The sequence below is a fragment of the Acomys russatus genome, chromosome 5 (assembly GCF_903995435.1).
Source record: "Acomys russatus chromosome 5, mAcoRus1.1, whole genome shotgun sequence".
Classification (NCBI taxonomy): domain Eukaryota; kingdom Metazoa; phylum Chordata; class Mammalia; order Rodentia; family Muridae; genus Acomys; species Acomys russatus.
In genome coordinates this window covers 57,330,788-57,401,298 of record NC_067141.1, presented here as the reverse complement: position 1 = coordinate 57,401,298, position 70,511 = coordinate 57,330,788, and the positions used below count along the sequence as shown (strand labels likewise).

Here is a 70,511-nt window from a genome sequence, read left to right as displayed (position 1 = left end):
AAAAATTCCCAGCCAAAATATGCCAAAAAAGCTACGCACAACAGGTCCTCAGGAGAAGCAGGGGCCACTTGGGAAAGCCAAGCCCTGGACACTAAAGTTCCAGAACTGCATCATAGGTCTCTTCTTGCTCAGTGAGGCCACCATCACCACACCATGGCCACGTAGGCCTCCAGCCAGAGCAACAGGACCTGGAGGCTACCCCAGACCGCAGCTGGCTGCCGCTGGGTACCCGGGCCAGCTCTTGGCCTGGTGGATCGTCTGCACTGGAGAGTTTGGCTCCATCGAGACCACCCTGAGCGGAGTTCGGGCCAGAGGCCACATGGGGGGTGGGAGGGAGGCTGACTGAGGGGCCCCGCGTGCGTTCAGGCGGTGAGTCAGGGCGCGTTATGCAAGCCCGGCCGCACCCCCCCCCCCGCCCCCGGCACCTCCCAGCGGTCTTTCACCCCGCGTGGTTACGAAAGCGCGACCCCCTCCCCCCAGAGTTATAAAGCGCGGACAGCCGCTCGCCTCCCTCGCTTCACGCGCGCGAACGCGGCGTCCAGGCTTGCACGGGGCTCCTGCTGGTGAGCAGCCGCGAGCACCCCCGGGGACCTGCGGGGCGGGGTGGGACGGGACGGGAAGGCGGGCGGTGCGGTCCTCCGGCTCCGCGCTCACCCTGCGCGTGTCCCGCAGGGCAGACTCCTGAGTGATGATGGAGTGGGTGTGGGCGCTCGTGCTGCTGGCGGCACTGGGAGGCGGTAGCGCCGAGCTCGAGCGCGACTGCAGGGTGAGCAGCTTCCGAGTCAAGGAGAACTTCGACAAGGCGCGTGTAGGTATCAACCCGGGTCCCCAGATCCCTGCGGGCCGGCGGGGGAACCCCAAACTCCAATCCCCAGCTCTCTCTTCTCTTTCTTAGTTCTCTGGGCTCTGGTACGCCATTGCCAAAAAAGACCCCGAAGGTCTCTTTTTGCAAGACAACATCATCGCTGAGTTTTCCGTGGACGAGAAGGGTCATATGAGCGCCACCGCCAAGGGCCGAGTCCGTCTTCTGAGGTCAGTGGCTTCTGGTGGGCTGTGTGCAGCGGTCCAAGGTCTTTGCCTGGCTGGGAGCCTAACCCTCACTGGGAAGGGAAAGCAACACCTTGGATGGGATAGAAACCCTCTCCTGGCTTGGCTTAGGATTCTCTTGGCTTTTGCAGCAACTGGGAAGTGTGCGCAGACATGGTGGGCACCTTCACAGACACTGAAGATCCTGCCAAGTTCAAGATGAAGTACTGGGGTGTAGCCTCCTTTCTCCAGCGAGGAAGTGAGTAGTGGGGCATAGAAAGTCAAATGACTGTTTTTCTATTCACTGGCACCATTGGGAAGGGCTACAAGAGACAGAACCCTCAGCCCTGTCTGAATTTAGAGGGGGTGGGAGGGGGTTTAAAGAGGCCGGATTCTCGGCTTAAAATACCCGGTCCAAGTTCAGAAGGATCTTTGGGGCTTATCGGGAGCCATTTTCCTGGACACCCACTGTGACCTGCTCCATACTGCCTCCTACATCACCAGAGTGGAGTACTCTGTCTCTTTGGGGTGGAATGCTTGAGACAGTGCAACTAACTGTCTGGAACATCAGCAGAGGTCGAGGTACCATTGAGCACAGAGTTGGCTCACAGCCAGGGGCCTTCCAGTGGATTACCAGCCAGGCAGTGTTCTGGATACTGGATACTTTCCTTAAATACCAAGGCAAGGCAAGGCAGGGTTTTGAGAACTACTGACAAGATTCCCTAAAGCTTTAGGGACGTCGGCTTCAGAACACACAATCTATAGGTTCTTTGGTCCTCACCCCATTTCACTTACACTATTAATCTGAAAGCTATTGATAACTAAGAAATAATTTGGGGTGGGGAAAAATATCGTGAGATCTCAGAGAGGGAAAATTAACCCTATGGCAGTGATTCTCAGTCTGTGGGTCGCGACCCCTGCAGGTGTTCGGATGACCTTTTCACAGGGCGTTGCCTAAGAGCACCAGAAAACACAGATATTTGCATTGTGATTCATGACTGTAGGGAAAAAAAACAGTTATGAAGTAACAACGAAAATTATTTTATCACTGGGCAATCACCACAACATGAGGAATTGTATTAAAGGGCTCACACCATTAAGAAGGCTGAGAACCACTGCCGTAGGAGGAAAGGGAACGCCTAGGATAAATTCCATCTTAGTCTGGTTTTTCTGAAAAGAAGCTGCTGTGCAGTGTAATGGTTAAGGGTGCCGCATTAAACTCAGGCAGCCTGAGGGCTGGATTTGTGGCTCAGTGGTATAGCATTTGCCTAGCGTACCCAAGGCTTTGGAGTCACCTATGAGCATGCGCGCTGCCCCTCCCCCGCCGCCCCGCCCCTCCCACTTACACACTACCTGAGAGTTCAAATCCTAACTAAACTATAACCTGTAGGACCCTGAGTTGTTACTTAATTTTTCTGTGCCTCAGTTTCCACATGGGCAAAGCAGAAAGAATCACAGTACCCACACCCTGGAGCTGGGAACGTATGGGCATGCAGGAAAGCACCCGAAAGAGTGCCTGAGACATAAATCCTGTGTTTGATATTATCCATTCTTAGTTACCTCTTAGGTCAAGGAATCATAGCTTTATATACTGGGTGTGGAGTGGGAGAACCCACAGACACTTTCAAGTTTATTATTTAAGGCAATAAATGAGTGTCCCGAGGCACGCGCACAGCTGACTGTTGGGACCCAGTGACACGTGTAAAGGAAATGGTGTAAAGGAACATTTACCCCACCTTCACCCCCATTTTCTGACTTATCTACAGACTCATTTGAAGTGCTTGCCCACCACTGTCATATAGCCTTTTCTGGAGAAGTGCTTCACAAACTCCATATTCATTCCTTGTGCTCATTTCCCTCTTCCTTGTCCTTGCCCTTACATCAAGCGTGAATTTGGACAGAAGATTTAGAAGACCACTTCAGAGAGGCCAAAATTCTCTCACTCCTTGTCATATTCTCCATCTTATCAAATGGAGTGTTTATAATAAGGCAGGCTGGTTGGAAATAATCGAAGGCAAATTAAATGTATAAACCTCTATAGTTGGTGCTGGAGCTCCAAGAAAACCCTGGCATTCTTAGTCCCTACTGTAGATTAGAGACCTAAACGCACAATGGCTTACCGTGAGTTTGTCAGCTGGATGAAACAACGGACTGACTCTTTGCTATTTTTCTGACTTTCCCCTTCTTCCCCCCACCCCTGTAAATGGCCTGGGAACTGACCCCAGAACCACGTTAGGCAAGAGCTCTAAGTCTGAGCCACATCCTTCAGTGCTAGCTGACTGCTCTGGCCCGCTGTCCCCCCCTCCCTTGGGCACCCTCTGTACCGGCGTCTTTCTCATTCTACCAACACACGGGAGGCACCTCAAGAGTGAAGGACATTGGTATCAGCCTATATTGGTTGAATATAATAGACTAGATTTTCTAACGTTTGCTTTGCTTTGCTTGATAGCAAACTGAGTTATGGGATAGTTCCTATTTAATAAGCTCGTTGGAAGAGCTACTCACAGTAACACATGGAAGTGCTTAGCTTGGTGCATAATAGGGACTTATTAAATATTAACTATGATCATTAGTTTGTTTTGCCCTCCCAGAAAAACATGAACTAAGATGTCTTTCTTTTTTGTCCCAAATGAATGTTGCCGCTCTCTTGGCCATGGCATCCCTGTTAATGTGAGGAACACTGCAGGCTTGAACATCTACATCGGTGCTTCTCGAAGTCACTGACTTTGGCCAACTTCAGCTAAATCAGTATTTTTTTTTCAAAGCACAGATCTCTGGTTCCAAATCAGACTTACTGAATCAGAAACCCTTTGGGGTGGAGCCTTGTATGCCCATGTTCAATTGGCTCCTTCTGCGCAGGGAAGTTTGAGAGTCAGTGAGCTAGCTAATTCAAACTCTCATGGTCACAGATGCCGTCCCTGTACTGAGGTCATTGTCATGATTAGCTGGCAATAGGCTGGGATCTGTCTCCTGGATGCTTTAGTTGGATCCTTCAGCCTGAGACTCATAGGGAGCTTCTCACCTGGAGGACGCCTTGGCTCCTCTAGGGAACCAAGGGGACATTTTCTAAGGCCACAGCAGTGAGGGCAGTGAATGGCAGATGTTTAAAGAAAGCCAGCCACCAAGACAGTTCCCCCTGTTAAGCATTTGAAACCAGGCAGCTCTAAGCTCTCAACCTATCGATTCAGTGTAGACATAGCCATAGTGTAACGTCGTATTTTGGGGTGAAGGGGGGAGTCAGGGACTTCCACCCTCAGGCATCCTCTTCACAGTCTACCATGTGTTAGCTGACTGTGGGATGACTTGGGGTGGGGGTGTCTATTTCTTGGAGGAACCCTACCAGACTGCAGGAGAGCAGGTTGGACGGCTGGTTCATTCTGGCAGCTCTGTTAGAGGAGGGAGTATCTGGAGGAGGGAGTATCTGGTGGAGGCTGTTAGAGGAGGAAGTATCTGGCAGAGGCTGTTAGGGTTCTTCATGATTGAACTATTTTTGCCGAAAAGAACTTGGAGATAGACCAAACCAACTCAGGCCGACTTTTAAGTCAAAAGCAGTAGCCAAGGGCACTAAAACCAGGCATCGAAAGTTAGCCCGTATGTCACATTTTATATTCTGGCAACAATTTGAAGGTAAAATTGTCAAGCTGCAGGTATGCCGGCCTGATAACCTTCTGGACCCTGAGTCGAGGTACTACTTGAAGCATGGGTGCCTTTGTGTCTGAGGCAGCTTCCGGATGCTCTTTATGGCACGGTGATCCCATGACTGCTCAGGAGCCTGGGGGAGGGTGGAGCCTGTGGTGAGGGGGTAGCCCAGCAGCAGCCACGCGGCTTCTATTCCCAGTCCATCAACTCGGCAGCTCCATGCCTAGCAGATGAGTTGTGGGTCAGGGACATTTTCAAGCCAGGCCTCTGAAAGCCTGGAAGGTAGAGGAGTGGCTCGTCCCTCCTCTTGGCGGGTGGGGACAGGGGCTGAGGAGCAGGGCTGCACATTCCCTCCCGTGCATTGCTCCTGTGGGTCTGAGTTTAGGCTAAGCTGGATCCTAGGCTGGTATCTCAAGTGTTGATAGAGAGGCCCGCCCAATGATGACTTACAGTGTGGACTCGAGTGGCCTTACGTGCTGTGATGTCTGGGTATCTAGGCCTCTCTCTCTGCCTTCCTCCAACATGAACCCTTACATGGGTAGATGGTGTCTTGCTTTAAGACCTGGGTGTGAGAGGGAATAAAGTCTGTTTGTCCTTGTCCCCTCCACCCCTAATTTACCAAATGTCTGGGGACACCAGTAGAGGTTACGTATGCAAACTCTGGTGATTTGTGTTCTCCTGCTGAACACTAGCCCTGCCCTGTGCCCTGCTCCTACAGAAATTATTCCTTCTGTTATGCACCTCTTTCTCCTCATCTGTAATATGTAGTAATGGTAGACGCTTTGGAATCGATGCAAGAAATATCCATGTATATATATGTGTGTGTGTGTGTGTGTGTGTATGTAAATGTCTATGAAGTAACTGATCCCAACCTTGGTTATATGTCAGAAAGAAGTTTAAAATGAAATATATCACTTTCATCTGTACATAGAGTTTCTGATAAACACATTTCTGTTCTTTCTATGTAGCATTCACACATATATATGCATTCTTATTAATTTATTTTCTGTCTGTCTTTGTTAATTTTTTTATTTTTCTATTATTATTATTATTATTATTATTATTATTATTATTATTTGATTGGTTGTTTTTTGAGACAGGGTTTCTCTGTGTTTCCCTGGCTGTCCTGGAACTCTCTCTGTAGACCAGGCTGGACTTGAACTCACAAAGATCCACCTGACTCTGCCTCTCCTGAGGGCTGTGATTAAAGGTGTGTGTCACCACCACCAAACTGTTTTTTAATTTCATGTTCATTGGTATTTTTCCTACATGTATGTATATGTGAGGGTGTTGGATGCTCTGGAACCAGAACTATAGACAGATGTAAGCTGCCATGTGCATGTTAAGCATTGAACCCGGGTCTTGTGGAAGACCAGACAGTGCTCTTAGCCACTGAGCCATCTCTTCAACCTGGCTTTGTTGATCTTTTTGATCACTTGCTTTATGTTGCCTCCACACAATGTACACCCTAGCCTTGAGGAATGCATATGATCTGCATTGTTCAAGGGCTCTGCTCTGCCAAGGAAGTCTTGAGGAGAACAATTTCTCCCTGCTCCCCGTGTGTGCACACACACACATGCATTGTATACACATGAGTGTGAGGGTACATGAACCAGCCTGTGCATGTGGCTCGCAGAGCAAGGTGTTGGCTTTCGGAACACTCGCTGACAGTCTTATTCCTTTGATACTGTCTTTCACTGACCAAAACCTTGCTGTTTCAGTTAGGCTGACTTACCAGTGACCTCTCAGGGTCTACCTGTGCCTGCCTCCAGGGCTAGGTTTCAGGCCCATTCCGCCATCCTGGCCTTTTACATGGGTGCTGGAAATTTGAACTCAAGTCCTTATGCTTGCAGAGCAAGCACAATTACCCACTGAGCCCTCTCCTCAGCTTCACTCCCCCACATACAAATTCTAAGGAGTATAGAAGCTGGACAGAGAACATCTTTTGCCCCCAAGGCATCCCACTTGTCAACCTGGAGAAGTGAATGGGAGTCCCAAGCATGAATAAGGATAGCATCAGAAAAACTATTATCATCAGATTGGCATCCTCTAGCTCACCAAAATAGGGGATCAGCGGGCTTAAGTGAGATGGGCAGGAAGTAGATTCTGCAGAGCATTAATAATATCATGACCTGGAGTTGGGGGATGACAGAAGTTGGGGGCAACCAGACATAAGATAAAGACACGTGTTGTTGAAAGGTAGGTCGTGAAAAGATGGCAGTACATCCTCAGTGGTCCTTTAGAAAGTGTGCCGCCTGTTTTCAAGGAGTCATGACATGAATGAGGTGCCTTCCGTGCCAGGACTCCTTTCTGTACAGTTATCAGGAATCTCTGCAGCGCCCACCCCACCCCACCCCCCCCCCCCACCCCACCCCTCCAACCCCCCCACCCCCGCCCCGGGCTGGTTAAAGAAAGACAGCCAGTTCCACGGAGTCAGTGGTAGCAAGTTGGTCAGGCCCCTGGGGCCACTGTGGCTCTCTGACTTACAGTGGATGACCATTGGATCATCGATACCGACTACGACACCTTCGCTCTGCAATACTCCTGCCGCCTGCAGAATCTGGACGGCACCTGCGCAGACAGCTACTCCTTCGTGTTTTCTCGTGACCCCAACGGCCTGACCCCGGAGACACGGAGGCTGGTGAGGCAGCGGCAGGAGGAGCTGTGCCTAGAAAGGCAGTACAGGTGGATCGAGCACAGTGGTAAGCAGCTCTTCCTGCGGCGCTTGGCAGGGCCAAAAGAGAGTCCGCTGCGTCTGTGTAAGCGGGTTGTCTGAGGAGCCTCTTTTGGGCCAAGTCTCGGCCCTTCTTGATTAAATCTTTCCCAGGGCTTTTCATCAGCCACACGGAGAAGGGACAAAACCCTGGCACTTTCCCCCCAAACCCTGGCACTTTGAATAACCAAAGCTGCAGGGCCACTCTCTTCTGGTATTTTACTCTCAGTGCTACACCTTGACAGACCATTCTGCGGGAATTAGAGTTTGGTGGGGATGAAGTGTCCCTAGTAAAGAAATGGATAGGATATATAGCCATTTTATGTAAAACCGAAAACAGAGGCGTCAGTGTAGCGAGTCCTGAAAAGACAGGTGTCTACAATATTCTTTATTCTTTACCCCCCCAAAAAAAATCACTCAATTAACTCACTGGGTCTCCACTTGAGTTTCTTAGGGAGAACCCCTGGGATAATAGTGGGATAATTTAATAGCTATTGCCCTTAACTGATCCTAATTTAAATCTCAGAAGCATGGTTGGGGAAAATGGGCTGTCTTTGACATGCACTTATTTCTATGGGCAACTGGGCTTCAAAATTAAAAAAAAAAAGAGAGAGAGAGAGACCTGGTGGCACTCAGAGGACAGCAGGTTACCAAGAATAGACTTGATACCCTATGAGCATATACAGGGGGAGGAGGTCCCCCTCAGGAACAGTCATAGGGGAAGGGAATAAGGGGAAAATGGGAGGGAGGGAAGAATGGGAGGATACAAGGGATGGGATAACCATTCAGATGTAACAAGAATAAATTAATTTTAAAAAAAGTCAAAAAAAAAAAGTAAAAACAAACAAACAAACTGGTATGCTGAAGTACAGAAAAAAAGAACATTTGGGGGGCAACTCAATGATCCAACATACTAGTAATGTGAACTAATACATGCATACATGAAAGTGCCGCCCTGGGGTATCAGGGTTGGGGATGGGGGAGCTGAAAGGATTGCATCACATTGAACCTCTCACGTAAGTCACCTCAGTTAACCCTTAGACATACTTTATTAAGTCGTAACTTTAACTATACATGTTCTACCAATGAGAAAATTGGAGGCTAAGAAAAAAAAGTGCATTGCCTAAAACATCCAATAGATAGCTAAGTTAAATGCAAACTCAGACTTGTGTCACTCTGAAGTCGCTTGGGGTGCATTGTGGTGCCACAGGGCAGGGACACCATGAAGACTATGGCGCTGTTAACAGTGAGGCTGAGGTCAGGCTGGTGTGGCCCTCATGTCCCAAGACAGGAGGATGGGCTCTGAGGCAGCTGGGGATGCAGAGGTAGGAATAAATGGAAACTGATTTATGCAGCAGGCCCTGTGCCCTCCGCACTGCTGCTCCCTGGAGAATTAAAAGGACTCCAGCATCAACTGAGATAGAATCTGTGAAGTAAAGCCACACAGGATCATATGAGTGGCCACAGGCTCTAAGGCTGCCCAGCCATTCATTTATCCACATTAACACTAGTGCAGCCCTCTGCTGCCGCTAATGGTTTTATTTTCTGTGTTTCAGGTTACTGTCAAAGCAGCCCCTCAAGAAACAGTTTGTAGTGACACCAAGGATGTAAAGTTTCATTTGAAAACTTCCGATTAACGCTCATCCAGTGTTCATCTCTATTTATCTTAGAAGTTTAGTTTCCCCACCTCTCCTTACCTTCTCTAGGTGGACGTTAAACCATCATCACTAGACCTAAAAATATACGTGGGAATGACTGAATCTGTTCACACGAATGTATATCTGACTGAAGTTCCCTGAGAGACATTTGAGGCTTGGGATTCCAAACTTGGTTTATTAAACATATAGTCACCATCTTCCTGTGCGTTGAAGACTTTTTTTGTGGTCCGCTCTTTTAGATGCCAAGACTTCATTTCCATATTAAAGACTGGCCTCTAACTTCCTGAGAAAGGGTTTCCTCATTAATCCAGGAAGGCCTTAATAACAGCCTACCAAGGCACTGACAGCCCAAAGAGGAAGTGAGTGAGGCCAGGCCATCAGGACCCAAGGCCCATAGGTGATCAGGACAGAAGGCTCACCTCTGGATAGAGTTGGGAGGCCAAGAAACATAGATCAGAGTGAACGCTAGGAAGCTACTCTGCTCTTCATGGCTTCTAGCATGATTTGCTTTGTATTTCAGATAGAGACAAAATGTTGAAGCGCATGCAGACTGCCTTGGTTTTCCCTTGGGGTAGTTTAGGGGTTGGGCCCTGGAAGCCAGCACCCCCTTGTGAGAGTGTGCAGGGAGTATCAAGGTGACAGAAGAAGTAGCCAGGACCGCCACCATCAGTAGCACCTGTCATCGATAGGGTAGCATTTACCTCGGAGGTTTCCTGGGAGCCTGTTTCTCAGCAAGGTCATGGTACCAGAGCATCTTGGTGTTAAGTCTAATTCAGTTCAGAGCTGCGAGATTTGGGGTTGGTTTTGTGGCTTCTCTCATTAAACTTGGGGAAGTGACCAATCCCTGCCTGACAGGATAGAGTGAGAGTCAGTACAATGTCTGTGAGCATGTGAAGGAGCTGTGAAAACTGTTTAGACAGGAGGACATCTGGGAAGTGTATTAGAGGTGGGTGGCTGACATTTCTAAGGACCATGGGGCATATCTTAGGGATTCTAGTGCTGTGACAAAACACCATGACCAAAAGGCAAGTTGGGAGGAAACGGTTTATTCGTCCTTCACTTCCACATCATAGTCCATCATCGGAGAAGAGGAATTCATGAGAAAACATCTTTTCATGCTTGTAGAACAAGCTGACAGAGTCAGGCTCCTTGGCTTCAATTTAACACTACAACCATAAGGTAGTCACAAATCCCTTCAAAACAGAGCACCAGCTTATCAAATCTATTAACCAAATAGGAACAAGGGCACCTTGTTATTTTGTCCTTGATGTCATGGTCGCCATAAATTTTACCTTAGGCCTATGTGATGACATGTCCTGAGGCTCAGGGTTTGACTCTGGTTTCTTTCCTTTCTTCATCTTCTCCCAGACACCTAAAACACCACCTCTATTTCCCAACCACACTGCGTCATCAGGCCCAGTTCCCTGTTGCTTCATCTAGCTGCCTCACTGGGATTCCAAGCACATGCTCTAAAAGAAGCCCCATTAGGGTGGGGATGGGGGGGGGGGGGGGGGAAACGGAAGGATACGAGTGATGAGAGAACAATTCAGTTGTAATCTGAATAAATTAATTTAAAAAATAAAAATAAATAAAAATTACCCAGGGCTAAAAAATTAAAATTAAAAATAAAAGAACCCCCATTTTGCTTTTCTGTTTTCTTTAGTCTTGTCACTGCCTTGCTGTCTAACCAGTGCCAGGCCGAAAGTCCAGGAGGCATCCTATTTATGTAAAACTGTCTCATTTTCCCAAGCACAGCCCACGGTTATTTTCACAGCATCCTTCACTATGCCAGGCATCTTCAAGCCCCATCAACTTTTCTCCATCAAGCAACTACACACTTGCTCTCCATTTTTATTCTTGCTTCTTCAAGTCTGTGCCTTACAGAGGAGCCAGAGTAAAAGTCCTCATTCTCAGGTCTCCCGTGCAAACCTCCAGTCTTGTCCACTGAACACTGAGTGAACTTCTTGTGCTGGCCTGCCAGGCCCTCCCTGATCGAGCCCTGGAGCGTCATTGGCATCCATTGATGGGCTCCAGGGGGGCACCCCTCTCTCCTAGCATCGAATACAAAGACGGCTCAGTCAGCAGTTTGCAGCTCCTGGACCACACAGCTCACCAGCCTCTCTCTTCCTGCAAAGGTCCTTCGTCTGGATCCACATGACTGCTTCTTTCTTTTTTATTTTTTTAGTTTTTCAAGACAGGGTTTCTCTATGTAGCCTTGGCTGTCCTGGACTTGCTTTGTAGACCAGGCTGGCCTTGAACTCACAGCGATCCGCCTGCCTCTGCCTCCGGAGTACTGGGATGAAAGGCGTGCACCACCACTGCCTGGCGACTGCTTCTTTCTTACCTTTTGCCTTTCGACTCAACTACTGCTTCTCCGTTGTTCCTGAACTCACCCCTACCCCATATAAATAACCATCACCCCACAGCACCCTGTCCTTCTGTGTCCATGGTGCTCAGTCACCCTCGGGTGCTACAGTAGTCATTGACTTCTGCTTAGCATCTGTGGTCCCCTGGCCCCCATGAAACGGTAAGCTCCCTGAGAACAGAACCAGGCCTGTCTGCTTTACCACTGGATTCCTAGCACCAAAAACATTGCAGAGCCACAGCAGGTGTTTCGAAGACCTCTGATGGGTAGAGTGATAGAGCATCCACTCTTGACCTCCTCCGACCTCCTCCGCCAGCATCAGGGTCCATCCTCCCCTCTTTGATTCTATGGTACTCCTTCTACTAACGTGGTCAAGTGGTCTGCAGTACTTTTGTTTTAATATACTGGGGATTTAACCTAGGGCCACACCCTTGATAGGCAAGCACTGTACTATTGAGCCATGTCCCCAGCCCATTTTTTTTTTTAACACACGAGGGGGGAAAGTCACTTTTAATTGCTCCTTGGAAATCCCTTAAGCAGTCTTGATATTAATGAACAAATGATCTCAAGGCTTTATGAGCCCAAGGTGGGGACCAAGGGTAGCCAATGAGCCTTTACAGGGAAATCCTCCCAGCCCTGAATCAGCTCCAAGGTTTGTTTCAGCAACCACAATGTGCAGCTCTATAAGTAGGAACAGTTATAAATAAAAATTTATTAACTCGATCATATTACAAACACTAAAAAAGTTCACAAAAGGAACCCATAGAAAGTTCTTGTAAGGAAAAATATTTTTATACTGAGCAATCATTTGCTGGCCTTGTAAATGTGTTGGAAGTCGGATTTTTTTTTTTTTAAACAGGGTGCACCAGTGAGCTTTCCAGGAAGTTATCTCCTTTATAGGCACACAGCGCTTCACCTGGCTCGACTAGTTAGCTGGAAATAACAGACAAGTCATTTCGTCTGACAGACGTGTCTGTAAAAATGGCTCCCTTCTCTGGGATAAAGAAGCAGCAAAAAATCTTCCTCCATTCGTTCCTGAACAGCGACATGTTGTACAGAATGGGGTTTAGGGCGGAGTTGGCGAACGTGAAGGCCACCACCCAGAAGAAAAGGGACGGCCAGATGACCAGGTCCTGCCGGAAGTTCTGGATCAAGATGAGGAGGATGGTGATGATGATCGGACTCCACATGATAAAGAAGGATACCATGAGCAGGAAGAGGGTGCGGAAGAGCCGGTAGTCCTGCTGGGACACGCGGATCTGGTGGCTCTCGGAGTACGCCAGGCTCAACGTGAGCCGCTTCCTTGATGCTTTGGTGATCTGTAGGAAACACAAAGAATCAGAGCTACAGTAGGGTGTGGCGGCTCATGCCTTTAATCCTTGCACTCCGGAGGCAGAAGCAGGAGGATCTCAGTGAGTTCAAGGCCAACCTGGTCTGTAGAGAGAGAGTTCCAGGACAGCCAAGGTTACACTGAGACCTCCGTCTGGGGAGGGCGAAGATGGGGGAGCGGGGGAGCTACAGGTCACAGAGAGCCAATGGGATGTGTTCTGACCTTGTCGGTGGTCCTTACTAACTTCCATTGCTGTGGCTGGCCCGGGCTCTGTCTCTCTGAGTCACACTGCCAGTTCTATATGGGGATGGGGGTGGGATGCAGGGCCTATTTTCCTAAGATCCCTGCATCTTGAGAAAGGAAGTAATTTTAAAGTCATTAGCATCATTCACAACGTGGGCAAGTTTAACTCATCAAAAATGGCTTAAAATGTTCTTCTTACAGTCCCTTTAAGCCCCCAATTAAAGAATAGACGCCTAACTATCACACAGGATTACATGATTGCTTCTCACTCAGTGGAGCATTTGGAGCCACCTGTTTGTGATAGAGCCGAGGACAGCAGGTGCCCAGTGAACCACCTGGAGCCCTCTCAAAGCTCCTGCCGACCAAGAACAGCAGGATGCGAGCAATCAGGACCGCTGAGCTTGCTTTCCTGTTGGCTCCCTGCCATGTGCTAGGCATTTATTTCATCAGTTGTCACCTTTAATCTCTACACATCCTCTGTGCATTCATACCACTGTTGTTCTTGCAAATTGATTCTCAGGAAGTGTAAGCTACTGGCTGAAAGTCGGGTTTTGTGTGTTTGTTTTTTTTTTTTTGTTTTCTGATACTAAATAGCTACCACCGCCACCTGTGAAAATTGAGCTCCATAGGGGTTCTCATACGGCTAAGAGGCCTCCTACCCACTCTGCTCCGCAGGTGGAGGTGGCTCAGCAGGCGGGTCCAGCTCTGTGGGGCCCAGGGCTCTTGCTGATGCCTGACAATGGCTGTAATAAACAAAGTGATTGACTCATAGCCAAATGCACCACAGATTTTTTTTTTTTCCCCTAACAGATGCTGCTGTTTCCTCCTCATTGCACAGTCCCCACGACTTGTCGAATCAGGAAGAAAATGAAACATTGCAATAAAACATGGGCCCTTTCTAGTTCCCCAGCCTGCTTTAGACTACCTGGCCAGTCAGCATCCAGCCAGGATTTCCAATGTCTCTGGCTTCTGTGGAATGAATGCTTCGTGTGCTCCTATGAAGAGTCCCATTACCTTCTGGGGATTAAGTCTCACCCTCAAATCAAGCCTCTAGGGGAAGTCTTGGGGTTCTCCCATCTCAGGAGCCTACCCCCACCTCCTCAGAGGTGCCTGTGCTCTTCTTCACCCTGGCAGATTGCCAATGGGGGGTGGGGCACAGTGGTGCTTATCAGAATGTGCTCCGTGACCACTGGGAACTTGGTAAAACACAAAAAGTCTCTGAACAAAAGTTCCTATAAAGAACTACGCCTGACACCAACCTTCTACAAGGCTGGCTAACCAACTGGAACGTCAGTGATCGTTGAGAGATTGGTGCCGCAGATCCAAAACCCAGTTATAATTTATCTTTGACCACTTTTAGGCCCGTTAATAGTTATTCCACACTGAACTCTGGTTCTGGCCTAACATCCTTGGGACCAGCAAATGCAACCATTCCTGATGTATTCACTCAACAGACCAGTAACTTCCACCAACCAAAGGCAAAGGATGTCATCAAACAACACCTGAGGTCTACAGCAGAGGGTTCCTTGCTTGGCTGTGACCCATCTACCTTATGTTCCTACCATCTTGTTTTATGACTCTTTTTTTCCATTGCTATAAAGAAAAACCTTCATGAATCAGTTACCATATTGGAACATGGACTTTGAAGGTAGCCTGAATCTGCATTTCTTGGGCATGGCCACTCACACTTGGCTCCAGAATAAATGATCTCTAATCCTCTGTGGGCTGAAAGTTGTGTTTTTTACGTGTCCAATTGGGCCCACGTTGAGACACGTAGACTCAGTGAGAGGACTGAGGGATCCTCACTTCTCTTGAACTGTCTAGGTGGCTTTTGCTCATGAGAGCATAAGAACTGTTAATCCTGGACAGCTGCTTGGTTTGGAGTTTCCCTCCCTAAACCTTTATAAAAGTCCATTTTACAAAACAGATCTTTGTGACTCATTGAAGGCCAGGAGGAGGGAGCCCTATTCCCACCCAGCACCCCTTTACCACACCAGCTGCATGCTGGTGAAGGGGATTCCCACTGACAGAAGTTGGGGCCCTGGGGAGCTTATCCTCCTTAGTGGGGCTGATTGGCTTAATCAGTAGTGTCCTGATTAAAACCTCAGATAAGAGGCCCCACCCTCCCAGAGGACCTCAAAGAGACGTGATTATAGGAGGAAAACAGGGGCTGGATAGTGTTGCATCAAGATCAAGGTGTGAAAGAAGCAGGGTAGCAAAGGACTGGAAATGCTTCCCCAGCCCCATGCAACAACAACACGTGTTCAAGAAAAGCCTGTCATATACACAGACAATATACAAGTGCTACATAAATTACCTATAACGGGATAGAAGACTAGAAGCCCATTGTTGGCTTTTCACATGGAAGCTTTCCCCCACAGCTCTTTAGGTCACTCTCATTCGCAGGAATGTCTTTCTCGTAACTATTTGTCCCTATTTCTATTATTAATCATGTGTCCCTGATGCCATTCTTTGTCCCAGAACACAAGAACCTGGAGCCTTCAGCAGGTGTCTCCAGGACTTGGGACCCAAATCTAAGCCTACAGCATGACCACAGTTGTCAGTGGTAAGAGGTGCGAACTAGGCCATGATAGACAGGGGGATTTCCATCTGCAGGCCATGGAGTCACTGGTTCGTTGAGTAAATATTTACACTGGGCTCTCTTAAAGAGGCTGGACACAAAAGCAAGAAGCAAGGAAGTCCTGCCCACACTGCACCCCAATGCCCTCTGTATGTGGCCAGTGGGAGGGAGAACAAGAAACACAGTTATAATAGCAGAGAACTCAGAGCATAATTGTTATTGTTGCTGGGTGAACTTGCAAACCTTATCCCAACCTGCCAGTCCTGACAGTCTGACCCAAGGCACTTAGGAACCACTGGGAAGTGATTCCCCTGGGGAAACAGTCAATAGGAAAAACATCACTGAAAATGTATGGTGTGTCTGAGTCACAAGGAAAGAGGAAGCAGAGAGGGCAGAGAGAGAGAGAGAGAGAGAGAGAGAGAGAGAGAGAGAGAGAGAAAATAGTCACTGCCCAGCACATGAAGTAGTAAGGGTGATCAGCGCAGGGGAAGAGGCAGGTGGATGCCCACTCTGAACCAGCAAAAACTGGAGCAGGGCCTCCTGCTGGGGCCTCTACGTAATATCAGCCCAGAGAGATGCTCTGTATGCAGAAGTGGGTTCTGTGATCAGAGTTAGCAATGCTACCTGGTTTATTCCTGTGCTGGGGATGCCTGAAGCATACTAACTAGGATAAGAAGGCTCTCAAGTCCCACAGCAGAGAATTCCATGCAGCTAGCTCAGCATTTCCTAAATTTGTTTGATGACTATTTCTACACCCATCATCCCATGGTGCTCTAGAGAGCTGCCTGAAAGATGCTGCCTTGCAGTGGAAGAATGGGGTAATATGAAAAGAGAGAACCTTTCAAGCCCACAAATGGAACCCAATTTAGAGGCAGCCGAGCAGGGGAGAGAAGGTAAGACTGGTGGGGAAGGGTGGGGTGCAAGCTCTGCCTCCAGTGAATGTGGCTAACTGAATACTGATGTTCGGTGCCATCTATAGTCTGGCAGAAAAGGCCTGGGCAGGAGGGCTGATTCAGTATGCCTGGTCTGTGCACCTTCTGTGGGAGGAGATGCTTAACTCTGAGGCCCTGCCCAACCACTTGACAGCTTCTGAGGCAACAGCCTGACAAACTCAGAGGTCCAAAGTGAGAATGAATGTCATGGTCCTCGTAGGAAAAAGTGAAACCATCAATTTCAGTGGTAATACAGAATATAATTTTCCAAAGTCTTTTATTTGTACTATTACTGGGTCTTTTGAGACACCATGTCTGTTCTTTCTGTGTTAATTAGACACAGGCATATTTAGTTTTGGTGGAAACTGAGGCCTGCCTTACTACAGTGGCTTGTCCAAGGTAACTTGGTGGGAAAGCTTTATCTTGAACCTGTCTCATTGCTCTTTGTCCAGAGACCGCCCATTGCCCAAGGTGAGAGGCCCTAAAAATCATTTCACTGTGATCCAAAGCTTGGGCCTCATTCATATGTGAGTGCAAATTGAGCACCCATGGGCCGGCTCTGGGCATGCAGGGCAGCAGCGAACAAAACAGACTCCGCTCTCACGGAGCCTGCAGGCCCTAGGCAGTGGAAATAAGGACAAGAGGATGCAAAGTGTTTTGAGCAGCCTATTAATGAGGGATAGCCAAGTGACAGGAGTGCTTCCAGGAAGAAGTCTGCGTTAGTGAGAAGTGGTCCACACAGCAAACCAGAGAAGAGAGATCCTGGAGAGGAAACGGCAGGTGTCATAGCCCTGAGGCAGCAGTGTGAGAGGGACAGTCTCCAGCCCACCTGGACATGATACAGGAGGGAATTCGGGGCACATGCCAAAGCTGCACAAGACTTTATACATGGAGCTTCAGATCTGGTTCATGAGTAAGGAAGCGATGGGGTCTAAATTTCCTCTGTGACCTAGTACGCAGGTAGCTTCTCACAGCTGCAAGCCATGCGGATCTTCTGTTGCAGGTGGAAGCTGTTGCAGAGGTCTGTGGTGTGTGTGTGGGGGGGGGGGGATGTGCAAGGCTGGCTGTGAGTGTAGACTCAGCTGTGAGGAGAACAAGGTGCACTGTTGGCCAGAGGAGGGAGAGATAGGCAGGCTCTTCCTTCTTCCTGATGCCCAAGGCATTTTCTGATTTTCCCTGCAGGGAAGGCCCGCATTGAGACTGAGAATGGGCTGGGTGAGCAAACACATTCCCCACAGTAGGGTGTGTCACACGTGGAAAGGGAGCATGCCAGAGCCCTCTTAACCTCTTTGGGTCTCAGGAGTGGATGCGAACAAGGGGTGCTCAGATACTGGCCCCTCTCCCAGCCAGTCTGCCCCAGCCATGATTTCTTCTTCTTCTTCCTTCTTCTCCTCTTCCTCCTCCTCCTCCTCCTCCTCCTCTTCCTCTTCCTCCTCCCCCCCTCCTCCTCTTCCTCCTCCTTTTCCTCCTTCTCCTCTTCCTCCTTCTCCTCTTCCTCCTCCCCATCCTCTCCCTCCACCTCCTTCTTTTTGGTATTTCAAAACAGGGTTTTTCTGTATGATAGCCCTGGCTGTCCTGGAACCCTCTTTGTAGACCAGACTGCCCTCAAACTCACAGCCACCACCACACCCAGTTCTTCTTGTTCCAACCCTTGACCTGCTGTTTAACCTCTGGGAAACCTCAGTGCTACCATTTTCTAGCATTCTCAGAAGAACAGCCCAGCTCAGCAAACAGCATCTGCCGTATTTACTCAGTGCTGACTGTGACCAGGTAGGCAATTCTTACATATTTGCCCTATGCGACTTCACACTGGAAGTTAAGGTTGCCTTTTGTAGATGATGGGACTGGGACCCAGAGACAGCAAGCAGCAGGCCCAAGCCACACAACAACATAAATTGGCAGTCAAGACTCAAAAATTGGTAATTTTAAAAGGATCTTCCAAGCCTCATGTCTGTTCCCATGGTTCTTTGCTCTCCACCACGCCCTTCACATTTATGCAATGGAGCGGCCACCATGGACAAGTATCTGGCCCAGATCATTGTGATGGGTGTACAGGTGGTGGGCAGGGCCTCTTCCCGGGCCCTGAGGCAGGAGTTTGCAGCAAGCCAGGCAGCCGCTAATGCTCGAGGTCGTTCTGGGCACCAGTCTGCAGCTGCATCCAATCTCTCTGGCCTCAGGCTCCAGGAAGCCCAGCAAATTCTCAACATCTCCAAGCTGAGCCCTGAGGAGGTCCAGAAGAATTATGAACACCTATTTAAGGTGAATAATAAGTCCGTGTGTGGTTCCTTCTACCTGCAGTCAAAGGTTGTCCATGCAAAAGAACGTCTAGATGAGGAGCTCCGAATACAAGCCCAGGAAGACAGAGAGAAAGGGCAGCTGCCCAAAAATGTGACTGCTGGGCTCTCCCCACCCCACCCACTGCCTCATAATTTATAGCCTGGTAATAAATGTCTCTCCCATGTCAAAAAAAATTATTATATTTTCTCTGTCCTTTCTCTTCTTCCATTTTGGTTTTATGACACTAGTTAATTCTTTTATCACATTAAAATATGCAATGCCAGCCCATTGCGAGCACTTCTCAAGGGCTTCACACCTTGGAATTTGCCTCACATATTAGAGTAAGCCCAAGCTTAGATCCCTTTAGAGATGGAGAGCCATCTGGGTAGAGCCATCTGGGGATGAATCTGGGTAGAGAGTTAAACACTGTCTCCCACAGAACCGGGGACAAAAGCTTTAGGTGAGGTTGGCCTGGTATGGGTTCTGCTTTATAAGAGAGCTACAGACTGCAGCTATAAGATCATAAAAGTGATGAGAAGGTGAGCACCTAATAAACACACATGTTTATCATGACCTGCATATAAGACTCTGTAAAACCACAAAGCAGACGTTGGATACCACCAAGAGGGCTCAAGAGCTTTGAGGTAAGCCTTACAAGCGGGCATAAATATACATGCTTGTGTTTGCTGGGTGGTACCTTCCATGCCTTTAGAGGCAGGAAGCAGAGGCCAGCCCATCTTTATATGTCTGTGTATATATGTTTACTTTTCTAAAAGACTTCGTTGACTTCCTGTGCCACACTCACTTGAAGTGGATATCCCCAAGGAGAAGGTCACTGACCCATAGGGACAGGAAAGGTTTCTGGCCAAAGTTCTATCCTCCATCCATGAGCCACTTTATGATTATGTTCAATTTGTGAGCAGGATACGTAAGCTGGGTGTGATTTTATATTAGTCTATGATACTTCCATAAAAAAAATAAAACCTTATGAAGGGGACATTGTCGATCACTGCTGTGTTTGTGAGAAAACACTGGATACAAGTCCAAAGTCCATAAAATGATTATATCATGCCGATATGACAAAAGCTGTGCAGCCCTTAGCCAGGAACAAGATAAGATGCCGGAACTGACACAGTGTTAAGTGGGGAAAAAAAGTTACCAAAAATCATCATCTCATATATGAAAAGTGAACAGTGTCAGCAGCCATCTGACCATTTGAACCTACAACTTTGTAGGTTCATCAAATGCACACAAGTGCACGTGATGCTATAATACTGCGGAGACACAGTTAGTTGGGTCATGGAGGTTGGGAAGAGACTAGATTTTCCATGCCTGTGTTACACAGTTCTTTGCCTGTTTTCAACTCAATGTTTTTATAACCTGGTACTATTTTAATGAGGAACATAAAAGATTCACAAAAATATAACTGATTAAGAAAACAAAAGCTAGCTGGGTGTGGTGGCACACACCTGTAATCCCAGCACTGAGGGAGACAGAGGTAGGTGGATCTCTGTGAACTGGAGGCCAGCCTGGTCTACAAAGAGAGTCCAGGACACTAAGCAGAGAAACCCTGTCAAAAAAAACAAAAAACCCTGAAAGAAAGAAAACAAAAGCCAAAATAAATGCATAAGCCCTCACCCCTCATTGTTACAGGGGCCAGCAGAGGATTTGCACAGTGAATCAGGATTGTGTTATTAGAACCTCCAAGGCATCCTCTAACCCAGAAGTTCTAAGATTTTCCTGGAAATGCACATATGGAGTGACGTTTGGAGCAACACCAAAACAAACATACCTGCAAAATTTTGGAGTAACTGATCACAATGACCAGTCCTGGCACGAGGAAGTTGAAAGTCACAAAGAACACATCCCACGAGATTTCTCCTATGCGGTTGGGCCAATCCAATGTGCAAATGGAAATTTCCTGGTTATGAAAGGGAAAACAACATCACTTGAATTCTGGCTTCTTCCTTAGCTTTTAGCCTAGTCCTAATGTGAGGGCTGTAGCACACTATTACACTATGTATGACAGGGAGTCCTAGGATCTATTCCTCCTTTTCCCTTGACATTGCCTGTTACCCAGGGGCCTAATGTTACCGCGGTTATACTTCTCATTCTCCAGGAAGACACTGAACCTCCGAGTCATAGGCAGGTAAGAGCTGGAGGCATTCCCAGGATTGGTCTTTCCACTTCTTTAGGCTGGCATGCAAAGAGTGCCTGAGCCCTTCTCTTACAAGCCTTGTGTTCTGAAAGGGAGAAACTTGACCCCAGAAAGGTCATATGGACTGGAAGGAACAGGATTGAGGGTCCAGTACAGTTGCACTTTTCTGACACAACAGGGGCTGGGATAAGATATTGCTTTCTTAGGGGTGTTCAATTGCCTAAGTGTGTTAAAGCCAGGCACGCACATGAAGTTCAGCTCCTCTGCAGACCAAGGCAAGAAAATGTCAAGAAGCAAGGAGTTTGAGACAAGCCCGGACAACATAATGAGAGCCTGTCTCAGGGAATGAAGGAATGAATGGACACAAAAGGGGGCCTGAAGAGATGGTGCAGTGGTTAAGAGCACCCACATGGCAACTCCCAACTGTCATTAACTCCACTTCCAGGAGATTCCCTCTTCTGGTCTCTACATACAGCGCACATGTATGTGGTGCACAGACAGACATGTAGGCAAAACACTCATATGCACATAAAATAAAAATAAATAAATCTTTAAAAATCAGAAACATGAAACTCCCAAACAATAATAACACATACACACATACATACACACACACACACACACACACACACACACACACACACACACACACACACACACACTGTGTCAGTCTGCCTCAAAGAATAGGCCACCCTTATTCAAGAAAGTGTATGGTGCTCAGACTTGGGAGCCTTGACCTTGTGTGCCTCCTCGCTGGAATAGGATAGAGCCCGAGAGCAAACAGCTGGAATGTGCAAAGGAGGCATGGAGGGTCTCAATTGTGCCGCTATCACTGTGCGGTGATGAACTCAAAAGTTTGATGGTAACTGCGAAGCCCAGGTGTGAGGGGCCTGTAGAACAGGAAGGATTCTGTTACTGCAACAAGTCCTTCCATTGAGTAAATATGTCAGTAGAAACAGAGTGTGATATGAATGTATCTTCCCACACCTGAACTTCCTCTGCCTACTTGATGATAAAAACAAAGCTGTTTAGGACACGATTTACCCCCAAACCTTTCTGAACATCAGAACACATGTTTAAGAGCATGTGCAATGTAAAAAGTCATATCATTGACTTTTGACAGACTGTGCATCTGAGCCATTGCCATTCTCTCGTTAATTTGATGACTAATTATTGAATACTACATGCACTAGGGGGAAACAACTTTTAACATTTGCCAACGTGAGTCATAATTGAGCGAACTTAAAATGTCAAATATTCACTAAGTTTCATACCCAGTATTAGTAGAACGCAGCAGCATTTCATAGCTATTGGACATTTAATGTGCACAGAGAACTGCTTCCTACATTGCAGCATCTACACTTACAATAGCATTATTGAAACTCACATTATTAGCTTTCTCAGTTCACAGAAGAGGAAACTAAAGCTAGAAACGTCCTTCAGACACAGCAGTCTAAAACACTAAAGGTTAACTGTTTTCACTGGCAACATTTTGCCCCAAATAGTATGTAGTTAAAGAAATGTCAAGAGAGCTACCAAGAAAACTTTCCAGGGCAAAAAAATGTAAGGTAGAATGTTTTAACCATGCCAGGTACCATGTGCCCATCATCTCAGCCTTTGCAAGCCTGGGGCATGACATCTGCCATCCTTGACTATATAGTGAGACTATCTCATAACAAGAAAATAAAATGTTTTAATCATATCTGTACATTGAAAAGGGAGGTGAGGATGTTGCTTCCTCTCCTGGCTTTGTCAAATGGGTTACAAGTGGGTTTGACATCCTAAACCAGCTCCTCTGCCCCCACCATCCGCAGTTAGTGAGAGAAGCCTTGTTAAATTGCTCCTTGTTTTTGGTGAATGGCAAGAGACTTGTATCTGTCAAGGATCTTGAGTACTGGCAGCTGAATTACTGCTGTTTCCAGATCAATGCATGCAGCCTCCAGTTTGTACTCAGAGCTCTGCCCATCGCAGAACGCTCACCCAACATACTGGAGACCACAGGTATGGACAGGTCTGCTGAAACCCCAGTTGGGAAAAAGGAGTTCTAACCCTAAATGGGGTTTGGTTTCAAATTCCTATATTTGAGAAAGAAAAAGGTATCAAACATGACCTCAGAACTAGTTTTTAGAGCTCCTGAGATCCCCCCCCCGCCCCAAAAGCTTCCTCCTGTGCATGGGCCAATCTCTCCTGGTTTTATGAGGTTTTATAAGAAAATGCATATGGTAGACGAAGGCATTTTTCCTACCCGAGGGGCAAAAAAGCAGGTTCCGAAGCCACACACCTGTGTGGAGGTTACCAGAACCAAGTGGAACTGTGTGTGTGTGTCGGTTCTAATATAAACAAGCAAATGAGTAAATACAGCAGCCCAGAAGATAATGATAGTAAAAGTGCTACCAGCAGCACAGCTAGGATGGAGAGTCTTGGTTGTCTACTTAGCTGAGAAGGGCTAAGGAGATTAGGAAGGAATAGCATCTCTCTCTGGGTAAAGCTGGGAGAGGATTTCCAGAGAGGATTAAGTAGGGGAGAAAGACACCCTCCCATAGGCTGGAGGCCAGGACAGAATAGGAGGGAAAGAGTCCTTTACACGACCTTTGTTTTGCCTTTTATAATGCCCCCCCCCCCCCCCGCCTTGACTCAGTTACCTAAGTGGTTTTCATCAATTCTGTTGGCTTATCTGATCTCCCTCCCTCACTCCCTCTTTCCCTTCCTTCTCCTTCCCTCAATTCTACCATACCCCTCTCTCCCTTTCTCCCTCCATCCTTCATTCATTAATTCAGGGTCTCATGTAGCCCAGCATGACCTCAAATTTGCTAGACAGGAAGAATGACCTTGAACTTCTGATTGATTCTCCTACCTGTGTACCGGGGGCTGGGATTACAGATGTGTGCCACCACACCTGGTTTAGGCAGTGCTAGGAATTGAACATAGGGTGTCATGCATGCCAGGCAAGTGCTCTACCAACTAAGCCACGTATCCAGCCCTGGGACTTTCTCCTTCTTATCAATGTTTTTTATCTTACAAAGGAATGGATTTTGATCTGAATTTTTATCCATATTATTACTAGATTTCACTCTCATTCATTTCCTCAGTGCCTTCCTCATCACCATCTTTTTACTGATCCTTTTCTTTCCTTGCAAATATGACATATATTTCCTCCCCTTCTGCTTTTATGACATTTATATTCCATCACCCTCGGTTGTTCTCCTTCCCTCTTCCTTTAGTTACCTAAATCTTCTAAATGTTGCTATGCATCTTTTTTTTTTTTTTTAATTAGAGGAAAAGAGAACTTATTTTTAAAAAGTGGCTATCAAATATCAGCTCACCATCAGAGTTGAGTAAACGTGACCAGCAGAAACAATACACTTTCCCAGGGAAGTTCCCAAACTCTACTCAGAAAAGTACCCATTGCCTTCTGATTTATGGCTCTCATTACAGACAAAGTAAAGGAGGAACTGTTCACAGTACCTTCCAAGCCAATGGTCAGTAGACATGGCCTAAGTGATGGATTTATATATTCTTTTGAAGGCATTAGATAGCATCAGCGACTAAGTACAATGTGTATGCTTACTTAAAACAACAGCTGGACCTGTGAGACAGTTCAGTGGGTAAAGGCATTTGCTGCCAAGCCTGACTTACCGAATCTGGTCCCTCGGACCCACATGGGGAGAGGAGAGAACTAGCTTTTGTAATTTATCCTCTGACCTCCACATATATGCTGTGGCTAATGCACACACAGAGTAGATAAATTCACATTTTTAAGCATAATTATTAAAACAGTGACAAAAAAGCATTGTGCCATCACAGGAGACCTGAGTTGGTGATCTAACATGATTTCTATGGAAACTCTATCTGACAAGTCACTTGATTTTAGTCTTCTCTCACAGGCTGTGATTTAGAGAGGAAGCTGGCAATGCCCGACATTAGAGAGGGAGCACTTTTTCTGTACATTTGAAATATTTTCTGGTTTTCTTTCTTCTTTCTTTCTTTTTTAGTTTTTTCGAGATAGGGTCTCTCTGTGTTAGCCTTGGCTGTTCTGGACTTGCTTTATAGACCAGGCTGGCCTCGAACTCACAGCGATCCGCCTGCCTCTGCCTCGAGAGTGCTGTGATTAAAGGCATGTGCCACCACGCCTGACCCCTGGTTTTCTAAAAGAAAATTGGAAACCAAAACTGCTAGACCTGACTGGTTACTGCAGTCTGAAAGTGGAGCTGGCAATATCAACAACGTTACTGTTCATTCGTCACCAGGCAGAGCGTCCTCACACACACAGTCTGATGAGCAAGGGTCTGGCTCTGCCTTAGGAAGGTCAGGTGCTTACAGGGGCCAAAAGTGAGGCCAGAAACGGTGCTTCTGCAGGAGTTGTTCCAGTCATGCCTGGGAGGGAATGGGGGGTGGACCAGGTCAGGGTGGTGGAACGGGTCAGGATGAAGATGGAGGCTAAGCATAACGGAGAGTTAAGTGTAGTGGCAATCTCCCAGTCAGTGTTCTGCCTCTTCCAATCACCACCTCTTCCTGGAGGGTTCATCCACTTCCATGGCTTTGTTTGGTTTGGCTTGGCTTTCAGCTCTAGGGACTAAGCCTAGGCCCTCACACGTGTTCAGCATGCTCCACCACTGAGCTACAGCCTTAGCCCCCCATGGTTTTTGCTTTGAGGGTTTTGGTTTGGTTTTGGCAGATGATCCACTCCAGTCTTCTGCCCAGTGTTCTCACTCCCAGAGGACACTCATGCAAGAGGTTTCACAGACCTGGACAGTTTTGACCACCCCAACCGACAAATGGCTCTACTTTCTGCATTACGGCATCAGGACAGGAAGCAGTCATACTCTGGCTTCCAGAACCTTCATGCCTCCTGCTTCCCACCAGCCACAAGGAAACTACCCCAGTGTGCTCCTTCCCATTCTCACTGGCCTCCTCTCCCAGGTGCCCATCTTACTTTCACCAGGCCATCCTGGGCATCCGAAAAGGAATCTCTGACTCTCCTGCTACCCTTTTCCATGCATCCACATCCTCCTCTGCCCACTGCTACCCAGAAGAGCCCTTTTCACAGCCTTCGGAACTTGTGCAGTAGGGACCCACCACAGCATGTTGCAATGGGCAAGATTGGGGCACACGATGCCTGGCACACATTAGATACTCGGTGCAAAACGGCACAATGAAAGCTCTCCCAAAACTCTTTGTGGATGGGCACACCTGTCTACAGGCTCCAGCCCAATGCCAACCCTTCTCCACTTCAGGGATTTATTTAAATGCTGTCTGAGTCTAGCTCTTTGCATCGAAGTTTCTCTAATGATTAGCCCTACATCACTCCAGGGAACGCCTAAGCAAACTGTCTTCCCTGTCTCAGGGAAAGGACAGAGGGCCAAAATGGAAGGCCTCAGGACAGTTTTAAGGAATGAGGGGGCTGGAGAGATGGCTCAGAGGTTAAGAGCACTGTCTGCTCTTCCAGAGGTCCTGAGTTTGATTCCCAGCAGCCACATGGTGGCTCACAACCATCTGTAATGAGATCCAGTGCCTTCTAGTGGCAGGAAGGTGCACATGTGGGCAGAACACTGTATAAATAATAAATACATCTTTAAAAAAAAAAAAAAAGGAATGAGGAACTGGATATCTGCTCTTTTATCAACTTTTATTTGTTTTTTTTGTTTGCTTGCTTATTTATTATTTATTATTGGGACAGAGTCTTATGTGGTTCAGGCTGGCCTCTAACTTATTGTAGACCCAAGGATGACCTTGAACTTCCAAACCTTTTACATCTACCTCGGATCATGCAGAATTGTAGGTGTGGATCAGGGTGGCTGGTTCAGGCACTGCTAGGAATGAAACCAGGCCTTTGTGTATGCTAAGCAAGCACTCCACCAACAGAGCTACACTCCCCAGCCCTCAACTTATTTCTTGAGACAGAATCTCACAGAATTTCCCAGACTGACCATGACTTCATGATCCTCCTGCCTCAGCTCAAGTGCTAGGACCGCAGGAACATGCAACACAGACTTTCAAAAGGTCAAAATTCTCTAATATTTGTTAACAGAGACAAGTTACCATGCCCATCTTCTCAGACAATCCACTCTCCATGGAGAGACAGGATAACTTACTGACCTTGCGTTATAACAGGGAAGGGCAGAGCAAAGGGTCCACAGGCCTCTAAGACTCATGAATGCAGGGGCTCTGGCAGCCAGAGGGATCCGAGCCAGAGTACATTCTGGAAGTATTCTCTGCCTGACTGTGGTTATTTCTTCTTTCAGAAAAATAATAACAGGAACCCCTCCTTGTGGGGTTCCTAGACCACAGACCAGACTGGCCTACAGACTCAGGCAGCATCTGGGCCTATGTGTGTTTGTGTGGCTTGTGGTGGGGTGGATGGAGAAGGGTGCTCAGCAAATGTTTGTGGAATGAATGGACAGCACATTCTAGCCAAAGTGGACAGTCTTCCCCACCCATGAGTGTGGGTCACCACCGGGCCAGGGCCACAGCACACATAGGCAGGCTGCGCTGACCTGGGACAGAAAGTAGTGTTGCTAAGAAGCATCCGCCCTCTTGAAATGGCAGCCGGTTGTGTTACAGCTGTTTTGAAGGATGTTTAAATGTTGGTGCCTATGATAAGGAAATTAACAATAGCTGCTGATTCTTGAGCACTTAACTATCAGACACAAGTCCCCATGGCAATCTCAGGTAGTGCCCACACTTCAAACAAGGAGAGCACTGTGGGAGGAAGTGGGAAGGCTTGCCCTCGGTGCAGCAGGAACTACTCCAGAGTGCGAGGCCCCAAAGCTCACAGTCAAATACCAAACAGGTTAGAATCGTTAGCATGACTACCAGCTTCCCTGCGTGGCACCGTATCCAGAGCCTACATGGATGGAGGTTTTGAAGGGTCTGGGTTCTAAGGGAATGGGGGAGGAGAGCACTGTGCTCTCTCAGTGAGTGCCAAGGGAATAAGTCTTCATTAAAAACTTCCCTTTGCGGCATCCCACTGGGAAAGACAAACAAGGGCCAGAAGCAGGAAGCTGTTAGTCTGAGGCCTGGAAAGGGAGACATTTGCTATTTGTATTTATTTGCTTATTTATTCATATATTTATTTAGAGACATCACTCTATTTAGGACACAGCTCTGTAGCCCAGGCAACCTCAAACTTATAGCGATCCTCCTGCCTCAGCCTCCTGAGTGCTGTGATTAGAGACGTGAGGGGCCACAACGGGCTCTGCTAATTTGAAATGTGAAACTCAGTCTAGACCAGATCCTTCTCTGCCATTTTCTTTCTTAAGTGGCTAAACCCTGTCACCTTCCTTATCCTCCCCCGTCCCCTCCAAGTCTTCTAACTTATTTCTTCAACTGCTCGGTTTATAAAATGGAGTCCTTCCCACAAATCCAGGCCACTGCCTTTGAGGAACTGGGGAACTTCGCTGCATTGGGATTCTACACCATGAATACAGAAACTGTGGAATGCACAGCCCTCTTATTCTTCAGGAGGACATATTCTAGAATCCCCTAGAAGATAATGGAAAGCCACAGATGCACTGACCCCTATATGCACTGTTTGTTTTTCTATTCATACACCCTTAGGCTAAATTTAAAGTTTGAATTAGGAACAGTAGGATATTAATAAAAAATTAATTAGAAATTATAACCATAGACTGAAATTAAAGTTATACAAAACAGGATTTTCCCCCTGGAATTTCCAATTAATACTTTCTGACCTCACTTGTCCTTAGGTAACTGAAGCCACAGTAGCTAACATAGTAGAAAGTAATGCCCCAATGAAGAGGCAACTACTGAATTATAGAAGAGAGAGGATAGCTAGTCAGGTTTGATGCCTCAGGCTTTTAATCCTAGCACTCTGGAGGCAGAGGCAGGTGGATCTCTGTGAGTTTGAGGCCAGCCTGCTCTACATAGAGAGTTCCAGGACAGCCAGAGCTACATACAGAGACCCTAGAACAGAGAACAGAGGGAGTATAGGGGAAGAGAATAAAGGCAGGGAGAGAAAGGGGGGAGGGAGAGAGAGATTAGGAGAGGGAGAGTGGCAGACAGGAAGGGGAGGTGCCCAGAGGACACTGTCCCTCTTTTTTCCACTACAAGTTTCCCATCCCAACCCTACAAACTTCAATAACTAAAGCTTCTGTCACCTGACCCCTAAAGCAATGTCATCCCACACTGCCCCAGTGGCTTTGTCCAAATGCCACCCCAAAGTCCCTTGAAAGCAAGCAGATGCTTTTTCTTTTCTTTTCTTTTTTTTTTTTTTTTTTTTTTTTGTTTCTGTTTTGTTTTTTGGGGGCAGGTTTCTCTGTATAGCCTTGGCCGTCCTGGACTCGCTTTTGTAGACCAGGCTGGCCTCGAACTCACAGCAATCCGCCTGCCTCTGCCTCCCAAGTGCTGGGATTAAAGGTGTGCACCACCACTGCCTGGCAGATGCTTTTTCATTAAAACAAGAGGCATCCAACCATGGTCTTCCCAGAACTACCTGCAGCAAAATTCTGGAAGGGCTGTAGAGGGTTCTAGTGACACATTCCCTCCCAGGGCATGAGCAATGTGTGGACAACTCAAGCAAGGACTTCCTTGCTCAAGCCGCAGTGACCACACTGGCCCACAGTTTCAGCCTGTGGTTTGACTGGGAAGAGACAAGATCTTTTTTTCCTCTTTAGTGTAATTAGTCAGCTAAATAGGATTGTACTTGAATAGGTTTTAAAGGGGACAATACATATGGAAATTTAAGATATCCTATTTGGTCTTAGTTCTTGGACTTGAAATCTTTCTGTGTTGAGAACAAGAAATCCTTTGAGTTCTATGAAAAATACAGCAATATTGTCATAACCCAGTGGAAAGATCAACTTAAACAAATAACTGAGGGCGAGGCCTCCTTCGTATTGAGATGTCCAACATTTTGAGACTGTGACACAACACTGTCATCTGTTGGGCCATATTCATAGCTATCCACGTAGTATCCACATGTGGCCAACTGGCTCCATGTTTGACATGCCTGTGACCCAGCTGATCCCTTTGGTGTGGACGTAGCTCTGAGCTTTCACTTATTCCAGAAGCATCTATGTAGCCTGTCCTGATCCTCAGGAGTATCTGGGCTAAGGGCAAGCCTGGAATGAGATAGTAATCTTGGTCCCTTCCTGGCCAGCAGCTCAGCTAACCCTGGATCTATCTCCTGTACCTACCCAGGAAGACATGGCCACAAGCTTACATACATATTCTTTAATGAGATGCCACAGGTTCATTAGCCATTCAAAGTCAGTGTCAAATAAACATTCCCCTCTATGCCTTGGGGGTTTTATTTTTATTTTGGTTTTTCTGTGTAGCCTTGGTTATCCTGGACTCACTTTGTAGACCAGGCTAGCCTCGAACTCCCAGCGATCCTCCTGCCTCTGCCTCCCGAGTGCTGGGATTAAAGGCCTGCGTCACCACCGCCCGGCTGATTTTTTTTTTTTTTTTTTTTTAAGATACCATTTGCTCAGGATGTAGCCTTCATCCACTGCCCCCACCCCCAATAAAAATAAATTATATGTCTGTGGACACTGATGCCCCTGGAAGCCCTCCTTTGTATTCCAGGGTTGAGAGGGGTCACAACACAACCAATATTTCTGGTCAGAGTATATTTAACTGGAGCAGGAGCCCTTCCCCTAGGCGACATCCTAACACTGCCGGGCTTCTCATTGGGACTGCACTTCTAAATAGAAGCCCAGCTCTAAGGGAGATGCTGGGCGCCCCAGCTTCCTCCTCTGTAAAATACATGTGTATTCACGTGATCGTAACAGTAGCGTGGCATCTGGAGGGAAAGCACAGACTCTTTAAGGACCTCGCACCCTGTGTCCCACCTGGCTGTAAGCTCCAGTAGCTTAATTAGTATCCTAACTGTCGCTGCATTTTTGCAAAACTCAGGGAGAGTCCCCTTAACAACATTTGGGAGGACTTACCCACTTGGCACTGTGGGGAAACTGACGAAATTAAACTTTAGAGTACTGGGCAGTGGGTCTGCCAAAAAGGATTCTATTCCGCCAACGATCTATATTGTTACTAATCACCACTATCCCCAGCTCACTGGTTCAGTTAGATCCCCGCCTCCCACCCCCAGCCTACCAGGACACCAGTTGCGTTGCAAGCAGCCAGCGCTCACCTGGTCCCCACCGGGAAGGCGCTGCGGGACCACCCGGAACAGGATGCAGAGGGGCAGGGCGGTGAGGGCAGAGTAACCCCAGATGAAAGCCAGCAGCGCGGCCTGGGTCCGTCGCCCTGGGCCGCTCAAGCCGCGCTGCAGGCGCACGATGCACACCATGCGCTCCAGGCTGACCGCGGCCAGCGTGAGGATCGTGACGCTGCCGCTCATGGTCATCACGTAGAAGAGCAGGTGGCAGACGACAGGGCCCAGCAGCCAGGCCTCCGTCCAGCGTACGACGAGCACGAGTGGGATGGCGCTGGTAAAGAGCAAGTCCGCGCAGAAGAGGTTGAGCACCAAGCTAGCTGTCGCCCCGCGGCGCCGACGGCGTGCCACGAGCACCAAGGCACAAGCGTTGCCCAGCAGTGACACCACAAAGATAAGCCCCAACACGGTGGTCTCCACGACGCTCAGTACCAGCCTGTGGTCACCCTTCACATCCGAGAAGAAAGGGAAGTGGGTGCGATTGACTTGGTCCAGGGTGCGCGAGGGGCCAGGGCCCGTTGTCTGTGCGCACTCAGGTGACATGCCGGGCGCCCGGCCGCCCGTCTGCCGCTGTCTGCAAGAGCGCTCATCTGCGAGGTTACTGAGTGCCAAGGCGGGGAAAGAGGGAGGGAGGCGGTTGCGACACCTCCCCTCGGCCCCCCCCCCCCCCCCGCCTGAGTTGCCCGGGCACTGGGCGTAGGAGCTGAGTCCAGGACGCACCGGAACGAGGAAGTGCCTGGCAACGCTGGTCTGAACAACGTGGGTGGGGATGTGGCCACCAAGGCAGAGGCTTCAGACCCCTGGCCAGTCTGAGAGCTCATAAGCCAGAAAACTATATAGCCCCTTCCCCTTACAGCCTTCTTTATCTTCCATGGACACTGGTTATTGGAAACCCTTTATCCATCTATTTAGCTAACCTTGATTGAAGAGAGTCAGAGTTGAACTTTAGAAAAGGTGTGGACCTCTGCAGTTCAGACTGCACCAAAGAAACCCCATCAGCAGGAAGTTGATCCCAAAGCAAGCAACTTATAATGGTGCTGTATTTATTTGACTTTGGGGTGAGTTAAGCCCCTTTTATACCAGTTTATTTGTTTTCACTTGTAAAATAGAAAAATTTATTTTGCCTGAGAATTTGGTTCATTGGGTAGGGCATATACCTAGTATGTGTGTGAGCCCTGGGTTTGATACCCAGCATCAAACTACAGAGAGGGGTAAGAGGGGAGGAGGAGGAGGAGGAGGAGGAGGAGGAGGAGGAGGAGGAGGAGGAGGAGGAGGAGAAGGAGGCAGCAGCAGCCAGGTGCACAGTCAAGCTGCGAATGTAATTCAAGCTCCCAGTATGAGGAGCACTGGGCAGTCTGATTCTGTTAGAGGAGGAAACTGAGCCTCAGTCACCTTGGCTGGCTAATAAAAGTTCCTGGTCCCCAGCTTCCCTCCTTGCCATCATCACCCACCTGCCACTGCTGCTTTCTAGTTTCCTTTTTTAGAAAATGAGGTCATTAGAGAGCTAAAAGCGTGTTTGGGGCTTGAGAGCTAGAGAGCACTTCTCTAAACACTCCAACCACCTATGACCTCAGGCCCTTTGCCACCCTCAGACCTCTCCTTCTGCCCACTGTGCCCGGCGGTTGTCTCGGTGTGTTTATGGAGTGTGCTGTGTGTCAGTTTGACGTGGTGTCTGGCAATGCATGCATTTGTGCCTCAGCTTGTCACCCACACACGAGTCCAGGTACACAATGTGACTTCTAAGGCGAGCTGCAGATCCTGTGTCGGCTGGGAGAGACAGGCGCAGCTTGAGTTTTGACTAGCTTCAAGTTGGAAAGTGGTTTTGGACACTGCTGAAGAAGACAAAAAGATTGAAATAAAGGAGCCTCAAAGATGGGATTTTGGAAACTGTCTGATTGCCGGGAAGAGATACCAGTTTTTCTGGTGCCCCAGATTTGACCACATCTCCGTGGTGGGGAGGCTTGGTGGCACTCAGAGAAAGAATAAGCAATATACCAAGATGATATTTATAGTGGGGGAGGAGGTCCCCCTCGGTCACAGACATAGGGGAGGAGAATAGGGTGAAAGGGGGAGGGAGGGAGGAATGGGAGGATACAAGGGATGGGATAACAATTTAGATGTAATCTGAATAAATTAATTAAATAAAAAATAAAGAGATGCCAGTTCTGTGAAGAGAGGTGGAGAGGGGAAAAGAGGGAGACAGAGGGATCAGAATGGACAACTAAAAGGGGGACACTTTTATATTCTGTATTACAAAGACACACATGTATTCTGTATTGTAAAACAGGAATCACCAGACACATAGTTAATGGTTTGTTTGTTCTGAGTTAACTACCTCACTGTAGCCCAGATGCCCCTGGAGGAGCTTAAGGTTGAAACTAGCAGAAACTAGACTTGTCATTTCATGATGTTCCTGAGCCCAAATAGCCCCCAGAATGAGGGAAGAGTGCAAGAAATAACAAGAAAAGCACAGACACCACAGTCCTCAAAAATGTTCCTGATCACCTGACCAGAGGGGCAATACTGGGCTTTGTGCCCTCCCTGTCCTCCAAATGTTGCCTGCTGACTAGAGACAGAATTAGAGACATGTTTCTAGGATGCTCATCTACTGTCTTCTCAGCTTTCCAGTTCCTAGGATAACTCTCAGCTTTAATGGATTCTATTTACTCCTTTTCAATGGAATCTGGAAGTCTAATTAACAAACTAGGGTGGCAACTAGGGTCTGGACCAGAAGGATGTCACTATCAATACCTCCTGGGGGGGTCTGCCAGTGGTGAAATGAGATGGGCAAGGATTCTTCTAAACTTTCCCCATGTCCATCCCTTTGTGTACTCCAAGACCAAAACACCACCCGGCCCAAGACTGTCTGTCCTACTACGGTGACAACTTGCTGGAATGAAGGCCACCTTTGGAGGCCTAACTAGCTTTTCAAAATCAGGCATTAGGTCCAGCACCACCTGCCTCTTTTTCCACTATATACTGAGTTTTGTGCTCTATTTGCTGTTTATCACCATAACCACTGTACATTCTGCTTTCTAAATATGTTCCAGTGTGAGTCTAAGGCTGGTAGCCTAGAGCTTCCTGGAGCTAGTGATGTGTGCCGAATATAACATATAATAGCACCTCTTCCCTGAAATATCCGAATACCAGTGGTCACTAATGAGGAATACAGGCTTAAACGCTAGTCTACTGGGGCCACAATCCTGACCACACAACTTAGTGTGTGATTTGGGGCTTCTTTGTTCTTCACTGGCCCTATATATGAGACAGGGACAATGACAACGGTGAGGTCATATAAGGTTTGGGAAGATCAAAGGAAGTTTCTATCTGTAAAGAATTTAGCATGATAGCCACACAGAGGACTTAGGTTCAGCTCTTTGCTCAGCACAGTATATGGACTAATGAGCTGATGAAACCACCCACTTTGCTAAAAGTGTCTGTTTCCAAAATTCGTTTTTGAATCCCCTTCACTCCCGAGTTGCTCAAGTTTGGAGGATAACGTGCCCTGGTTTTTAGCCCACTGTGTTGATTTGAATGAGAACGGCTTCGGGAGGCTCATATATTTGAATGTTTGGTTCCCAGGTGGTGGAACTATTTGGGAAGGATCAGGAGGCATGGTCTTGTTGGAGGGGGTGTGTCACTGAGGGTGGGCATTAAGATTTCAAAAGTCCAAGACATTTTCCAATTTTTCTTCTTCTGCCTCATGAGTGTCTCATCATGAAAGCTCTAAGCTACTGTTCCAATGGCATGCCTGCCTGCCTGCCTTCTGCCACGCTCTCTGTCATGATGACTGTGGACTTGCCTTCAGAAGCTGTAAGCAAGTCCCCCAATAAATGCCTTCTTTTATAAGTTGCTTTGGCCCTGGTGTCTCTTTCCAGCAATAAAAAAGTGACTAAGACAGTTATAGACATAAAATCACCTTCATGCTTATTAACACATCTGAATTTCCTACAAGGTGAGGCACTACGCTTTGAATCATGGCAGTCTGACCCCTAGAGTCTCTGCTTTTACACCACCTAACTTGGTATATTAGTCCATGTTCAACTGCTGTAATGAAATACTGAGACTGGGTACTTTAGCTCAGTTTTCAAGACTGAAAGACCAAGGCCGGGCAGTCCCGCATCTGTCCGGCCTCTGGTGAGGGCCTCATGGTAGATGCATCAAGACTGCAGTAGCAATTTCAGAAGTTGTTGCATGTCGAGGCCAGAAGCCAGAGCCATTATGTGCTGGGCTTGAACTTATACAGCCCTCACAGGGACAAGCTGGGGCTTCCACAACAACTTCCCAGGGCAGATTCCCCAGTAACCTAGTCATTTTCCATCCTTAAAAGTTTCTTAACCTCAGTGCTACCAACACTACGGCCAAGGTCCTAACACATGAAACTTTGGAGAACACATTGAAACTGTACCAAAACCATATATGACACCAGGCTGGAGCCATGTTTTTGTTCTTACAACTGGATAGGAGGCCAGGGCGGGCATGTTTACTGGATCCCAGGGGGATAGAAACCAGTACTGCCACTGACTACCCTACAAGGCACTGGAAGGCCCCTGCAACAAAGAACTGTCTACACCCGTGTGTAGAGGTACCGACTTATAATCCCAGCTCTTGGGAGGGACTGAAGCACCTTGATGGTTGAGTTCAAGGCCAGCCTGGGCTGCCCAGCAAGCCAACACCGTCCTCTCTCCACTTGTCTAGCCCCAAATGCTGGTGGTGCTGAGGTAGGCTGGGAAGCCCTCTTGAAACTTGACAAGATCACTTCCTACTGTCTGCTCTCTGGTGGGATCACATTTAGTGGCGAAAGCCTAATGTGTTATCATTTTTTGTCATAGAAGTTTCACTACCAGCTGAGGCTCAGTTTGTGTGGTGGCCCCAGACATACACGCTGTAAAGTCCCCTTCATCCACACAGCTGTGTAGTCATCGGAGCATCTACACCTTCTGTAGACACCCAACCAGGAAACCGTGGGTTGAATGTCAATTGATCCCTCGTGGCCACTAATTACTATTAGCATGCTCTTTTGCTTCTTCCTCTCTCAAGCAGAACCATGGAAACAAGACAGGGACCCGCCAAGTGTAAATATGGACAGTAGGTTTCTGAGCTAAAGGGAAGTCCAGCATTGTGGATGACTTTTGTTCCTCTTTACCTCAACCAAGCAGGAGGAGGGGACAAAGGGGACTTTTTCTGCACACGGTTTTATTTCTCTTCTGGCAAAATTGTTATCAAGTTTATGTGGAAATGCTTACTGCTCTGGCTCTGGCTCTTTCTCACCTCCTGTGCTTTTCTTACAGGTGATCTGCCTGTCTACACTTCTACCCCTTTCCCTCGGCTACTCTTCGATTGGAATAGTTGGGAATACCACTCAGAATCTTGTTCATCAGAGATGGCTTAGGTCCCTTGAAAAAGGCACACTGAGAACTGGAGAGTGCAATATCTGACAGTGTAACCCAGGTGGGAGAATGCTTACCTGATATGCAGGGGACCCTGGGTACAACCCCCACCATGTCATAACACCAGAGGTGCAAGACCAGATGTGGCAATGCACATCTTTAATCCCCCAGCACTCAGGAGACAGAGGCAGGTGAATCACTGTGAGCTCGAGGCCAGCCTGGTCTATAAAGTGAGTCTAGGACAGCCAGGGCTACACAGAGAAACCCTGTCTTTAAAAAAAGCAAAAAAACAAAAAAACAAAGACCAAAACCAACAACCAAACAAACAAAAAACATGTGCTAGTACACACCTGTGTTCTCAGCATTTTCGAAGGGGGAGGCATGAAGTTCAGAAGATTAGGGTACCCAAGATGACTTAGTAAGTTGAAGGCCAGCCTGGGCTGTAATATATTAATTACCCTTGGCCTCAAAACAGAAGTAAACTCCCCAAACAGAGAAGGCAGGATGAACCCTCCTTGGAATTCAAGACGGCCCTCCCTCTCACTCAGGGCATGGGATCCTATCCTGAAAAGATGGGCAACGGAGTCCGGAGGGAAGGGGCCCAGCCTTGTGCTCTGTAATAGAGTCTGACTTTGTAAGGGGAGAGACAGATACACTGTAGAGACAGAACCACCCAGAGGAGGAAAAGCACACAAGGCAATGCTCCTGTGTGCCTCAGACCAGCACATTTATATACCCAACACTAAAGTAATGGTTCTCAACCTGTGGGCCACAACCCCTTTGGGGGTTGAATATCCCTTTCCCAGGGTCGCATATCAGATATTTACATTATGACTCATAATAGTAGCAAAATGACAGTTATGAAGTGGCAGCGAAATAATTTTATGATTGGTGGTCAGCACGACATGAGGAACTGTATGGAAGGGTCACAGCATTAGAAAAGTTGAGAACCGCTGCACTAAAGGAAAGAAATGGAGGTAGAAACTGAAATGTGAAAAGGCTAAACCCAAAGAGATGAGCTACCTCTTTCTGAATTATTCACAGGTTAGAGGCCAGGGCAGGGATAGGAAGCATAGTGGCTGCTCCCCTCAAGATCCAGGGGCAGCTAGCACACCAGCCCTTTATGGAAGTTAGACACAGAACTTGCTCTGAGCAGACCTGTTAGAAGGAGGCTTGCTCCTTCAAGGTTAACACAGCCAAGGCTCCAGGGTTGGCAAGCAGGGCCTAGCAGGGCTTATGCCTGTACAAGCAGCCCTGGGTTACTATTATCTACAAGGTACAGCCTACACAGACTGGAGAGAGCTGGCTCTGCCTTCTTGCTGATGGGTTTTGTCCAAGTTCTCAAATCTCATTCCACCTGGGTATTTCCCCAGGCTCTTTGTTGTGGGCATCTCACTGAGGAGAAGAAGAAAGGAGAATAAAGGCCAGCCCTTTAACAACCATGAGGATGAGATAGGCCCCCGCCCCCGGACATCTCTGCCTGCCCCCTGTCATGGAGTCCTGGTGAGACTCCAACAACACCTCCCCTGGCATATAAAGGGTTAGGACCAATCCAAAGAGGCTGCTGCTACTCTCAGGAGGCCCCAAAACTCAATGGGGGGGAGTGTGGGGTCAGCCTCCACTGCTCAGGTGACTCTAGGGAGGAGGAACAGTGAGGAACAGGTGAGGAAGACAAATAGAATAGTAACCATAGTAACAAGACCAGTGTGACTAGCGATTACTCAGGTGTAATGACCACGTGCCTGGCAGTCCTAAGTACTTCCTTACATTAATTCATTCATCGGTCACTAAAGTCCTGGAAGTGTGGTGGTTATAAACCACAGCTGCTCACGAGAAGGGGAGGTGACACAAAGGCCCACCCTTAACTAAGAAGCTGTTTGCAATTGAGACATACTGGGAAAAGGAAAATAGTTTTCTCCAATCCAAATCTAAGTGTCACTGGATATATCAACTGCGCTCAAGGACAGGCCCCATGTGCAGTAGTAGTTGACAAAAACAAAATAAACTCTGTGGGGTTGTCTTTGGATTTTTTGTTTTGCTTTGTTTTGTCTTTTTTAGTGGTTTTTATTTGGTTTTAATGTAATTTAGAATTGTTTTTGTCTCATTGGAAATTTTTTGTTTGCATTTTGATTGAGGTTTTGTTTGTTTGTTTGTTTGTTATGTTTTTGAGAGAGAGAGAAATAGCATTAAGTTGAGTGGGTAGGGCCTGGGGAAAGTTGGAGGAAAAGGATGAATATGATCAAACTATATTATATTAAACATTTTTAAAATAAGTTTTTAAAAATTAAAAAAAAATAGATATAGCTGCTGAAAGATAAGCCTTATTCTGAGAAATGGCAAAAGTAAGCTATTGCAAACAATGCCTTTCATGAAATGTGTGCATGCATATAGAAATAAAATTATTATTCATGCAAATGAAGGGAATTGGGTGTTTGTATTTTTGTGGGAGTGTTGTATGCCTGTGTGGTGTATGAGATACATGTATGCATGTGTGCACACTGTGCCTGTGCTCACAGAGGCTGGAGGAGAGGATGCAGTTTTCTCCTTCCCTACCCCTCTCCACTTTATTCCTTCAGAGTCTCTCACTGAACCAGGAGTTAAGCCCCAGTAATCCTCTTGTCTGTGGGCCCCCCACCCCCAGCATTGGGGTTCCAGGCACGTGCAACCGCACCTGACTTTTTATGTGGGTACTAGGGATTTAAACTCAGATCTTCACTTTTACTTAGAGACTGTTTTTGTCCACTAAGCCATCTCTTCAGGCTATTTGTTTCGTAAGATTTCATTATGCAGCCCAGGCTGGCTTTGAATCTGTCATCTTCCTGTCTCAGCCAACCTCCTCCGCATCCAGTGCTGAAATTACAAGCATGAACTACGAGCCACCACCTAGGTGGGAATAGACTTACTGGGGGAAAAAATCTGTCTTTGTGGAAAGCAAAGTCTCTCACCCTCCCTCGCTCTCACCTTGGAAGGCGGAAGACACTCTCTGTGGCTACTTGGGACGACTGTGAAAGTAGTTCATTTGGGAAAACTGTGTTCACCTGTCAACAATACCAAACTTACTGACCATGAGGCCTGAGTTGGTCAGCCATGCCTGACCACTGTCAGTGAAGTCCTGGTGTGACTGATCTTTACCTTGGTTGGGTATATAAAGGGTTAGGACCATTCTAAGGGGGCTACTCTCAGGAGGTCCCTTTTGGAAACAGACCCTCCGGCCTCCTTCGAGCCTTCAGATGATCAACAGCTGAGCGAACCTTCTAAGATGTCTCAGTGTCCCGCTAAGCCATTGCCAAGCACCTGGCCCTCAGAAATGGAGGTAACAAGTGCTTATTATTGGTTTAAGATCTCAGATTTGGGGTGTGTTTTGTTTCACAGAAGGAGACAGTTAGTGCAAGTTGCTGTTTTCATTATCTGCCCTTTGCAGCTGTGGAACTGGGGTCCTGGGATTTACCTAAGGTCCTGGCAAGTATGATTTGAACCTCAGCAGCCTGACTCCAAAGGTCACATCAAGACTCAGAACTGTGAGACAGCAGGCCCTATAGGGGAAGAAGGGCTCAGCCAGCCATTCCTGCAGCTGGGTGACTGCTGCCTGGCTGCCGGCTGGCTCTCCAGTCCCCTTCACTGGGCTCTTCCTGTCCCAACTGGGAAATCCCAGGAGTCTCTCTGGTGCACCTCTCTCTTGCTGAGACTGGCCAGAAATAATCGACTGCTGTTGTTGGTCCCCAAGAAACCAGATCAACAGAAAACCAAACCGCTTTCCACATCTTTCGGGTCAGCCTGCTCATCAATGCAGGAGCCTCCATTATCCTGATGCTTCTGCAGAAAGATGCAAATGCCCAGTACAAACATTTTGTCTTAGAAAGGAAAGTCTCAGTGTTAGGACATCCTATTGGGACTCTAGGTGAGAGAAGCATGGGAGAATGGGGAAATAGAAGGATCCAGAGGGTCCTAGAAACCTACAAGTAGAACATTATGATGGGCAGATCTGGGCCCATGGGTTCTGCTCAAACTATGGCACCAAGCAAGGACAATACGTGCAGTAAACATCGAACCCCTACCCAGATCTAGCCAATGGACAGGACATTCTCTACAGATGAGTGAAGAGTGGGAACTGACTTTCACATGAATTCTGGTGCCCCATATTTGACCAGATCCCCTTGATGGGGAGGCCCAGGGGCACTCAGGGGAAGGATAGCAGGCTACCAAGAAGAGCCTATGATCATATACACAGGGAGGAGGTCCCCCTCAGTCACAGTCATAGGGGAGGGGAATAGGGTGAAAGTGTGAGAGAGGGAGGAATGGGAGGATAGAAGGGATGGGATGACAATTGAGATGTAATATGAATGAATTAATAAATAAATAAATTTTAAAAAAGAAAGAAAGAAAGAATAGTCCATTTGCACTGAATGGCAACTTTTCTTGGCCAAGAGCCACATCACTCACCTAGTGGGAAAGAGGTTCACTCAACACACACTGCTTAAGCACGTACTACATGACAACAGTGCCAGGACCACAAAGATGACAGGTGCGTGATGCCAGAGCAAGCCCAAAAGAGCTGGCTACACTCCAAGACACACTGGAACTGTGCATGTCCCAAGGAGACCATGGGCCAAGGTCTTGCACATGATTGCATGATTCCTCTTGCACTGCCCACTCCCTTTTGGCTTCTTTATTTATTCTGTTTCCAATTACAAAATATAAGAAGTTAACTCAAGAAGGGAAAAGCTATCTATCATTTTTCTATGCAGAATCATCCCTCATGGGATCTTGCTGTAAAAGATGCAGATGTCTGTTCTGCTCCATGAGGCTGACTACATGGATGGGGTCTTGTACACAGTGGTCACAGTACACGGTTTGTTGTAATATGCTGCTATGGCTTAATGTTATCCTAAATGTTCATGTGTTAGATGAACTATTAGTCAGCTTTCCTATTTCTATGTGGGTGCATTTAGAGGTGGGGTGTTTAGGAAGTGAATGGGTGAAGTCCGAAGGCTCACTCCCATGGTTGCTGCAGTAGATTTAAAACAAAACAAAAACAAAAACAAAAGAACACCCTAAGACACTTATTTGTCTCTCATTCCCAGATGTCTTTCACCATGTTGTGTTGTTATTCAGTAAAGAAGTCCTCAGCAAATGGTAGCACCCAGAAGTGTGAATTAAACAAGCCTCTATTCTTTATAAATCACCTGCACTCAAGAACTTTGATATAATAATAAAAAATAGATGGAGATACATGTGGTTGAAAGTTTGTTTCTCTGGCATAGTGTTTCTCCCTCTCTCTCTCTCTCTCTCTCTCTCTCTCTCTCTCTCTCTCTCTCTCTCTCTCTTCTCTCTCTCTCTCTCTCTCTCTCTCTCTCTCTCTCTCTCTCTCTCTCTCTCTCTCTCTCTCTCTCTCTCTCCTTGAGACAGGGTTTCTCTGAGTAGCCCTGGTCGTCCTGTAACTCACTCTGTAGTTGAGGCTGGGCTCAAATTCACAGAGATCTGCCTGCCTTTGCTTTCTGAGTGCTAGGGTTAAAGAAATGCACCACCATGCCCTTACTTCTCTCTGTCTCTCTCCGTCCTTCTCTGTCTCTCTCTCTGTGTCTCTGTCTCTGTCTTTCTCTGTCTCTCTGTCTCTCTGTGTCTCTGTCTCTGTCTGTCTCTGTCTCTCTCTCTCTCTTTTTCTGACATGTTTAGCTTTTCTCCTGAGACATGGCTACAAAGCAAAAGGACACACTCTCCAGGGGTGGCTCTCAGACACCCGGCAGTGCTTGCTTCCTGTGTCTAAGTGAAAAGAAAATAATAAAGTCCAAGCAGTTCTCCCCAAGGCTACAGAACCAAGCCTGCTTTTTCCATAGAATGATTATGTCTTGGCTTTTTGTTAAAGACTGAGTGTTTGTGTCAGAGAAAAGGGGAAATGAAAAGAGGAGAGAAAGAGAAAGGAATCTTATGCCTAAAAACAAAAAAACATGGCTGGAGTGATGGCTCAGCGGGTAAGAGTACTGGCTGCTCTTCCAGAGGTCCCGAGTTCAATTCCTAGCAACCATATGGTAGGTCACAACCACCTATGATGAGATCTGGTGCCCTCTTCTGTCCTGCAGGCGTACATGCAGATAGGGCACTCATATACATAACAATACATAAAGAAATCTATTTTTAATGGCCATCTTGTCTGAATTCCAAGATTTTGTTTTGTTCAAACCAAGTCCCACTGTGCCGCTCAGGTTGGCCTTGAACTTTGGGTGAGAGTTCCTGTTTCAGCTCCCAAGTGCTAGGATGATGATGAGTGTGAACTGCAGCACCCATATGAGTTACTGAGATTTAAAGTAGAAAAATATTACCCAGACCCGCGCAGTCCTGAAGGTCAGCAATGACAACATGAGGCTGGTCTCAGGCCTCATCAGCCTTGCACAGAGTGATAGGAATACTCTTTCTTATACAAGGAGAAACCTCAGAATTTAAAACCCTTTTCCTAGGGCTGGGGTGGGGGGTGGGGTAGCTTAGCAGCGAGGCGCCTGTCCAGCAAAGTCTTGAGTTTCATCCCAAGCACCACAAAAAACAGTATGAACAAACAAACAAATAAAACCCCTTTCTGTTTATCTTCTTCGTCTCCTCCTGCTGTCGGCGCAGGTAACAAAGTCTCCCACTTCACAGATGAAACAGTGACGGGCTCAGCGGGCCTTGCGGAGATGCTGTATGTACCTGCCATGGCTAGTCAGGTCCAAAGCCAGCTGACTCAGGTTCCGGACTCAGCCCAGTTTCTGTGGTGGGCCTCCTCGGTGGATCTGCAATTCTGTGGAGATGCCCAGGGAATTGAAGCCAGGGAAGCATGCTGGAATTTGATTCTGGGAGTCAGAAAGCTACTATGAGGCACTTCAGGGGCGGAAACCCAGGAGTGGTGGGGTGGGGTGGGGTGGGGTGGGGTGGAGTAGGGTGAGGTGGGGTCTTCACCTTCCCGCTTGTCCTTTGCATCATGGTTCTGTTCCTAAGGATACTAAGCTGCCAGTGGAGGCGCAGCTGAGTGAGGACTGGCTTAATGAACCACAAGGCCAAGGAGGAGCATCTTCAGAAGTGGCCAGTCATGGGCCGCCACGTCCTGTTTCTCCCTGCTTCTGTAGCTGACTGGCAGTGATTCTCTGGGCAAGGAACACCGTGTTTTCTAAAGATTGATTACTTATTTATTTATTTTTTATTTATTATACAGTAGTCTGCCTGCATGTGTGCCTGCACACCAGAAGAGGGCACCAGATCTCATTGTAAATGGCTGTGAGTTACCATATGGTTGCTGGGAATTGAACTCAGGACCTTTGGAAGAACAGACAGTCCTCTTAAACTCTGAGCCATCTCTCCAGCCCGAACGCCACTTCGGGTTTCCATCTATAAAATGGAAATGATTCTGGTTCCCTCACAAACTTGTGAAAAGATAATAATGCCAGACCGTTGGAAGAGAGAGGGCTTAATAAAAATTAAGGGTTTTCTTTCTTCCTTCCTTCCTTCCTTCCTCCCTCCCTCCCTCCCTTTCATTCTTTTTCTTTTTTCTTTTTTTTTTTTTTTTTTTTTTTTTTTTTTTAGTATTTAACACATAGTAATGCTTTAAATATTTTAAATTTTAAATATTTTTTATTACTATTGTATATATTGCTGGGGATAGGACAGCCATGGTCAGTATGTAGTGGTTAGGGAACAACTCTGTGGGGTCTGTTCTCCTCTCTGACCTTTGCATGGGTCCTAAGGATTGAACTCAGGTCGCCAGGCTTGTGTGCCAGCACCCTTACTAGCGGAGCTATCTTGCTGACTCAAACTGTTTTTAGGTAGCTGAATAAATTCAGTGAATGAATGAAAAGAAATATCAGGATTTGTGGGTCCTCCAGATGTCTCTTTGCCATAGCTATCAGGGGGCTGCAGTGAAAGAACACAGGGACAAAGAGGGGAGGGGACAGCCACCATCATAGTAGTGCTCAAGACACTTCCACTGCCCTGAGAAAAACACTGGACGATGAAAAGCAGGGCTGGATGGGATGGAACACGGAAGTCAGTCTGAGGAGACAGACAAGCTCTGGGTGTCATGTTGAGATGAGCTTGGCGGTGTCAGCCTTCAGGATGGGGGCAGGCGCACACACCTGAAAAACCACCACAAGTGTCACCCAGGAGCCAGCTGAGGCTTCTGATAGACTCTGCCACTTTGGACCCTGTTGCTTGGCCTGGGCTTCTCATAGGGAGGAGTCCACTGTGAGCAATTTCTCAGCCCTGTCAGTTCCACAAACTGGGTTTGATCGAGTTCAGTCTCAGTTTTAGAAATTGCTTGTAGGAGCTGGAGAGATGGTCCAGCATTGAGATAATTCACTTCTTTCGCAGACTGGATTTCCTTTCCAGCACCCAGGCTCTCACAACCACCTGTAACTCCAGGTCCATGGGATCAGACACCCTTTTCTGGCCCCTGTGGGCATCTGCACAGATGTGACATTCACTCAAAAGCACACAAACATACATAAATAAGAAGGGGGGGGGGACTAAAAAAAAAAAATTGCTGCTGTGTTTGTCTCTTAGGCTTATGTCCAATTTCTCGTTGAGGATACTTTGACAAGGTCTCTAAGCCAGGACTTTGGTGGCCTCTAATATGGCCTCAGGTAAGCCAGAACGAATAATAAGTCAGATCCAAACTGCTCCATCTCAGAGGTGCTGGGACTATCTCCTCCACAGGCCTGGTACATCCTTGAAGGTGTTCCACCATCTCATTTAAAGGGTAGAGGGGGGAGAAGGATTGGGGTCCGCGTCTAAGGCCCGATGATGACTTGATAATCACGCCATAAGCAGAAGTGTGGCTGAGTGGTGCTTGGAGCAGTGGTCTGACATAGAAAAAGTAACAAATAAGGGGTCTGGGTTTTCCGCGGTTGCTTGAATGATGTTTCTTGGATTTCTAAAACCCAAGGGGGCCTAGGAAGGGACCTAGACACAGGTTATATGCCTGCTTCATGTATGCATACACACATAACACAGACATTTGGCAGTGGGGTGTATGTTATACTTAAAATGCCTCTTCAAGGTGCAAGGCCAATACCGACTTCTCCAGCCCCTCGCAACATGGCCTCTTTCCTGAACTTAGCCCATCAGACACATTGCGAGAGATGGACATTTCAGGAGAATGAGGAAGTTAGATGTGCACAGAAGCAAAAGATGGGAACCCAAACACAGGCGTGGGTTGCTGGGAGCCAGAAGCACAGCACCAGCAACAGGGAGCGTGCATAGAACAGCTGTAGCATGTAGACACTGTTGCAGACTGGAGCATCTCCAGGGCCAGTCCTCTAGTCCTCCCACTGGAGAGTCTCTGAACTACAGAATGCCCTTTTCCGTTCATCCAGCCAGAGTGTGTCCCTCTGCACGCGTGTGGGAGCTCACATTCATTTCAGCCCTGTTGTGCTAACATCTAGCTGAACTTCAGAGCCTTTGAGAGGCTTGGCTTCATCATAGTCTTGACTCCCTGCCCCACCAACCAACCTTGACCAAGCAGGTCCCCAATGCCGGTACGTGTCTGTGTCCTCTGTTCCTACAGCCAATGCAAGGCCCAGGCTCTGAGCAGCGAGGCTACCTTTCCCCTAGATTCCTTTTCTTCTTTCCTAAGTGTATTGCAAAACCAGTCGTTTCTGTGCTGCCAAATGCTGCAGCTCCCAGCCTCCGTGCCCAGTTCTGCTGTTTCTAATGGCTGCTGACATAGTGGCTCTGGTTTCCCCTGAAGTCAACACCACCTGGGTGGGATCCTGAAAGGGTGCATTTGTGAGTGTGTGTGTGTGTGTGTGTGTGCGCGCGTGTGTGTGTGTGTGCGCGTGTGTGTGTGTGTGTATTCATGTATGTATATGCACATGTGTGAGAAAGCCGAAGGCATAAATTCAGGGCTCTCAGCTTCCTAATTGAACTCACTAATGTCTCTCTTCACACTTAGGTTTAGGGATCTCTTCTCTGTGTTTTCATGAGTGGAGAGGTTTCATGTCTGCATGTCTATGTTTGGCCTTTGTTGTTCCTTTTTAAAGACAGAAGTCCTAAGGCCTTAGAAGTGTTCGGTGGCATTTACTGGCCCCTCAGTGCACAATAAGCTCCATGCTTATGATAATGCCTGTTTATGTATGCTTATGATGGTGCTGGTTAATGCAAGTGGCACAGCCTGGAAAGAAGCTGACTGGTATTATCATCCTCATTCTAGAGAGGAGAAAACTGAGGTTGCAGAATATTTTTTTCAGGAAATATTTTGTTGATAGCAAATGGGAATTCAACCAAAAATAAAATTAAAAATAAAACCAAAAAAAAAAAAAAGAAGAGGGAGAGAAGAAAGAGGAATGGTAGAAAAAGAAGGAAGGAAAAAGAAGCAAAGTAGTCTCAAAAGCACAAAGTCAAGAGGCAGGTCTACTCTAGGTCCATCTGGACTGAGCCATCCAAAGACTTGGCTGGTTGTCACCTTGCTTCCTCCCCTGAACTGGCTTTGTGTCAACACCCTGTCCTGCAGGGAAAGCAAGGCCACAGCAGTTCTTGCCTGCCTCCTGCCCACACCTCAAACTCTTTTCTAACGGAGCTGGCAGGAGTCCAAGGCAAGCTCTTAACGGTGGGGCTGGAGTCACCCACACCTGAAATCTGGACAGAAACTGAGGATGGCAGGTTCCCAGGGCTGTCAGCACCCAAGGAAGGAGCGATGAACTCTGGGTAGCTGATAGCCAGGAGGCAGCTGGCACATCAGAAGATGAAGTGGCAAAGAAAATGGATTCTCCAAATCCAAAAGCTAGCATGAGCTTGCAACTTGCTGTGATAGCATCTGAGGGCCACAAGTGGCCCTGGCAATCTGGCTGTCCCCAGCTGCCAGTAATTAGCCAGGTTAGCTTTTCAGACACTGTAGTCCAATCTTCTTGAGTTGTAGAGATCAAACCAGACCTTGAATTAAAAAACGTTTCAATTAAACCTTGAATAGACCTTGAATTTAAAAGAGTCAGGTATAAGGTACTATACTGTCCCTATGCGTACCTTCCATCTTGGTTGGTGAAATCAGCTTAAATCTGCTGTTTTTCAGTAAATAAATAAATAAAATAAAACTTACGTCAAAAGTAATACCCAGGCCTATGAGATAGCTCACTGGGTAAAAGTGCCTACTGCACACATCTGATGACCTGAATTGGATTCCAAAATCCCATAGTGGAAGGAGAAAACTGCCCCTTGAAAGGTGTCTGTCCTGTGACAGCCACATGTATGTGTAGCAAGCATGAACCTGCACACTTGCACCTACACACATGTGTACTTTAACATACAACACACACACATAGACAAATAATAATAACAGTAGCATTTGTTGTGCGCAATTTGAAAATACAGAGAAGAAAGAGAAAACAGTGAAATGAATGAAGCATATTCAGAATCCCCCATCCTGACATGAATATTATTAACAGCTTTTTAATTCAATGATTACCATTGTGATATCATTTATGGTTTTTTTAATCATTTATGTTTTAAACACTGGCTCCATTCATTCCTTTCCCTTGATTACACTGAGTTGGTGAAGATTGTCTTCTCCCTATTTCATCCAAAGTGCCTAAGAGTTCTGAACCTTGACGACCAAAATGCCAGTCCTTTGCCCACATCAAGAAATGGTGTGGCATGACTTTTGCAAAGAAAAATCTCCCTAAGCTGTGCATTTAAGTGTGTGTGTGTGTGTGTGTGTGTGTGTGTGTGTGTGTGTTTTAGAGATCTGCTTGGCCTGCTCAACTCACAGGCCATGAATCACCACACTTGAGGGATAGGAAAGTGCTTAGGAGTGCTGTACATTTCCCTCACCTAGATTTGCCCACAGAACTGCCAATCTCTAAGATAGTCCCCAACAAAGGGTGGGTCCTGCCAGTCATCCTCGTATGTAGTCTCCTGCCCTGAAATCTAGCTTGCTCTTGTGACTTACAGGTAACAGAAATGCAGTAGATGTGGCACTGAGTGGTATTCAAACTTAGGCCACAAGATGATCCAGCTTCAAGTAACGGAGAGGCTAAAGGGAACCATCAGCCGAGTCTGAGAAGACAACATTGCTACAAGCTGGTAGACTTGGGCCAAGAGCCCCACCACTTTGCTTCCAGGACCCTGAACCTGTATCCAACTAAAGCTTAATGGTTACAACCTCTTGCTTTTGGAATTGGAGAGACAGCTCGGGTTTCCTTTTCCTCACCATCACCCCAGCAGCTAAATGACAGGCTTGACTAGGGGCAGAGCTGGGAGGATCATTAGATATGGTTGCCCTGCAGAATTAATCCTGGCCACAGTGGTGGTGACAATCCTTACTGGTGGTGGTGGTTGTTGTTGTTGCTGTTGTTGTTGTGTATAAGATTTTTGAAACAGGGTTTCTCTGTGTAGCCTTGGGTGTCCTGGAACTCACTCTGTAGACCAGGCTGGCCTCACTCTCACAGAGATCCATCTGCCTTTGCCTCCCAAGTGCTGGGATTAAAGGCATGTGCCACCACCGCCCAGCGACAATCCTTACTGGTAATGTACCTCACTTGTTCCTTAATTAGTATGCCTCACCTGAGTTCCTTAATTAAATTTTGTGAAAGGTATACATCAAGCTACCCTTGGGTTTTACCTCTTCCTAAATTAATTTAGTGTAATTATAATTACATTATTTCCTTTCTTCCCTTTCCTCCCTCCAAACACTCTCATATACCCCTCCTTATTTTCTTTCAAATTCATGGCCTCTTTTTTTTCATTAACTGTTATTATATGCATATATGTATGCTTATATATATATGTATTCCTTAATACAATCTGCTTGGTCTGTATAATATTATTTGTATATATGTTTTTAGGAACGGCCATTTGATACTGGATAACCAATTGATGAGTTCTTCCCTGGGGAAGTATAGTTCTCCTGACCTCAGCATTTCTTAGTTGACCGTAATTCTTTGTGTAGGCTTGAGGCTTCACTTGCTTCCCCTACCCACTTCGGCGTGTCTACTGTTGTTGTCTATGCTCAGCTCATGCTTGGCTAGTCATGTTTGTAAGACTTAGCTTCTGGCATTCCTAGAAGACACAATCTCAAAGCAAACTTCCTGATCCTCTGGCTCTTACACCCCCTCTTTCCACCCCCTCTTCCACAATGTCCTCTGAGCCTTTGATGCAGGAGTGTTCTGTGATCTATCCACTGGCACCGGGCTCCACAGCTCTGCATTCTGATTGGTTGTGGTTTTTCTGTAATGGTCTCCCTCTGTTGTAAAGAGAAGTTTCCTTGATGAGGGGTGAGGGCCACACTTATCTGTAGGAATGAGGGCAAATATTTAGAATGTAGTTAGGGATTGTGCTGGCTTAGTAAAGTGATGACTGCAGGTTCTCCTCCAAGACCCATGACTAGACTTGGGTATGCTAGGTTTCCAGTACCAAGCATGTTTCCCTCTTGTACCAGCCACCATTGCTGTGACTCCTCCTGGGGCACATAACAAAAATTTACCATCAGCCTTGGAGAAGGACTTTCGGCTCCAGTCCTAAAGCCAGGCATGTAAGGCACTTTGAGTTCCCAAAGGTCAGTTCCCTCCCTTAAAGAAATGCTTTGCCCAGGTTGTGTCATTGATCAAATGTTGACTTTATTTATGGCCACATACTTGAGGTCTCCTTTACAGTCTCTTTTACAGCCGTGTTTGCTTAATGGCTGATTCATACCCTTGCTTTACCACGAGTCTACTGAACATTCTAAAGACAAAAAGCCAGGAATGGCTTAGATACAAATGGTTGAAATCATTGTAAATGTTCCTTATTCTTATTGGGCTCTCTTAAAACATCTTGTAGCCAAGCTGGGCCGGTGGTGGCGCACCCCTTTAATCCCAGCACTTGGGAGGCAGAGGCAGGAGGATCTCTGTGAGTTCAAGGCCAGCCTGGTCTACAAAGTGAGTCCAGGACAGCCAAGGTTACACAGAGAAACCCTGTCTTGAAAAAACAAACAAACAAACAACAAGCTCTGATTTTATAAAATGTATAGCCTTTTGGAGGATGGGAGGGTGTATCGTGAGTAAAAGATGGACACGGTACCGAGAGGCACAGACAGGCAGTGGTGGTGCATGCCTTCAACACCAGAACTCACTCAGGAGGCAGAGACATCTGGGTCTCAGATTTGAGACCAGCCTGGTCTACAGAGCTAGTTCCAGAGCAGCCAAGGCTACCCAGAGAAACCCTGTCTTGAGAAAAAGAAAAACAAAACAAAACAAAAAACAGAGAGAGAGAGGCAGACAGACAGAGACAGAGAGGGGGAAGAAGAGAGGAGAATGACCATGGAAGCCCAGAGGAACCTTTTTTTTTTTTTTTTCCTTACATCCTTCTCCAGGCTTCTGGTCTGGTGAGGGGATCCACTTACAGATCTCTTCTTCCCTGGCATCTCTGAGTGGCGTGTGTGGCATGGTGTGATAAACACATCACGACATCTCCTTTCCAGGAGGATTGCTCTTTCCAGCCACCTTTGCAGTCAGTGGAGCCATGGGACCACTTTCTGCCTAATCCGAATGTGAGTTAGATGTGTCCCTTCTGGTCTGAATACTTAGAGACCTAATAGCATGAAATTGCTGATGTAAACTGGGATTGTCTGGGGCCGTACTTCATTTTATCATTCAAATTTTAATTAAGTTCTTAATTATTGGGGTGGGGCACATGTGTGCCACAGTGCATGTCTGGAGCTCAGAGGACAATGCCCAGGAGTCAGTTCGAACTTTCTACCTTGTCAAGACAGGGTCTCTCTTCCTGTTTCCACTGTTCTGTGTATTCAGGCTAGCTGGTCCTCGAGTGTACAGGCTATTCTGTCTCCATCGTCCATATCACTGTAAGAATGTTAGGATGCATGGCACCCCGTCACACACATCTGCTTTTTTACATGGGTCCCAGGGCTTAAACACAGGTGGTCAGCCTCCGAAGCCACCTCCCTGGCCAGTGTTTTATCCTTTAAATGTATTATTGTTGTAAATGTGCATTTCTTTGTGTTTGTGACCCATGCGTAGAGGTCAGAGGACAGCATTGCAGAGTCTGGTCTCTTCCACCTTACATGGGCCCCAGGGATTTGAACCCACGTCACCAGGTCTGATCAGCAAGCTCCTTTACTGGCTGAGCCATCTCGCTGATTCACTATCCATCTATCCATCCATCTATCTATCTATCTATCTATCTATCTATCTATCTATCTATCTATCTATCTATCTATTATCTATCTCTCTATCTCTATCTATAGCAATAAACATCCCGGTTGTGTAGTGCTTCTCAGTTCTTCATATTTGACTATCTCTGCACTGATACTAGATAATGGTGAGGAATTGCAGTTAAGATGGCAAAATGCATGGGGCATCTTGGGGTCGGGTGGTGTCACTCTCTTCTCCTGTATTCTCTCTTACCCCGCCCCCAATCTACAATGTAATCATTGCTAGAAAATAGAAGTAAGATGAGGGGCTACTATTCCCCATCTGCTGGATGCTCTCACCTGTTTTATTGTTTTGAACGTTTGGAAAGTAGTAGCCTGATTTGGGGAGGGACGTGGTATCTTTCTCTCTAGAGGCAGATACTCATGGTCACATTCTAGCTACCACTGTCTTCTAGCTATCACTGTCACTTTCATCCTCCCAAGACAGCTTTGTCACCAGTGTGATGATCATAGAAATTTCACCCCGCGCGACAAATGAGAATAAATCTACATGGCCCATATGAGGTATCCCGGGGCCACGCATAGGAATCTCTGATAGAAAGCAGATCTTGATCATACATTAGCGGGGTACCACCTCTCCTATCTCGGAGCTGATGAAACCTAAGTGTAGGGAGGGTTGAGTGGCTTGCTCAAGGCCGATCAGCACTAGAATTTCAACCTGAATCTACAGTTTTCATGTCCAGGTTTTCCCCCAGGCTATCACGCTCCACTGATGCTCTCTAAGGAACAAAACAAACTGTCAAGACAGAAACGCTTCTCCCCTTATCTACAGCTTCTCCCCTTATCTACAGCTTCTCCTCTTATCTACAGCTTCTCCTCTTATCTACAGCTTCTCCCCTTATCTACAGCTTCTCCCCTTATCTACAGTAAACAGACTCATATCCGTTAAGTTCATCCCGTCAAGGGAAGATGTCATTCCTGCAGCATGTATGCAACACACGGTTATGGTCATGTAACACGTTTAAACCTAATAAGCAGCTCATTAAGTTTACAGCACGGCTTTGCTCCGAGTCCTGCCGACTGCTGCTGGCATTCACCTCTACCTCGTGAAGATGAAAGGCAAGCTACATCTTCATCAATCTATGCCTTCATCAAAACAGACCACCTTCACCATCCATGGGCGGCGGCTTGCCCTCGTTGTCCGTGTGAAGCCGCTTGCCTTTGTCACTCATGGACACCAGGCTGTCTGCCTTCACCATGCATGGGAGGTGGCTTATCTTCATCATCCACACAGAGAGCCTCACCTCTGTCTTCCATCGGAGGTGGCCCATGCCCATTAGCATAAGTTGTGACTGAAACAGCCAAGTGACAGTTTATCTGCTTTTCTTTGCCTTCCACAAAACCTCCAGTTAATTTCTTTCCCTGTATAACCGGTCAACATTTAAGTTTGCCTTCTGTATATTTGAGACTTCGTGGCTCCCAACATTAAGGCTATGGGAAACGCCCTTTACCGCGTCAGAATCTGGGTCAAAGCTATTGCCCTTCCCCGCAGACCTTGACATCAGAAAGGTAGCAATATAAGACAGGCCATGCTTTCTTTAAGCTCAGCTGACTCTCCTGTAACAACAAATACACTTCGCACTTAAATAGTGCGTGTCTTTCACCAATAAACCAGCCATCACCTTGTTTGGAAAGTCTGTTGTCTCTCAACCTTGGGGAGACGTCAGTTGGGGCCCTCTGGCTTCTTCTACAGCTGTATGGCCCCTTATCAGCTGTAAATGGTTACGCATTTGCTAGTCAGGTGGTGAGGTCAGGGTTTGGTATTCTCTGGGACAGGTAAGATTCTTCAGGAAATATATGTCAGCTTTCAGTTCCTAGAAAAAAAATAGTTTAACCCAACTGATAAAAACAGTTTTATTCTGGGTATTTCAGCCATGATTGTTGAGCCCTGTTGCTGTGGGGCCTGTGGCAAGGCAGCAGCAACATCATAGTTGGGAGCAAGTGGCCAAGCAAAGCCACTCTCCTCATGGCCAAGAAGTGAAAAAAAGGGAAACCAAAAACATCAAGACAGGAGTTCCACAATCCCCTTCAGGGAGATGCCACGTGATCTGAAGATCTTTCAGGAGACTCAGCCTTTTAAAGGTTCTACACCTCCCAGGAGTGACACCCTGAGCATATGCCTCTGTGGTGCTGATTAGATCCGAACTATGGCAGAGAGCTGACCTGTAATGTCGGCTAAGTGAGTGAGCCTGGAAGGTGAGCGAGTGAAGCTCTGCTGGCAGATGTCAGCCCATTCCTCCTGACCCATGCTATTCTTTCTCCGGCTGTTTGGCCTAGGTGACACAATGTGAGTACAGTTCTTTGGGGACTCCCACTTTTTCAGGACTATGAGACAATGCCAGGCCTTTGTTATCTCAGCTCTCTCTATGAGCCAGCCTGGGATTTCTCATTCAACCATCCAAAGACAAAACATCGCTAGTACACAAAGGGGAAAATGTGAATTAGGCCCATACACTAGCAGCCTTGGCTTAGAAAGACAAAATACCCGAGATGTCCAAAAGAATAATTTTACCAGAATCATAACACACAAGGCCAGATAGGAGGACATCTACTGCCTTGAAGAGCTTTGGTTCTTCCCTCTTCTACAAACTGACTGTGTGACCTTGGGTGAGGGACTCCATCTCTGGGATCTGTTGTGTCACTAAGTTGGATTAGTTTTCAATCTTCAGTAATGCCCAGAGTGTCCCCAGAGAGCCAAATAGTCAAGTGGCGGCCTGGAAACCAGCATTTCCAAAAGGCTTTTTTAAAAAAAGATTTATTTATTTTATTTATTGCATATGAGTGCTTTATCTGCAGAAGCAGGCATCAGATCACATTATAAATGGTTGTGAGCCACCGTGTGGTTGCTGAGAATTGAACTCAGGACCTCTGGAAGAGCAGGCGGTGCTCTTAACCACTGAGCCATCTCTCCAGTCCCCCCCCCCCCTTTTTTTTTTTTTTTTGAGGCAGGGTTTCTCTGTGTAACTCTGGCTGTTGTCCTGGACTTCCTTTGTAGACCATACTGGCCTCAAATTCACAGAGATCCACCTGCCTCTGCCTCGCGAGTGCTAGGATTATAGGGGTGCACATTTTGGAGTGCCTTTTCTGGACCCAAAGCCCATCCTGAAGCCAGTTCCTCCTGCGGCTGACCTTCATTGTGGGCCTGGGGTTACAGGAGGTAATCAGGAAATGCTGGCTGCTAGCCAGCTCTGACCAGAAATGTAGCCATTAAAAGCTGCCAGATGGCAGGTGGCAGCGAAGGGTGGGGGACGGCTGCATGTGTCACGTCGCTCAAACAGCACCTGTTGGACTGAAGTGGAAACAGAAAAACTTCGGCGCTCACATGGCAGGCAGGGACCCTGTACTTTTCTTGGCTTCCTTCCCATATCAGGCAAGTCATTCTTCCTTTGTCCCATGTAGCTGTTCCATAGGAAAGTCACCAACTGCAAGTTTGCTGTGACCCACATTCTTAATTTCTCATCCGCTTTGAACTTAAAAATCAGGTTTCATATTCTTTGTTGTTGTTGTTGTTGTTTTTGGTTTTTCGAGACAGGGTTTCTCTGTGTAGCCTTGGCTGTCCTGGACTCACTTTGTAGACCAGGCTGGCCTCGAACTCACAGAGATGCACCCGTCTCTGCCTCCCAAGTGCTGGGATTAAAGGCGTGTGCCACCACCGCCGGGCTAGAAGGTTCCATATTCTAATATTCCATATTTCTCTCTCTCTCAGAAAAATCTAAAAAGTTAAGCTAACATGGTGACTTACCTGAGGAATGTTCTCCATAGGCGTCAGCATTTGCTGTTGGCACTGTTTGGGGAGACTGGGGAGGCACAGCCTTGCTGAAGGAAGTGTGCGGGCTTTGAGAGTTGCCTCTCTCTGCTTTGTGCTTGAGGTTCAGATGTGAACGGTCAACTTCCTGTCCCTGTTACCATGTTTCCTGTCATGTCTGCTGCTTCCTGCCATGGGCCCGCATGGAACCATAGGCCAAAATATACTCTCCCTTCTAGAAGTTGCCTTCCTCGTGGTAGCTTATTATGCCAACAGAATAGTAAATAATAAGCCACATTGTGTTCCTTTTTCTTGGACAAACAGCCCTGTGAGAGCATGCGCTTCCAGCCTCCGCTGCCCCATCCCATTACCCAGCAGGCCACTAAAAAGCAGGCACTGCAGTACTCCCGCTCTGAAATGTGGCTGGGATAAGGTAGAGGAACAGACAGCTGCACACAGCCTGCCCCTGAGGACGGGGAGCTGTCTCTGGGCTTCCAGTTTTCACCTATGTAGAGACATTAAGAAATCAGTGGTGTGGGCTAGAGAGATGGCTCAGAGATTAAGTACACTGCCTGTTCTTCCAAAGGTCCTGAGTTCGATTCCCAGTAACCACATGGTGGCTCACAACCATTTATAAAGAGATCTGATGGCCTCTTCTGGTGTGCAAGTATGTACATGCAAGCAGAGCACTGTATACATAATAAATAAATAAATAAAAAAGAAAATCATATTTGTTTTAAAAAAAAAGAAATCAGCAGTATGTTTGTTGTAGAGATCACTGCACTGTGTGCATGGCTCTTCCTGGGGAGGGTCATTCACAAAGAATTCCCTTAGTCACTGAAAAAATACTGCTGCGTAGTTGTCACTAAGGACAAATGTCACCTATCGTGACTCACTTTTAAGTATTTCCCCAGGAAATGAAAAGATAGGCCCCCAAAGATATTTGTATAAGAGGCTTGGGGCATAGCTCAGCAATAAAGTGCATACACAGCATGCATAAGATTCTGGGTTTGAGTCTCACACCACCAAAACAAACAAATGCTCCACAATACTTACACAAAGTACAACGCAAATTCCTACCATAATACTCAGGGAGGCAGAGGCAGGCTATCATATACCTTTTTAAAATAATGAAACATTTAAAAAAAGAAATAAAAACATGGAAAAGTCTGAAAGCACTGAGTCAAAAAGAAAGCAAGATCCAAATATGTAACTCCATATATGTGGATGTCAAGATCTTACACGGACAGACATGAGGCTGCCTCTGACAGATTCTGGGGGGGGGGGGGGAGCCAGAGTAAAGGCACTTTCAGGGATGGTGCTGTAGTCTGTAGCTCTGATTGTCGAATGCTTACAAGGATGTATATGCCAAAACTCATTAATTTGGTGGATGGAAGATGGCTCTGTGCATAAGAGCACTGGCTGCTCTTCCAGGGGACCCAAATTCAACTTCGCAACCACAGGGCACCTTTCAACTCCCTAAATTCCAGTCCCTGGGGATCTGATGCCATCTTCTGGCCTCTGTGGGCACTGTACACATGCAGTGCATGAATATCTATGGCAGCAAACTAATACATATAAAATGGAGATAAAATTCAATTTAAAGTTTTTATTAATTTTTATATTTTATTATGCATAAAATATTTGGTTTTTTAAAATTGGGGTTTTTGTCTTTTGATATATGAAACAGTCTTGCTATGTAGCCCAAGCTGGCCTGGAACTCAGTAGTCGTTTAAATCAGTCTGTTGAGTGTTTGGATTACAGGTATGTGCCAACATGCACAGCATTAAGTGCCAAGGGGAGAATCCTGAATGACAGCCCCATTGTACTTGTTAGAAATAGGAATATAATGACAAAGAGAGGGGTGATGGAGCCTTCTGCAGAGACACTGTGCTTTCCTATCTATCAGTGACGAATGGTGCTGGTATTGGTAAATCCATCACAGAGCTGGAATTAGGAAGAAGTATTACACACTTAGCAGTTTGGTTCTTCAGAACCAACCTTGGCCTAAGCACAGGTGACCACGTGCCATAAAAAGGTAGACAGCGAAGAACTGTGGCCAACCCTTTAAGGGTTTTCAGGTCTTAAACTCGTGACAGAGCCTTGCTTCTATAACATGATTCAGGATAAAAGGACTTCCTGTTCTAATCATCGACATATGAAAATGTGCAAAAAACAAACAAACAAAAAAAGTTGCTGACCATGGGGAGCGTTTCAGAGAACCGTTCCCTTTCTGGCTGTCTTCCCAAGGTACATTATAATACTTGGTGCCCAGACAGTGGTTGAAGCACTCAGGGGAAGCGCCCAGCTCCAATTCTCCAGTAAACTACAGAAACACACTCATACTCCAGGAGTCGGGTTCAGGAGCTGCCAGGTTAGAGCGCTGCTAATCCTACCTTCTGACCCCTTGACCCAAACAATCTCTACTTCTGAATGGGCAAGCCATCATCCACTGAATGAGCAAGCAGTTTTCATATCTGCAAACTACAGGCTTATTTAGAAGTTGCGAAAGGAGCAACTTTCTTATGGCACACACAGAATTAAATACTATACTCTTTGACATAGCTCTGTGTCAGAAGAAGAGCTACCTAGTTGAAAAATATTTTTGATTCTTTTGTCCAGTTATGGTTGAAAATATTAGGAGTCTAAGATTATTAACTCCAAAGGCAAATTTTTATTTACATTAGCAGATATGTACATTTTTTTATGCCCCCAACATTCAAAAGCCAAAATCACATCTGCCTTCACCAGCTTGTTGTTTTGCCTTTATAATAGCTCAAAACTATTTATTGATCAATTGCTACTCATTCAGTGGAGGTACCTGGAAGCCTCTACCCCTTTACCTCCCTCACAGAATGGTTCCGGTGTCTCCTCAGTTCCCCTGTCACATGATAATGTGTGTCAATCAAGAACCCCAACACAGCTCTGCGACTAGAGATCCTCCCTCATTCCTCATCCACTCCCTGCTCCGCCAAGACGGGGTTTCTCTGTGTAGCCTTGGCTGTCCTGGATTCACTTTGTAGATGAGGCTGGCCTCTAACTAACAGAGATCCACCTGCCTCTGCCTCCCAAGTGCTGGGATTATAGGAGTGCACCACAGTGCCTGGCTGTGACTAGAAATCTTAAGACTATATATGCATGCACACATACACACCAGACATGGTACAACTTTTAAATAATTTTATTATTTCTTCCTTCATATTGCTAACAGTAGCCCAGGTTTAAGCATGTTAGAAAATCTGAAAAATAAAATACCTTTTAGTTTACATAAAGCATTTATACAAATACCTATTTAGAAAACAAATATCTGATAATTACAGTGCTCAACCATTTTTAAGAATGCCCAAAAATAAAAAACAAAAACCACCAAGGTATAACAAAATACCTGCAAATCAAATGAGGAGGCAAGATGTTTTGTTCATTTTGGCATTTTAGGAAATCAACCTGAGCTAATGAAATTTAGGTCAAAGTTATGGTCAGATAATACAAGTGAAAATGTGCAGCTACTTAAAAGCATTCTTCAAACAAAACCTGCTTTGTGCTTAGAACAGTTAACAACAACAACGATTACAAAACTCCCCAACTTTTCTAGTAACCGTTTTACAGTAGCAAGAGGCATCAATTGAACTGTCGGTGTACTAAGCACTTACATAAAAAAGATCAGCACAGTAAGATCCATGGTTGATAACCTTCTGATTCTCTTAAAAACCCCAAAGCATAAAATATTTGCTTGCTGGTCAGTAGCTTTAAGCCACACCCAATAACCCAAATAGTTCTTGCTCATGAGTATATGGACAGTGTCAAGTGCGAGTTATCAGAACAGTGTCAAGTGCTAGTGGTCTGGATACCCACTGCTCACCACAGCCTGATGAGGCAGCTCAGGAAGGTATCACGACCAAAGAAAATGCAAAGTGGCCAGAAAAGTACATGGACGCCCTCGTATGCCAGAGTGCCAAGGGCGGACGGAGTTTCTTGTGCAAGAGATGTAATCTGTGGTTCAAAGTGCCCATAAGCAAACACAGGATACAGTGTGGACTTTTCAGTACGATGGTGAGAGCGGCTCTGCTACTTCATGCAGTACTCAACGTGGACAAGGAGGTCTCGGTGCTCGGTGGCTGGGTACTGTACACTGCACTTGGGGCATTCCACCAGGCTCTCGTTGAGCGCAGCACTGGGACTTTTGGGTGAAGCACCTTTCACTCTGTTTTCGGGTTCTCCCTGGAGTAGGAACGGCTGCTCTGTGAAGGCAGGAAACCCATGTAGCTGCTTCTGCAAAACAAATATCAAATGCACACAGTTTGAACTGCTTCCTACACCTCCTGCATGTTTCAGCCCTACAGTTTATTTTGGGTTTCTGCTGATATTTCAATGGTAAGATATGAAGTAGTTAAGCCAGCGTGGTGGCGCACACCTTTAATCCCAGCACTCGGGAGGCAGAGGCAGGAGGATCCCTGTGAGTTCGAGGCCAGCCTGGTCTACAAAGCAAATCCAGGACAGCCAAGGCTAACACAGAGAGACTCTGTCTCGAAACACCAAAAAAAAAAAAAAAAAAAAAAAAAAACCCCAAAAAACAAAAAAACCGCCTCCCAAGTGCTGGGATTAAAGGCGTGTGCCACTACACCCGGCTCATCATGACATTTTCAATAACATGTATTCATTTGCCAGTTTTGTAAAACAGAAGTAACTTAAGGAATAAAGAAGTGCAAAGACCTCAGCACTTGGGCACTTGGGCGGTTGAAGTGGGGAGCTGGAGAGAGTGTGAAAGCCCAACACAGAAAGAACAGCAACAAAACCCTACGTGGAGCTGAAGGCAGCAAAAATTTTGGTAGCTCAGACTGGTAGCTCATGAGCAGGGTGTTATAGCTGTCTTTTGCTTTTTCATGTCTTCTTTTCTTTTCATTTAGGAATTTAGAATGATCAGGAAAGCTTAAAAATTCATATTTTATAGTACATTATGAAGATATTTATTTTATTAGCATACAAGTTATAAGTTACTTAACAATTGGTTTTTCTCCTCTCCCTTAGAAACTAGGAGCTATATTTATTTATTTATTTATTATTAAAGATCTATTTATTTAACCAGGCGTAGTGGCACACGCCTTTAATTCCAGCACTCGGGAGGCAGAGGCAGGCAGATTGTTGTGAGTTCAAGGCCAGCAAAGATAACATAGAGAAACCCTGTCTCGAAAAACAAAAACAAAAACAAAAAAGATTTATTTATTTTAATTATGTATACAATGTTGTGTCTGCATGTACAACTCCATACCAGAAGAGGGCACCAGACTTCATTATAGATGGTTGTGAGCCATCTTAACCTCTGAGCCATCTCTCCAGCCCAGGAGATATATTTATAATATTTCCCCATTTCCAAATATTCTGTAGCTCTAATACAATATATGAATGTGCACTAACGGGACATCTGGGCACATAGATGCATGCAAATTCATTAGAAACATGAAAAAGAATGCCATGGCACCCCCTTTTCTTCCTCTTCCCCTCTATATAAAGTACTGTTGGACACCTCTAGAATGGCAGCACCCTGTTGGAAGGACCCTGCTGTTTGAGGTTGCAGTCCTCCCAGTCTGGACAGCCATTCTGAGCTCAGCATTAGGTGCAGGACCCCCTCTCCCAGGCAGGGCCTCGGCGGCTTTCTGCCTGACTCCAACTGGAGAGTCTTTAGATACAGATGCCCTCATTACATTTAATACACAGCTCTTGACACAGTTCCCTGCTAGCTTTCCCCTCTGCATCCATATGATAGGATTGTGCTGCCAAATGCAAATCAAGCATCATTGCAGTCCCTAGTTTCAACCAATTGTGTATACCTATCCTGGAACCGTGCCTTTCTTCCTGAGGAAAGTCGAAACAGCTCCCAAGTAGTTCCCGGAATGTTTGATCTCTGTCGTGCTTACAGCCTTCCAGGCCCTGCGTCTCATCTTCTGCTCCTCCTGCCTTGGTGGGCTGGTGGCTCTCAGCCCCCAGGGAAGAGGAGCACCACAGCACCCAGCCTGGCTAGCGGATGACCCCAAACACCAGTGAAGTGACTATGAGCAGAGAGGACTGCAACGCCTCCCCTTCTGAGTTCTGAATTGATGCTATACAGTTAGGTGGCACAGAGGAGGCAACTACTGACTTGTGATCAAGTTCATTCTAAGCTCTATTACTGGCATGAGAAGTGAGCTGACACATCAATGGGGAGGTAGCAAACAGAATAAAGAGTAGGCTCGATATTAGCCGCTCAAACTTACCAAGGATTCTAACTGTGTTATCTGACTTCTTGCTTTTCGGAGCTCCTTAAGGATCACATACAGTTGATGCTGCATGTTCTGGCGGTCAAGTTTTTCATTTTCAAAGTCTAGAGTACATGCCTGCATCTGCAATATGTCAGGACAAGACAGTTAGAGCTGGTAGATCCCGCCCAGTTCCCCTCATTGGATGTTTACAGTCTTTATTTAACAGCACAGGAGAATGCTCGCTGGGCCTCAATATCAAGAACTCATCTGAGCACCGCTAGGTTATTAGTAAATAAAGTTTACAGCTAAAGAGCTGGCTTATGAACTAGCAAAGCCAAGGCCTAGGTAGGGTGAGTGAGTCGGGGGGCAGCTTAAGAAGTTGCTGGTTGGAGTTATTCCTTCACGTTCTTGCAGTTTTTGGTGGGGGTGGAAAAGAGGGGCAGGAGATGGCTATTCCCCGGTTTGAAATATATTAAGAATTCCTACTATACATTCCGAGAATAAATGGTGTCCCTTCTGCTTGAACTCACATGCTGGCCTGGAAAGAGCCCCTTCTAGGCTGGAGTAGGAAGTACAGTCACCGAAGAGCAACATTTGCCAAAAATCAACCTGTCAGAAAAACTGCCACCACACCTCTGAGAATGGGTGGCTGAGGACAGTTACAGGATTCGTGAACAGCGCAGAGTCTCTTAGAGAATGCATGTCTTTTACAAACATTTTGTTTTACAATTTCAAGCAGTTCTCCATAGACCAGTATAAACACCAGGGGAAGTTCTGTTTTTATCAGCTGAATGAACTTTCAAGCCCCGACGGTAAGTACCTGCTGTTCCAGCAGAGCCACCCTGGTCTGTTCCTCTTGGTGCTTTAACAGAGACTCGTAGAGAATGCGGACCTGAAGGATGCAAAGAGAGACAGCAATTATCTCATCTGGCCTCCTCACGAGGCTGGGGGTAGTGGAGGAACCTGCATCTCAAGTCCCACCTCCAACCAGGACAGCACCTGCTGCGAAGGATGACCCGTCCCAGCTGGCTATTTGAGGCTTTCTATGTAAGCAGAGTAAATAGCATCATCCTGACCGAGAACACAGTTCTGTGTGACCTCACCCTGTTCCTGGAGACTTTGGCGTCAGAGTAGGGTAACAATGAAAGATGCGCTTCCTCTCCTACGCTACAGAGCTAGAGAAAATTGGCTTATTTCTGCCTAACCTTTCCCAAACACTCACACCTACAGGTCAAAGTAAGCAGAGTGAAGACGAAGGAGGAAAATGTTAGGGTTACTGACTTCCTCAGCTCTCAACCTCTGCAGGACGCGCATCATTAGTTATTGAAGCAATAACCTCCACTGGCATTTCCTGGATTTACACAGCGCTTTCATATTCCTCCTGGGCTGCCCCACACAATGGTCGTCTGAGGCAGTAAGGGTTATTATCCTTTTGAGTAGCAGATGCTGTGTGAGTCAGGGAAGGTAGGCCATTTGCTGCAGGCCACACACTCTAGAGTCTAGAGCCCAGGTGTGGATCCCACTGTTCTGTTAATCCATGCTGCCAAGCAAAATTTGAACTAATGACTTTCTGTCACAGTAGTATTCAGTTCTAACACTCCCAAGGCATGCCGTCTCAGATCTAAGAGGCTGTGAAGGCTCTATGGGAAGTCCTTTGAGCACATCCACACACCCAAGAGCACAGCCTAGGAATCAACTGGGTCCCCTCACTGCCTTTGGCTTCCCCCGCATTCCACCCCTTTGCTCAAGCCTTAGCGTCTGTGATCTCTTCCTCCTCACTGACACCGAGTTCCCAAGAGTTGGCAGGATCCCACCAACAAGCCTCTGTCCGAACCCCATCACTTCCATGAGGCCTCGATGGACCCCGCCCGGTTGGTTTTGTTCGTCTTTTTCACATCATCTTGTTTCATTTTCCTTAGCACATCCACTTATTTAGGTGCTAATTCATGGTCTGCTTCCATGCTGGAATACGAGGCGGGGACTGCTTCTGCCGCTTGCTGGTTCCCTGGGGATCTAGGCTCCCTGGCCCTTGGTTGAATTCTGAGGCACTGAGTTCTCAGCACCTGGCTCACCTGAGATACAAGCTCTTCAGACCGCTTCCTCTCCTCTTCCAGTTTCGCCTTGAAGACACTGCTCTCCTCCCTGAGCTGCTGGATTTTCTCTGCCTTACACTTATCCTCCTCAAGGTGTTCTATGTCTGCCTTTCGCTGTGAACTCAGCAGCTGATTTAAATCTTCAACTTCTTTTTGAGTTTCTTCATATTTTCTTTGAAATTCATTAAGTTCTAAGCGCAACTGAGTTACGGTTTGTCGTTCAACTTCCAGATCTTTTTTGGCATTTTCCAAGAGATGATCATATTTTTGCTTCTCCTCTTGAAAATGGCCTGTAATAAACAACACCATGGTACAATGCATTTTGTCATATCCCCCAAAATTAAAACACCAAACATCCTACAAATGCAACTTCACCATTTCTTCAGCTTATAAAATGAAGAGTCGGGAGGTGGGGACTAGGGCTGGCATTTGATGTGGTGGGTCTTTTGTTCTTAGCTTTCCACCTGCTGAGCCTATTTCTTCATCTGTTAAATATGAGCCTTCCTGCCCCACTTCCTAAGAGGTGTTATCTAACCCAGAGGAAATCAGTATGAGGGAAACTGGAGGGTACCTGGCAGAGAGATAGCATCGTGGGTTAGGGTTGAGGAATAAAGCCTGTTCTTTCTCCTGGAGTCGATGTGAGACCGGAAGACAAACAAAACATAATGACAACTGATGTCAATCGTGGCACACACCTTTAATTCTAGTACCTAGGGGTCTGAGACAGGAGGACTACTCTCAATTGGAAGATAGCCTGGGCTACATGTTAAGTGCCAGGATAGCCAGGACTATGTGGCAAGACTTTATCTCAATCCATCATCCTACTTATCTCCTCCCTAACAGGAACCTGGTGCCCAGGCCAGCTCTGGAGGGAATGAGAAGAACTTTGAAGAAAGGGAAAAGTACGCATGTAGAGAAAACCACCATGACTGCCATGATGGATGGCTCTCCCACCTGTGGCTTCTGGCTTCTTTTATTAAAAAAAAAAAAAAAAAAAAAAAAAGACTTGCTCAATGCTATTTCTTACTTCAAGCTTTAAAATGATGTTATTTTACTTTCTAACACATAAAAAAAAAAAATCTACATTTGATGAATCACTCCTGTTGGAAATGTCAAGCTTATCCCAAAAGAAGACGTTTATAGCTCAGTACCTTCTGATTCAGTTGTTTTCATCTGCTGTGGGAGTGTAGCAGCAGCTGTTTCTATTTTCCTCTCCAGCTCAAAGATCTTTGCTAAAAGTCCTTTAACGTAGGCCTCTCGCTGCTGGTCATACACGAGCCACTGCTGGTTTTTCTCCAGAGCCTTACAGTGAATGAAAATTAACAGCGCAGTAAAAAGCCCAGAGCTTAGAATGTGTAAGGGGAGTTCCCACGACATTGTCTTTTCCAACACATACAAAATCTTATGGCTTATAAATTACTTACAGGCAGCCACTGCATGCCACATCCCTTTAGATACACGATAGTTTCCAGGCAACTAATTGTGTCTCTATGCTACTTCCCATAGGCAGCTCACTTTGTGTTTATGTACGCATTATTGGCTGTGAGATAGAATGTTCCTGGGGCAGGCGGAAATATGCTACTCAAATCTCACTTCTAGAAAGAGCTTTGATTCTAAATCTCACTCTCCGTCACTAGTTGACTCTAGGAAACTTAACCAAATGAAAACAAAAGGAGTCTGTCAGGCAGCACAGCCATTCCTAGAAAACACAAACCACTCCTCCTTGCCACCTTTCACCCCATTTTGCTAGGGAAGGTGCACAGTTTTACTTCCGGAAACAGGGCACATTCAAGTGAAAAGCTGCGGAAGAGCCAGACTGAAACCTATAACCCCAGCTCTACATCAGCTGAGAAGACCATGTGCTGAAGACTCACCTGGGTGGTACTTTTTAATCCCAGCACTCGGGGAGGCAGAGGCAGATGGATCTCTGTGAGTTCTAGGCCAGCCTAGTCTACAAAGTGAGTACAGGACACCCAAGGCTACACAGGGAAACCTTGTCTTTAAAAAAAAAAAAAAAAGGACCTTGCCTCTAAACAACTAAATTGCTAGGTGTGGTGGTGCACATCTTTAATCTTAGTACTGGGGAGAGAGAGGTAGGAGGATCTCTGTGAGTTTCAAAAATAAAGTTAAATAAACAGGCTAGCTAGAGAAGACCGCTAAAGGAGGGGACAAAGTCTAGAAATCTGAGCACACTGTGACTATGCAATGAGACCACAACTCCTCCCCACTCTACTTGTTCTGGCTAATAGGACAGAAGTATCCCCTCCTGCTCTACGATCCTGAAAGGCCAGGAAATAAGTCCTTTTTTTTTCAATTTGTCTTTCCAGACAGGATTTCTCTGCGTGGCCTTGGCTGTCCTGGACTCATTTTGTAGACCAGGCTGGCCTCCAACTCACAGAAATCTGCTGCCTCTTCCTTCCTGAGTGTTAGCATTGCAGGAGTGTGCCACCACACCCAGCTCTACGATATAAATCTTAACAAATATTTGTGCAAAAAGGTCATGCACATCCATAACAAATATTTGTGCAAAAAGGTCATGCACATCCAAACTTGATATCATGTACATGCTAAATATTTTGGGTGAAGGGTCCCAAGAGACACATACACGGGGGTGTATGCCTTAATTCCTTCACAGTGGCCAAGCTCTCATGAGAACCTCCAGCTCATGTGGAAATTTAATTCTAAAGAACACTGTGTACCACAGGGGCTAGTGGTGCAAGCCTTTAATCCTAAACCCTTGGGAGCCAGAAGCAGGCAGATCTTTGTAAGTTTGAGGCCAGCCTGTTCTACACAGCAAGTTCCAGGATAGCCAGAGCTCTTATGCAGAGAAAGCCTATCTCAAAAAACAAACAAACAAACAACAAAAAGGAACACCATGTGACCCAGAGAGCACATGTGTATATCTAACTCCCTACAAATTGCAATATCACATTTTAAAGACATCTGTCAAACTTTATTTGTTCATCTTTAAGAAGTAGCAATACAAACAATCTAAATCTTCCTTAGATGATCATCAATGCTTTTCAAATGAATCTTGATATTTTACTGAAGCACATGAGCTAAAAATATATTTAAGTCACAGGTAATTAAGGGCTCAATTAAAAAATGGGGTACAAGCTGGGCAGTGGTGGCTCATGCCTTTAATCCCAGCACTTGGGAAGCAGAGGTAGGTGGATCTCTGTGAGTTCTAAGTTAGTCTGGTCTACAAAGTGAGTCCAGGACAGCCATAGCTACAGAGAAATCTTGTCTCAAAAAACCAAAACTAAAAAATAAAAAAGAAAGAAAGAAAGGGGGAAAAAAAAGGGGAGAGGGTAACAGAGGTGGGAAGAATCAGTCCTTCCCATGGATGAGGCCCTAAGCTGGCTCCAAAACCAAGTGGTCAACCCTAAAACATACATATGAACAACGTTAAATGGACTAATCAGATTGTATTTATTTTATATATATTTACATACATATATATATATGCATGTATGTATGTATACCTGTAACAAAATGAAATCTTTTTAAAGATTAAGTGGTAATGCTTTTAAAAGCCACACAATGGCGATGTTACTTAACAAAGTAAGCTCTTCTTGCCCCTACTTCTGCTGTGCCTGGCCTGGCCTTGAACACACTAACGTAGCCCAGGCAGGCCTTGAACTTGTGATCCTTTTGCCTCAGCCTCTTAAACAGCTAATACTACAGGTCTACGGCACCGTGCCCAGCTAAGTAAGCAAACGTTGCTTTTCATTCCAACTCTTTCACAGGCATCTACCCTTTCTTCTCTAAAACTATTAGTGATCAGAATAGAAAATTCTCCCTAAACTTAAAAAAAAAAAAAAAAAAAAAAAAAAAAAAAGCAAATACTGTAGAAAGCTAATGTTCTTCCACATCTGGCCAGGGGTCTGCTAAGTACTCTGTGGACAAAAAGATCAAAAATGATCAAAATGTGAACTGTACTGCAGGAATAAAATCTGTGAGCTTATTGAAAAAAACTGGATTAGGGACACTGAGTTAACTAAACGTACTGTGTCTGTGTTATATTTACTACATTCCTGTTTAAGGTATAGGTCAGGTTAAATAATTACAGATATGTGCAGCTCCCTCTTGAATGGCTTAGGAATGTGTGGGTGAAAGGTAAAAGAGAATACAAAAACAGGCTTACAAATGTCATGAACAGTTAAATTTAGGCAAAGAGTATAAAAGTAATCATTCTCATTCTTTGAACTTTCCTACTAATTTATAAATTTCCTCAATTAAAAATTACATATCTTCTCTAAGTTGTTTGAAAATCCAATTTTGTAACACTGAGACCAAGAAATGCCTACTCTTTCTGCTGGTTATCTGGCCTGTATAGTCTGCACAAGAAATGATAACAGTATTGACACTTGACATTTATGGCACTGAGAGTCTCCTGCAGAAAGGACATATCCAGTGTCCTTTGCAGCCCAGCAAGACAACCACGGGAGGGAAGGCACTTAGTACACATGTGGTAATTAGTCATTTCCTCCCCCTAAAAAAGGTCCGAGCCTCCCTTTTCTGTGAGCATTCTTCATCTGCCTGCACTGTGTAAGATGTATTGCACAACCATCCTCAAGGGTGAGCTCATGCCCCTCCAAAACACCACAGGCAAAGCAAAATGTCAGGACAAGGTAATGCATTAGATTTGAGGCGCCAGATTAGGTCTGGGAGTCACAGGATCTCCATCATCTTGGGGATTGCCTTATCAGTCAAAGGTTACAAGAGTTTTCCACTGACCAAGGCTGGCTGAGAACTCCTGGAATTCTCCACTGGCCAGGTGGCCTCTTTGCATCTGGGATGACAGAAATACAAAACACACCGCCTATTTTTATGAGTGAGATCATGCCCCCTCACCATAGGTCCACCAATAAACATGGTCCTACCTAAGGTTAGATGCATCGCTCTTTCTGCCTTTCTGTCTCTTTAAGATACCTAAGAAATCTAACAATTATTACCAGGTAATTATTTCAACATGCCTGACAGACCTAATGGTGGCTGGATACTTTAAGAAACATATACATGCATTCTAGAGCTTCTATTGCATAACAGATACCAATTCCTATGGACAAGCCTCCTGAGGCTCTTCCCTGGGAACTGAGATGGAAGCAGAGTTTCCAAGCTCTCAAGGCAAACAGGCCAGTGGGTACTGAGGAAGAATGTCTTTCCTGCTCTCCAGGTCTCCCAACTACAAGTTTCCTCCTCCTCAAAGAGTTGCTGAGATCTTCAAGAAACCAGAAGGGCTGACCAACCTGGAGCTCTGTGAGTTAGGAATGAGCCAAGTGTGCTGGGGACCAGTAGCAGCAGCCCCAGGAAATGCAGACTGGAAGCCCCACTCAGACCTTTTAAATCAGAATCTACTTCTCAAGAAGATCCTCTGGCTGTTTCTCAGTCCCCGGGCTGGTGGTTGGTTTTGATTTGTGTTGACTGTTGATACTTATTTACTGTATAAATATAATTTATCATTTGTAAAAAGAAGAAGAAGAAGAAGAAGAAGAAAAAAAAGAAGAAGAAGAAGAAGAAGAAGAAGATCCTCTGGATTTACAGAGCCTAAACTCAGTTTAGACTTAGCTTGAAGGTGAATTGGGTTAGATTTTACTGCATCTGTGTCTCTCTCACATAATCAGAGGGGCGTAGCTAGAGGAAACAGGAACAGAGAAGGTTACTCCTTTCAAGGAGTGGTTGGGAATCCAGTGAGACAGACAGTGTATAAGGTAAATCGCCTAAACACATGCATCTATCTAATCAGCAAAAACTCTATAAATGTGACACTGAAAAAGTCCTATTTTTGTGTTTTGTACAAAATTGTAATTATGTTTATTTCAATCAGTCCCACATAAATACTTTGATAAAGGTAACATAGTATCCTGTATAGACATTCAAGACACTTAAATTCTTCTTTTGAAACTCAGACTTCAAGGGATACTTGCTAGATTAAATAAAACTGGAATCATAAGAGCATGCTTATCAGGCATCAAGGGAGATACACCAGTAATGCTTCTGTAATCAGAATAGCTACCTGGTGATCTCATAATAAAATCCACAACTTTATATTGCATATATTTAATCTAAAACTTGAAAAACACGCAAATAGTCCTGTGCCCTCAGTTTATTAAATAGATAAACTTATTTATCCATTTATAAGTTAGAAATAATAAAGCTTTCTGGTACATCTAAGGTAACCTCATGTCTAATGTTAGAGAACTACTGAGGAGAGAGAGAGGAGTTCCCGATCAGTAGTTCCTGGAGAAAGATTTGAAGATAATAACCCCGGACAAACTGAGGTGTCTATTTAACAAATCAAAGCAAACCAAGCCTCCTGGTTTTCCCAGCATCCCTCAGTCCCTACCTGTTACAAGGTATGGCTGGCATTACTCTGTCCCCTGTGCTGAACTCTCCAGCCCACGGGCTCCCCTGGGCTCCGAACAGTTTGGTTACCTGCCCCCTTTTTTGTACCTTTAGCCTCCTGGCTGCTGCACCTAGTTCTCCTCTCTTCCTTCCCGCCTTCTCCTCACAGGGCTCAGGGCCATATCCACTCTGCCTAGGAGCAGTCATGTCCTCTCCTTTATAGTCCTTTTTTAATTCAATGAATACATATTGAATAGATGAAGAGAAAAGTATAAATTAAATTGCAAGATCTCAGCAACTCTTTGAGGAGGAGGAAACTTGTAGTTGGGAGACCTGGAGAGCAGGAAAGACATTCTTCCTCAGTACCCACTGGCCTGTTTGCCTTGAGAGCTTGGAAACTCTGCTTCCATCTCAGTTCCCAGGGAAGAGCCTCAGGAGGCTTGTCCATAAGAACTGGTATCTGTTATGCAAAGTAAGTTCTAGAA

The 70,511-nt window shown here is 46.3% G+C and overlaps 4 protein-coding genes across 6 annotated transcripts in view; 2 read left to right on the top strand and 2 right to left on the bottom strand.

Annotated features, from left to right (window-relative positions):
- The first annotated feature begins 498 nt into the window (after positions 1–498).
- Rbp4 (retinol binding protein 4) lies at positions 499–9,233 on the top strand. 2 transcript variants are annotated; one of them, XM_051146411.1, is made up of 6 exons: positions 499–563; positions 673–808; positions 896–1,032; positions 1,179–1,285; positions 7,155–7,367; positions 8,935–9,233. In XM_051146411.1, the coding sequence occupies exons 2-6, from the start codon at positions 689–691 to the stop codon at positions 8,970–8,972; spliced, it is 615 nt and encodes a 204-aa protein (XP_051002368.1). In that variant the 5' UTR covers positions 499–563; positions 673–688; the 3' UTR covers positions 8,973–9,233. The 2 variants fall into 2 exon arrangements, with proteins under 2 accessions (XP_051002368.1, XP_051002366.1); XM_051146409.1 differs by lacking the exon at positions 499–563 and having other exon boundaries at positions 638–808.
- Positions 9,234–12,287: 3,054 nt separating this feature from the next.
- On the bottom strand, positions 12,288–31,708 carry Ffar4 (free fatty acid receptor 4). Its single transcript, XM_051146408.1, has 3 exons — positions 31,034–31,708; positions 20,557–20,685; positions 12,288–12,720 (listed from the first exon to the last, which is right to left on the bottom strand). Exons 1-3 carry the CDS (start codon positions 31,598–31,600, stop codon positions 12,331–12,333), a joined length of 1,086 nt encoding a protein of 361 aa, XP_051002365.1. The 5' UTR covers positions 31,601–31,708; the 3' UTR covers positions 12,288–12,330.
- On the top strand, positions 18,501–18,923 carry LOC127190145 (mitochondrial import inner membrane translocase subunit TIM16-like). The gene has a single exon (XM_051147170.1). It carries the CDS (start codon positions 18,501–18,503, stop codon positions 18,921–18,923), a length of 423 nt encoding a protein of 140 aa, XP_051003127.1.
- Positions 31,709–58,963: 27,255 nt separating the features above from the next.
- Positions 58,964–70,511, bottom strand: part of Cep55 (centrosomal protein 55) — a 20,491-nt gene continuing 8,943 nt past the window's right edge. For both annotated transcript variants that reach the window (XM_051146407.1, XM_051146406.1), the window contains exons 5-9: positions 64,830–64,980; positions 63,658–63,968; positions 62,406–62,477; positions 61,601–61,726; positions 58,964–59,621 (exon numbers count right to left, since the gene is read on the bottom strand). In XM_051146407.1, the coding sequence (XP_051002364.1) occupies positions 59,418–59,621; positions 61,601–61,726; positions 62,406–62,477; positions 63,658–63,968; positions 64,830–64,980 (864 nt within the window). In that variant the 3' untranslated portion in view covers positions 58,964–59,417. The remainder of the gene's footprint in view (positions 59,622–61,600; positions 61,727–62,405; positions 62,478–63,657; positions 63,969–64,829; positions 64,981–70,511) is intronic.

Bases quoted from the DNA above. Each gene is read 5' to 3' on its own strand.
- Rbp4 (XM_051146411.1), top strand. From the start codon at position 689: ATGATGGAGTGGGTGTGGGCGCTCGTGCTGCTGGCGGCACTGGGAGGC. The intron at 1,286-7,154 runs GTGAGTAGTGGG...TCTGACTTACAG, and splicing joins CTCCTTTCTCCAGCGAGGAA to TGGATGACCATTGGATCATC. The intron at 7,368-8,934 runs GTAAGCAGCTCT...TCTGTGTTTCAG, and splicing joins CAGGTGGATCGAGCACAGTG to GTTACTGTCAAAGCAGCCCC.
- LOC127190145 (XM_051147170.1), top strand. From the start codon at position 18,501: ATGGACAAGTATCTGGCCCAGATCATTGTGATGGGTGTACAGGTGGTG.
- Ffar4 (XM_051146408.1), bottom strand. From the start codon at position 31,600: ATGTCACCTGAGTGCGCACAGACAACGGGCCCTGGCCCCTCGCGCACC. The intron at 20,686-31,033 runs GTGAGCGCTGGC...TTTCATAACCAG, and splicing joins GCCTTCCCGGTGGGGACCAG to GAAATTTCCATTTGCACATT. The intron at 12,721-20,556 runs GTATGTTTGTTT...TGTTTCCTACAG, and splicing joins GTTACTCCAAAATTTTGCAG to ATCACCAAAGCATCAAGGAA.